Source organism: Nicotiana tabacum, unplaced genomic scaffold (genome assembly GCF_000715075.1).
Source record: "Nicotiana tabacum cultivar K326 unplaced genomic scaffold, ASM71507v2 Un00001, whole genome shotgun sequence".
Lineage (NCBI taxonomy): Eukaryota > Viridiplantae > Streptophyta > Magnoliopsida > Solanales > Solanaceae > Nicotiana > Nicotiana tabacum.
Genome location: NW_027438239.1, coordinates 3,030,089 through 3,102,177, shown reverse-complemented (window position 1 = coordinate 3,102,177; position 72,089 = coordinate 3,030,089). Strand labels below are relative to the sequence as shown.

General features: G+C 38.5%; 2 protein-coding genes across 4 annotated transcripts; one reads left to right on the top strand and one right to left on the bottom strand.

Annotated features, from left to right (window-relative positions):
* Positions 1-16,844: 16,844 nt before the first annotated feature.
* On the top strand, positions 16,845-27,864 carry LOC107811019 (fatty acid amide hydrolase-like). 3 transcript variants are annotated; one of them, XM_016635858.2, is made up of 21 exons: positions 16,845-16,984; positions 17,078-17,157; positions 17,454-17,563; positions 17,676-17,736; positions 18,149-18,339; positions 18,414-18,543; positions 18,637-18,714; positions 18,787-18,934; positions 19,263-19,375; positions 19,467-19,542; positions 20,991-21,062; positions 21,854-21,905; positions 22,541-22,621; positions 22,703-22,786; positions 22,977-23,080; positions 23,235-23,327; positions 23,992-24,060; positions 24,559-24,623; positions 25,079-25,140; positions 27,257-27,352; positions 27,484-27,864. In XM_016635858.2, exons 2-21 carry the CDS (start codon positions 17,079-17,081, stop codon positions 27,550-27,552), a joined length of 1,833 nt encoding a protein of 610 aa, XP_016491344.2. In that variant the 5' UTR covers positions 16,845-16,984; position 17,078; the 3' UTR covers positions 27,553-27,864. The 3 variants fall into 3 exon arrangements, with proteins under 3 accessions (XP_016491344.2, XP_075104682.1, XP_075104683.1); XM_075248581.1 differs by having other exon boundaries at positions 22,682-22,786; positions 27,484-27,719; XM_075248582.1 differs by lacking the exon at positions 22,703-22,786 and having other exon boundaries at positions 27,484-27,719.
* Positions 27,865-66,466: 38,602 nt separating this feature from the next.
* LOC142178834 (pentatricopeptide repeat-containing protein At5g27110-like) lies at positions 66,467-70,176 on the bottom strand. The gene has a single exon (XM_075248586.1). The coding sequence runs from the start codon at positions 69,997-69,999 to the stop codon at positions 67,924-67,926; it is 2,076 nt and encodes a 691-aa protein (XP_075104687.1). The 5' UTR covers positions 70,000-70,176; the 3' UTR covers positions 66,467-67,923.
* Positions 70,177-72,089: the final 1,913 nt, after the last annotated feature.

Here is a 72,089-nt window from a genome sequence, read left to right as displayed (position 1 = left end):
CAACTGAGTATACTTCTTCGAGTCTGGTCCTTTCAGCACCGGTGGTGCGCCCGAGATTTGGTCTATGCGGGCATTCATTTTCCTCATAAAACGTAAAAGTTCATTCTTGAAGGGATTGTTTTCGTTAATAGGGCCGAATTCGCTCCCCCCCACCTCCATCGGAGCCAACCTTGTCCCTCATGGTGTTGTAGTCGGCCCTCTGAGTTGTTTGGTTTGCAGGAACACCGGGAGGAACTGGATCTCGTCTATTCGCATTATTGGAAGCCCTGATAATGCCTGCTTCAACTCCGTCATAACCTTATCCTGCCGTGTGAGATGGCCCAAAATAATTGCTTGTTGCTCTTGTAGGACCCTTACCGCATAAACAACATGTTCCTCTTAAGTATCATCGGGAGTTACGTCCCGAACATGTCGCGGGTATCACCTGTCGTAGACTGGCGTGGTATCGTTCCCCTCATTGTGGGTATCACTAATTGAATCTTTGAAATGAGGCTGGTCTCCTTGAACCTCAGGATTGTATGTGTTGTTAACACCGTTATCTGCCATTTCTTATGATTCTTTCTAAGACAAATAATCAAAATACATTAGTAAAAGAGGCAAGGATCAACTTAATTACATGGCTGTCTAGGCCCCATGATGGGCGCCAAACTGTTTACCTGTAAAATGGTACTGTTGAATTTTTACGTGATTTCTAGACAAATGAATTAATTCGATTCTGAAATAATAAAATAATTGAAGAAACATGTAATACTTAGCCTTGATGTGAAGATAAAATAGCAAAAATAGTGATTCCGGGCGCAACAATAATAAGAACAAAAAATAAGAAGACAAAGTTGTGTAGAGCTTAGTATAGATTATAGTATCAGATTTGCCAGAAAATTCACCTCCCTTACAATGATAACAGAGCTCACTATTTATAGCTACGTCTAGGGAACAAGGTCCTAGGATCGTGCCCTTATTTAATGTCTATTATGAGGGCCATTGATGGATATGTAACGGTGAGTATTGATAAGTAGGGATTTTAAACTATTATTTGCTCTCTTTTACTTGTGTTTTAGGCAAAAAATGCTTGAAGGTATTCCCGGAAACTAATGAAATATGCTTGCGTGCAGGAATTATTCAAAATGAGCCAAAAGAATCAAAATCAACTCACAAAGGAGTCAAAAGTTGAACAAAAACCAAGGATGGGGAAAGAGGTCTGAAGCGCGGACCGCACAAATATTGTGTGGCTGCGAAAGCTATGACGCGGCCGCGATAAAAATTATGCGGTCCGCAAGAGGGAGATATAGAGAGTGTGATTTTTGGCTAAGTGATGAGCGTGGACTGCACCAGAAATGTGCGGCCGCGAAAGTCCTTATGCGGCCGCAATTGAAATTACGCGGACCGCGATGATTGAGATTCAGAGAGTTGACAACTTGAGCAAAAGAGAGAAGTGCGGACCGCACCAGAATTGTGCGACCGCGGAAGTCCCTTGTGCCACCGCAATTGAAATTATGTGGTCCGCAAGATGAAGAATCTGAGAGTTGATTTAAAGCCAAACTCAAGAACACAGATCGCATCACTTTTACGTGGCCGCATAATCTGGAGCGCGACCGCTCTTAGAATTACGCGGTCCGCAAAAGTTTAGCTCAACCCAGATCCAAAAGAGAAGAACGTGACCCGCATCAGAATTATGCGGCCGCGAAAGCAAGAGTGCGGCCGCACTCAGAATTACATGGTCGCACAACCTCCGCAGGGGCATTTTTGTCAGATATTTTCAGCTTAGTATAAATAAAACTTTTTGTCATTTTTAGGGTGTGTTAGGTTATGTTCTGTTTTGTATGAGCACCTGTGACAGCTAGTTTTACTGTTTTCAAAAATTTTTGTACTAGATTTACTTCTTAACATTAGATTTTCATTTCATAAATTAATATTATGGATTTTATCTTCATTTTATCTTTAATTTCTGTTATTTTCATGAGTAGCTAAACCTATAGCTAGGGTTGTAACCCAACCCTAGTGTGGATATTTAATGGGTATTTGATTTTAGGGCTTGAATGTGAATGAATTAGTGATATTTAGCCTAGTTCTTGCTAGAACTCATGAATTAATGGTTGTAAACATTGATTCATGCCTTTATGACTTAGTCTCTACTTGAGAAAGAGATACTAAGTCTAGGAAAACTAGGCTTAACAAGGAATTATGGTGAACTCAAGAAATTGATAGCCCCAATTAAAGGTTTAAGCCTAGAGATAGTAATACCCAACTTGAGCTAATATCACTTGATTTGCATGAATACCATTTGGACTTGAAAAAGCCAAATTGGGAAAAATCACTCAAACTACCGAGAGGTATAGAGTGAGTACCCGGAAGTGATAGCTATATTATAATCCCAACTAATCAAGCTTTCCCTAGATTTTGCTACCCGTTAGATATCCACCTAGGTAGAAGTCACTACCCTAGTCTCTTTAAACATTTGAAAAACAACAACAAAAATATTGTCCTCAGTTTCAATTATTACAATCTTTAGAGTAAAGTTAGAAGTAGAAAAACCAATCAAGTTTGTGGAAGTGCAATTAAAGCCAAAACTTGCTATTAACTTAGATATACACCTAATCACATATTCTAACTCCCTGTGGATTCGATCATGACCTTTGTTGGGTTTATTATTGCATCGACCGCCTCGCAACTCAATTGTGGTGTGGTTTTGGCACAGATCAATTTTTGGCGCCATTGCCGGGGAGCTAAACGGATATAGAAATATATCTAGGTATTTGTATGTTTTGTCTTTCTTTCCTTCCGAGTCACTAATGTTGTTGTGAATTGCTTTAGGTACAAAATGGCCCTTAACAATGAGCCCCTCGGAAATTTACCATTGGCGGAGGAGGTAGATGACGATCAAGTGGATGAGGTTCATCCCGAGCCTCAAGTAAATAGGCGAGGCCGACCGCCTCCATAAAGAGCAGCGCACCAGGTGTTGCCAAATGAGGGCTATGCAAGTGCAATAGTCCCGCCCCGGATTGGGGCGGGCAACTTCCAAATTACCAGCGTGATGCTTACACTGCTTGAGCAGCGGGGTTTCTTCACCGGAGCTCCACACCATAATACTTACAAGCACCTCAAAGGGTTCGTTGATACTTGTTGGGGGAGCAAGCAAACAAATGTCACCGAGGATGCACTGCGTTTAAGGCTATTTCCCTTTTCTCTACTGGAAAAGGCTTTGGAATGGTTAGAGAGATTGCTCAATCATTCCATCCACACTTGGGATGAGTTGGACGAAAAGTTCATTGCCAAATTCTTCTCTCCGGGGCACATGGCTACACTAACGGATGAAATTTTAGCTTTCAAACAAGAGCCCAATGAGCCATTGTACGAGATTTGGGAAAGATATCACACCATGGTCAAAGAATGCCCGAACAATGATATGATCGAGGCCATGATCCAACAGACCTTCTACAGGGGATCAACACAACAAATCGGTGTGTGGTAAATCAACTTGCTGGGGGTAACTTCATGAACACGCCTTATTCTGAAGCTTGTGAAATCTTGGATGAGATGGCGGACACTTTTTCGGCATGGCAAAGTAGAGCCAATGTTCCTCAGGGCGACCCAAATGTAATTCACCTACACAAGGAGCTACATGATCATGGGCAAGCTATTGCGGAGTTGACAACCACCATGAACCAATTGGCCAAGGCTCAGCTTCAACAAGTTCAAGGGTCAAAACAAGTGAATGCCATGGAAGGGGTAAACATGATGGTAAACAAGAGACGACAACGAGGTCAACAAGTACAAAACCATCCAGAACAATTTGAGCAAAGTAATAGTGGGTATAATCAAGATGATTCATATGATGAGCAAGATGAAGAGGTTTAATATGTCAACAATTATCAAGGTCAAAGAAGCAATGCTCTAAATCAACAACAATGGATATCACAAGAAACCAGGGAAACTGGAACAACCAAGGCTAACAAGGAAATTGGAGTGGTGGCAACAACAATAATCAAAACAATTGGGGTAATCAAGGTAATTGGGGAGGAAATAATCAAGGTAATTGGGGTGGCAACAATCAAAGCAATTGGGGGAACAACAATAATCAAGGAGGTTGGAACAATAGCAATCAAGGAAATTGGGGGTCGGGCTTTCAGAGGCCCCCGATGTATCAACAACCAAACAACCCTCCTCCATATCCGTCGCAAGGTCCTAGTTCTTCCAATAGTGAAATGGGACGGATTTAAAACATGTTTAAACAAATGATGGAGAAAAACATAGACTCTGATGCCCAATTAAACTCCCACAATACTTCTATCCACAACTTGGAGGTTCAACTTGGCCAAATTTCTCAAGCTTTAAATACTCGCCCAAAGGGGGCACTACCTAGTGATACGGTGGTGAGCCCAAAAGGTGGGAATACAGGGCATGCAATGGCCGTGACAACAAGAAGTGGGAGAGGTGGAGTTGCTACTACCTCAAACCAAAGAAGACATGTGGATAATGATGTGTTGGTTTAAGATGATGATGAGCCAATCAATGATGTTCAAGCTAATGAAGAAGCGAGGATTGATATTGATGAAAATTTGGAGGAGACGCAAGAAGAAGTGAACCCGTCTAGGGAGCTCGTGACTGACATACCAGAACCGGCAGTGCCAAAGGCTAAGGTACCAATGCCAAGGCCCCCTCCTCCATACCCTCAGAGACTTGCAAAGCAAAACAATGATAATCAATTCAAGAAATTCATTGATATGATGAAAAGTTTGTCCATAAATGTACCATTAGTTGAAGCCTTAGAACAAATGTCGGGATATGCCAAGTTCATGAAGGATTTGGTAACAAAGAAGAGATCAATGAATTATGAAATGATCAAAATGACACATCAAGTGAGTTCTATGGTTCACTCCATGGCTCCAAAATTGGAAGACCCCGGTGCTTTCACAATCCTGTGCACTATTGGGAGTGCCGATTTCGCCAAAGCTTTATGTGATTTGGGGGCAAGCATTAACTTGATGCCCTATTCTGTGTTCAAAACGTTAGGGATTGGGCAACCAAGACCCACATCCATGAGGTTGAAAATGGTGGATTGGACAATGAGAAGGCCATTGGGGATAATTGATAATTGTGTTAGTTAGGGTCGACAAGTTCATCCTTCCCGCAGATTTTGTGATACTTGACTGTGAGGTTGACTACGAGGTGCCAATCATTATGGGGAGACCTTTTCTTGCTACAGAGAAGGCCTTAGTTGATGTGGAAGCTGGAGAGATCACCTTCTGGGTGGGTGATAAAAAGGTGGTGTTCCATGTTTGCAAATCAATGAGGCATCCAAATAGCAACGAAGTGTGTTCGTTCATGGATCTTGTGACCGGAATAATTGTTGATGACACAAGTGTTGTGATAAATCTGGAAGACACCTTGGAAATTGTATTGTTGAATCATGATGAGGATGAGAAAGAAGACTTTGTAGAATGTGTCAATGCTTTGCAAGGAATGGGATCATATACTTATAAGCCCCGGAAACTTTCCTTGGATCTCGAAAATCGGAAGACTCCACCAACAAAGCCCTCAATCGAGGAGCCTCCCACCTTGGATTTAAAGCATTTGCCTTCACACCTCAGGTATGAGTTTCTAGGCCCTTGTTCCACTTTACCTGTTATTCTTTCCTCGTGCTTAACTAATGTGCAGGTAGATGCCACCCTTGCGGTGCTTCAAAGGAGGAAGAAAGCAATAGGTTGGACATTGGCGGATATTCGGCGTATAAGCCCCGCCTTTTGCATGCACAAAATCATTTTGGAGGAGGATTCCAAACCCTATGTGGAACATCAAAGACGATTGAATGAGGCCATGCAAGAGGTAGTAAAGAAAGAGATCATCAAGTGGTTGGATGCCGGTGTGGTTTACCCCATTTTCGATAGTTCGTGGACCTCTTCAGTGCAATGTGTCCCAAAGAAAGGAGGCATGACTGTGATCACAAATAACAAGAACGAATTGATCCCCACAAGACTGTCACCGGGTGGAGTGTGCATGGATTATAGAAAGCTCAACAAAGCTACACGGAAAGACCATTTTCCGCTTCCATTTCTTGATCAAATGTTGGATAGGTTAACCGGACGTGCTTATTATTGCTTCTTGGATGGATATTTCGGATATAACCAGATTCTTATTGCACCTGAAGACCAAGAGAAGACCACTTCACTTGTTCGTATGGCACTTTCGCATTCTCGCGAATGTCATTTGGGTTGTGCAATGCACCAACAACTTTTTAGCGGTGTATGATGTCCATATTCACCGATATGGTGGAGGACTTTCTAGAGATTTTCATGGATGATTTCTCTGTCGCGGGGGATTCTTTTGAAGAGTGCTTAGATAACTTGGATAAGGTATTGTCACGCTGTGAAGAAACTAACTTAGTGTTGAATTGGGAGAAATGTCACTTTATGGTCAACGAGGGCATTGTCCTCGGTCACATGATTTCCAAGAATGGTATTGATGTTGATAAAGCAAAAATTGAAGTGATATCCACACTCCCTCCCACTACTTCCGTAAAGGGAGTGAGAAGCTTTCTAGGTCATGCGGGGTTTTACCGCCGATTCATCAAGGACTTTTCTAAGGTGGTAAACCCCTTGTGAAAACTCTTGGAGAAAGATGCCAAGTTCCTTTTCAATGAAGATTGTTTGAAGGCATTTGAACTACTCAAGTATAAGTTGACTACCACTCCTATTATCACCGCGCCAAATTGAAGCTTACCATTTGAGCTCATGTGTGATGCAAGCGATGTGGCGGTTGGTGTGGTATTGGGGCAACGAATTAATAAGATCTTTCATCCGGTCTACTATGCTAGCAAGACCGTGAACGAGGCCCAAGTTAACTATACGGTGACCGATAAAGAACTCCTAGCCATTGTCTATGCTATGGAGAAGTTCTGCCCGTACCTAATAGGTACAAAGGTGATTGTTCACACAGACCATGCGACACTTTGTTATTTGACGAGCAAGAAAGACTCTAAGGCAAGGTTGATGCGGTGTGTGCTTCTATTGCAAGAGTTTGATCTAGAGATTTAAGACCGAAAAGGTAGGGAGAATCAAGTAGCGGACCACTTGTCCCGATTGGAGGAGGAAGGGAGGCCACATGATAGCCTTAAGATCAATGATTCATTTTCTGACAAACAACTCCTTTCCATTTCTATGATTGGGATGCCATGGTTTGCCGATGTGGCCAACTATCTTGTGAGTGGCATTGTTCCGAATGAGTTCACCTCAAACCAAAGGAAGAAGCTCAAATAGGGCTGCCTGGACTACTATTGGGATGAGCCATATCTCTTCAAAATTTGCACTAATGGTGTTATCCGGAGATGTGTTCCAGAAGAAGAGCAATTGGGTATTCTTGAAGCTTGCCATTCTTCGCCCTATAGTGGTCACCATGGTGGGTCGAGAACTGCTACAAAGGTCCTAAGATATGGATTATATTGGCCTACCTTGTACAAAGATGCTAGCTATCTCGTTAAGCGTTGCGATGAATGCCAAAGGGCCGGTGGGATCTCCAAGAAAAATGAGATGCCTCTCATCACCATCCTCGAGATTGATATTTTCGATGTGTGGGGCATCGACTTTATGGGTCCATTTGTGAGCTCGTGTGGGAACACCTATATTCTTGTTGCTGTGGATTACGTTTCCAAATGGGTTGAAGCTGTGGCTTTGCCCAACAATGAAGCACGGAGTGTGGTGGCTTTCTTGAAGAAAAACATATTCATAAGGTTCGGCACCCCAAGGGCTATCATTAGTGATGGGGGTTCACATTTTTGCAATAAAGCCTTTGACACTTTACTCTCCAAGTATTGTGTCACTCACAATGTGTCAACCCCCTATCACCCCCAGGCAAGTGGACAGGTTGAAGTCTCCAACAGGGAGATCAAGAGTATTTTATCCAAGACTGTCAATGCACATCGGACTGATTGGTCAAGGAAACTTGACGATGCTCTTTGGGCCTATAACACAGCTTACAAGACTCCAATTAGTATGTCTCTGTATCGGTTGGTGTTTGGGAAAGCATGTTACCTTCCAGTAGAATTAGAGCATAAGGCCATGTGGGCGTTGAAGAAATTGAACCTTGAGTGGGATGTAGCTGCCAATCTTTGGGTGGAGCAATTGAATGAACTTGATGAGTTCCGGTTCCATGCTTACTCCAGTTTGTCCTTGTATAAGGACAAGATGAAGTACCTACATGATAAGTATATCCGGAATAAAGAATTCAAAGAAAGTGACCTTGTTCTTTTATTCAACTCTCGGTTACGGATGTTTCCGGGAAAGCTTAAATCAAAGTGGAGTGGTCCTTTTGAAGTGGTACATGTGACTTCTTTTGGTTCTCTTGATTTGAAAAATAAGAATGGTGAGATCTTTAGAGTCAATGGACACCGGGTGAAGCACTACCTTGGTAAGGTCGATGATGGCCACATTGTGGCATTTCTCCTTTTCAAATGAATGAGGGTAACATACATCGTGCCGCGACGTTAAATCAAGCGCTTCTTGGGAGGCAACCCATGTGTTTTTCTTTCTTTTGATTTTCTTGTTAGATTAGGCATTGTTTTGGACTAACTGGTTGTGAAGTGTATGCAGGAATTGGGTATGCAGTGCAGAAAATTGACAAGACAAAAATTGGCCAAGTGGTGAAATTGTGCGGACTGCGCCAAATTATGCGGCCGTACAAGCCCTTCACGGCCGCACAATTCTGTGTGCGGTCGCACAACTGAAAGATGGAAAATGCCAACTCTCTGAAGTTTGTCCTGACAAAACTCCTTAAGGATTCGCGATCGCGATCAAAATTTCGCGGACCACACAGATTGTGCGGCCGCAGCCATTTTTATGCGGACCGCATCACTGAATTAGCTATTTAGTTAGAAAAGTTAAAGAGTGCGGACCGCGCCAAAATTGTGCGGCTGCACTCAGGTAAGTCGGTGGGCCAAAGTATAAATAGGACTTTTTGAGACTATTCACACTTTACACAATCTGACCTCTCAAGCACAATGCACTCTTTCTTGTTTTCAATCTCATCCCATATTCATCAATTGTTGATTTGCTACTACATTTCATTACTGGTATGTTAATTTCAATGAATTAATTTCATCTTTTTCTTTTCTTTTCTCTTTGTCGTAGTTTTCTTTTTATCTAGGGTTAAATTCATGCCAAAAATGTCAAATTGATGCTAAATTCTTGTTTAGAAGCATGTGGGTAGTGTTTGAATACATAATGGGGTTTGGGGTTAGTAGCATTTATTGTTCAATTACCACAAATCATGCCTAATTAGTGACAACCCTAGTATTAATCGTACTTCAGTGCCGCTCTGATTTGAATTTCGCGGCCACACATATTTTTGTGCGGTCCGCGCTAGGGTATGCGTCCGCATACAAAATTGTGCGGTCCGCGATACCCTAGGTTGAAGGCACTTGTCATTGCTAAGTTTATGCGACCGCACTCAATTTTGTGCGGTCCACGGTTGGTTTTCGCGGTCGTACTCAATTTTGTGCGATCCGCACAATTAAACTTCAAAGACCCAACAAATCGATTATGCAGCCGCACTCAATTTTGTGCGATCCGCGATGGGTTTTCGTGACCGCACTCAAAAGTATGAGGTCCGCGCTGAGGTAACTTTAGAGAACCAGTAGTCTGAACGTGGGATTTTCGCGGCCACACTCATTTTTTTGCGGTCCGCGATGGGCAGTCTGTGACCGCACTCAATTTTGTGCGGTCCGCGCTGCCCTGTTCTGAGAAGCAGTGTCTTTCTTTACAACTATATTTCAATAACACATGTTGAACCCCAATTCTAACTGACTTTCACTACTTGTTGGTTGCAGACAATGGTGCGTTCATGTGGTCGAGGTGATACTTCCAAAGGGAGGGCAGAATCCTCCAGAGGCTGGGGTAAAGGAAAACCTAACATGCCACTATCAGTCCAGAAAGTCTTGGGTAAAAAGACTACTCTCAGTAGACCACCTCCGGAATCCTCAGAAACCAGTGAATACCTCCCATCCCGGGAAACGTCTGAGGAGGATTCTGTACAACCACAATCTGGGGCACAATCACAATAATTCCTCGATAGATCCGTTTAGTCGATGAACCTACCTCCTCCTCTAGTTCTTTTGATGGCTCAGAGGGAGGTAGTCAGGCATCTGAACCATCTTCCCCACCTGCTACAACACCTGCCACGATAGCTACCCCAATCATTTTAGATGATGATGATGAGGTCCCGGATGTCGGGAGAAGGGGTGACACAATTGTGGGAGGCCTGGATAGATCAAAGAAGCCCGAGGTGTGGGCTGATAGATTTGTAAGTGGTGGCCCCAAAGGTCGCTCACTTTTGAGCGACAATTCATAACCAAAGACCTAAGCCAGCACAATCCGAATGTCCTAAAGCAATTTACGGAGAGAAAAGGATGGAAATGGTTCACCTGCCAGATGCATGATGAAAATGAATACCTTGTCAAGGAATTTTATGCCAATGTTGCCCACATCAAAAAAGGTACAAAGATGACGAAGGTCCGGAACTTTAAAATCCGGTTTGATGGCCACGCACTGAACACATATGTAGGGTTTAAGGATGTCGAGGCAGTGCAATACCTGGAGAAGCTAGCCTTGGGTGATGCAGTTCGCCCATGGCTAGCTGAGATACTTGCTATTCTGGGGACAACACCTACATGGCTCACAACAGGAGTTCAAATTGTCAGAGCCACCCTTCACTTTGAAGCAAAAGGGTGGGCAACATTCGTGTGCAACCGTCTTGACCCGTGCCAGTATGAGAATGTCCTTCCACTCCCCCGGGCAGTATTGGTAGCTTCCATCATGGCAGGCTATCCTATTAATGTAGGAAACTTGATGTCCTACAACATCTCTAATGCAGTCCAGAAAGAAGAAAGATCGTATCCCTACCCCAACTTCCTCACAGAGTATTTCCAAGACCAAGGGGTAGAGCCGAGACATTTTGATGTGGAGGTGAAGGCTAAAAAGCTTTTCTCATGGTACCACCTCCAGGGAGCGGACAACCCTAAATTCAAGGGTAAAGCCACTACCTCCACTGGCCAGTCTAAAGAGCCAGGGGTAGTAGCCACCGGGTCAGTTGCCGAGCCGTCTACAGCAGCCGGTACTTCTGCCGGAGCAGTTGCCATGCCTCCTCTTTCCTCCGGACCTTCCCTCTCAGTGCAACTGTCAGTTCCCATATCTTCTACCTACCCTCAGACTGCACTACGGGTTTCACAGACACTATCCAGTCTTAACAACTGGATGCAGGCAGCTACCACAAAGCTGACTGCAATATCCAGTGCAGTGGCTGCACAGTCTTCAGCCCCATCAGAGCTTCAGGTACCTCCATCAATGGAGGACTCTTTGAAGAAGATTTGGGACAATCAGAAGAAGATTTTGGATGACCAGAAGAAGATTCGGGAGACTCTTGATACACATGGGAGGATTATCAAGGATTTGGGGAAGCAGGTGAAGAAGATGCGTAAGACTCACGCATCTAAGGATTCGATGGAGAAGTTGAGCAAAGAGGTTAAGAAGATTGCTTCTGCTGGTGATATTCCACTAGACCTACTCATGGAGGAGGCAGTCCCAGCAGCACATGCAGCAGTGCCCGAGGCATAAGATGTAGTAGCCGGCTAGTCTGAGGAGCCGGCTACCACTACACACACTACTGCAGAGCTGATTCAGATGCTCAGCAACACCGTAGTTCCCCAGTCAGAGGATGTGGAGATCCAGTTAGAGGATACAAAGGGTGCTGAGGACCCGATGCAGACAGAGACCACATAGGGAGTTTTTTCTACTCTCTACCCCTTTTTCCTATTCTTATTTGTTATGAGCATTGAGGACAATGCTATTTTTCATTTGAGGGGTGGTCCATTTTGATTTGATGACATTTGGTATGTAATAACCATTATACTATTTTTCTTTATCTTTATTTTTATCATTATTGATCTTTATTTTCACTTTTGGTATGTATATATTCTTACCATTCAACGTATATATTCATTCCCTTTATGTATATATTCGCTTTACGTCATTTTGTACATATTCAGTTTACTTTCCGTAGTTTACTTCATAACTACTTTCGTTGTTTTTCCTTAGTAGCATAGCTTATTATTTACTTTAGTGGATTCTTTTTAAGTTGTTAGCTTCTTTTTACGTTTTGTGTGAACAATAAGCCTTTGGTTTTCTTAATGTCATGGTTCTTTCCAAAGGTGGATGTTGTGTGAACCAGGTGGCTCTTCCCAACGATGGATGGCGTGACAACCTTCTTAAGGGATTGAGTCTGTTTTCTTTATGTTTTTGTATATATAGTAGTAATGAATAAAAGTGTCTCAAGCAGACTTCACTTGGTACTAACACATTTACCTTCGACCTTATGGTTAGAAACAAGTTGATTGGTAAAGAATAGCTCTAGATGTGACCTTTAGACTCTTATGTTGACTAAAACAATCATTGAGTGATTTCTTTGAGCCATTTGTGATTTTCAATCTTAGCTAGGGTTGTTGTGGGCCCTCGACTCTGTTCTCTTTAACAATCCAGTAGCTTGAGAGATGAGGTATTGAATTGCAAGTCCAAGTTCCGTGCCAATAAGTCTAGAACTTGCCTTGAATGTTTGTCTAGGCGAAATTCCAAGTGTAGCTCGACTTGAGAAATGATTGCAGGCTCTCCTTGATCCAATTTAAAACTTGAAAGCTTCCGTAGCCTACCAATGTGATATCTCTAGTCAACCCCTTTGAGCCAAAGCCATTTTTCATTCAATAGCCATGTTACAAGCCTTTATCCGTTTTATAATGACCCTCTTTTGGCACCCGATCTTTCCTTAGCATTATTGATACAATTGGCAAAAGCATAAGTTTAGGGGAGAGATGAGGAATGTGAAAGTGATAAAAGGTACAAAGAACAAAAAAGAGTGACATGGAAAAGGAAGAAAAGCCAAAAAGAAATATGCCAAAAAGAAAGTGAATAAAGTAGAAAGTTGAAGGGATTCAAAGAAAGCAAGGATGAAAAGCATGGAGTGATTAGAAAAGGAGAAAACTGATTGTCATGAGCAAGAAAGAATGACATTACGTCTCTCTAGTTTCCCTAAGGAAGAAGAAAATGATTCAAAGAGTCAAGAAAGTATGAGCCAAAAAGAGGAAATGAAGTGCTTAAGGAAAGACAAAACCATCATATGCCGATAAGTCCTACCTTGATCCAAAAGCCTTCATTACGTTCCCGCAAAAGCCCTATTTGATTTCAAGTTGAGTGAGCTTACATTAGTGGTGATTTACATAAGGGTCAAGCTTATGGTACTTAGAGCAGGACTTGTGGCATGCTTTTGAGATAGATGAGCGCACTTCTTCACAATCCTTGTTTTGAGTGTTATATTCTAAAGTGAGATTTGCTCATGAGAGTAGAGGATGAGGAGTTTGGATTCTATAATGACCTACGTGATAGAGCGAGCTTCCTTGGTGAATTAAGTCAACTATTGATACTCTAGTGTCACATTAGAACTATGGTACTCAAAAGGTCAAAACATGGTGTTGTTGATAATTCATTTGTGTTGAGGGTAATTGTTAGTCCCAATTGATGCATGATTGATTCACCTTAGGCCAGCTGAAATACCCTTTTTTCTAGTGGAGGTGGGAATTACCTTATTTGCTTGAGGACAAGCAAAAGCTTAAGTTTGGGGTAGTTGATAAGTAGGGATTATAACCTATTATTTGCTTTCTTTTACTTGTGTTTTAGGCAAACAATGCTTGAAGGTATTCCCGAAAACTAATGAAATATACTTTCTTGCATGAATTGTTCAAAATGAGCCAAAGGAATCAAAATCAACTCATAAAGGAGTCAAAAGTTAAACAAAAACCAAGGCTGGGCAAAGAGGTGTGAAGCGCGGACCGCACAAATAGCGATCAAAATTATGCAGTCTGCAAGAGGGAGATCCAGATGGTGTGATTTTGGGCTAAGTGATGAGTGCGGACTGCACCAGAAATGTGCGGCCGCGAAAGTCACTGTGCGGCCGCAATTGAAATTACGCGAACCGCGATGACTGAGATTCAGAGAGCTGACAACTTGAGCAAAGAGAGAAGTGCGGACCGCACCAGAATTGTGCGGCCGCAGAAGTCCCTTGTGCGGCCGCGATCGAAATTATGCGGTCCGCAAGATGAAGAATCAGAGAGTTGATTTCAAGCCAAACTCAAGAACACAGACCGTATCACTTTTATGCGGCCACATAATCTGGAGCGTGGCCGCTCTTAGAATTACGCAGTCCGCGAAAGTTAAGCTCAACCCAGATCCAAAAGAGAAGAACGCGGCCCGCATCAGAATTATGTGGCCGCGAAAGCAAGAGTGCGGCCGCACTCAGAATTACGCGGCCGCACAACCTCCGCAAGGGCATTTTTGTCAGATATTTTCAGCTTAGTATAAATAGAACTTTTTATCATTTTTAGGGTGTGTCAGGTTATATTATGTTTTGTATGAGCACCTATGACGACTGGTTTTACTGTTTTCAAAACATTCTGTACTAGATTCACTTCTTAACATTAGATTTTCATTCCATAAATTAATATTATGGATTTTATCTTCATTTCATCTTTAATTTCTGTTATTTTCATGAGTAGCACAACCCATAGCTAGGGTTGTGACCCAACTGTAGTGTGGGTATTTAATGGGTATTTGATTTTAGGGATTGAATGTGAATGAGTTAGTGATATTTAGCCTAGTTCTTGCTAGAACTCAAGAATTAATGGTTGCAAACATTGATTCATGCCTTTATAACTTAGTCTCTACTTGAGAAAGAGAGACTAAGTCTAGGAAAACTAGGCTTAACAAGGAATTAGGGTGAACTCAAGAAATTGATAGCCCCAATTAAAGGGTTAAACCTAGAGATAGTAATACCCAACTTGAGCTAATATCACTTGATTTGCATGAATACCCATTTGGACTTGAAAAAGTCAAATTGTGTAAAATCACCCAAACTACCGAGAGGTATAGAGTGAGTACCCTGGTGTGATAGCTATATTACAATTCAAACTAATCAAGCTTGCCCTAGATTTTGCTACCCGTTAGATATCCACCTAGGTAGAAGTCACTACCCTAGTCTCTTTAAATATTTGAAAAACAACAACAAAAATATTGTCCTTAGTTTCAATTATTGCAATCTTTAGAGTAAAGTCAGAAGTAGAAAAACCAATCAAGTTTGTGGAGGTGCAATTAAAGCCAAAACTTGCTATTAACTTAGATATACACCTAATTCTATATTCTAACTCCCTGTGGATTCGATCTCGACCTTTGTTGGATTTATTATTGCATCGACCGCCTCGCTACTCAATTGTAGTGTGGGTTTGGCACAGATCAAGTATAAATGAGAAATTCTTTGTAACGGACAGTGCACTCAATGCTGTGGAATATTCTTCATTAATGACATCGAGCGAAGATATTTATTGCCTCTTTATGAGTGTCATTCCTTCCGGTGCCAAACAGGGTAATTGTCTTCGGTTCCGCGTGTCATTCTTTTAAGCAGCTACTTGTCATAGCATATTTTACCCTATACAATAAATTCGAAGAATACTTTATTAAAATAACACAAAAATATTATGTCAATCGGATAGACTTTGATGAACAACTTAACAAATCGGTAAAGTAAATATAACATAAACTCTATAAACCAGTAGAAAAATTCGTGAAGAGCAAAACCATGTCAACCTGGTAGACTTTGATGAGCAACTTAATAAATAATTAGATAGTTAGAGCAAATATAATATAAATTCTACCATCGATAATGATGAAGAGCAATAATTGTATGCAAGTCAGAGGCCATTTTTTAAATATCGTTAATTGTAGGGACATTAGGCTAAGACCAACCCTTACGAGACCATTCTTGTTAATCGCCCAACCCTACCGGTGATAGTTCACATAATATTAAGGTTAGAATCAGAAAGGTAACACAATATAAAATAAAAGAAGATAGCTTTGTCCACGTTGAGCTCGGGCAAAGCCCGAGCTCCCCCTCCATTAGTATACATACAAATGCAAACCATCTTCGGTTGGGCTTCTTTGAGTTGGGCAGGCCCAATTTCACAGTCTCATTTGAGACAAAATGGTAGTCGGCCCAGCCCAACCCCAATGTCATATCGACTGAAATTCAAAAATAGTCAAATTTAAAATTGGTAATTAAAAAATAGCCACAGTTTCAAAAGTAATCGAAATTTAGCCATTTTTCATGTATATATAAAATTTGAACAAAAACACTATTAAAAATCCGAAAATATTCCAGCATAATATGCTGGAGTTCGAATTTCCAACATAATATGCTCAAGTTGCATCATAATATACCGAAAGTTTATATGTAGAAACTTCATAGTCCCACATATTATGCTCGAACTTTCCGTATTTGGAAATTACAACCTAATATACTATAAGTTTATACGCAAGAACTCCATAATCCAGCATATTATGCTGTAATTTTTCGTATTTTAACAAAATAATAACTATTTTTTAATAACTTCATAAATAAAATTTATTTTTCGTTTATCAATCCGAAAAGTCACCGGCCCAGCCCAACCCCAATGTCATATAAGCCACGTGCTCCATTAAAAGATCGTTCCCCCTTGCTTACCAACTGCCGCATGGAATCGAGCGGTAGACTGGATTCTTTAACGGGGAAAAGACAGTGCAATACGCAGGAACATGACGCAATTAGTTATCGCCGACGTCATGATTACATACTATCCTACGCCAGGGGTGCGCCATGTTTACACGAACTCGAGAACGAATTCAATTCCCACGCGTCCACAACGCCACTTTCCCCAACAAACCAGCTTCAGAAAAGAAAAAAAAAAAGAAGCTTAGTTTAATTGTCATTGCTGCCGCATGATAGCCTTCAACCGCTGTATAAAAGGCCTTTCAAATAAATTGCTTATTCAATGTTAGTCTGTTAAAGCTTCACCGCTTCGCGAAAATCTTCATTTTCCGCTAAGTTAATTTTTGAGTTGCATAGCAGAATTTTGAAAGATTCTTAGGTTGCGTATTCGTTCAATTTATGCAATCTAAAAGTTTAAATTAAGTGATTGTTTAGTGATTTTAATAGTTTTGAATAAATTGCCTTTTGTTAGAATGGGGAAGAAGAGAGTGTTGTTGCCGGCGAGTGAAGTTGATATGACGGCTGTCAAGTATACGCCTCAAAGAATTCAAGGTTCTCCTTCCGTAAATCCTACTTGATTAATTTACTTTTTTAAACAAAAAATCAAAAGTTAGATATTCCGAAATACACAAAAAAAAAAAAAAAAAAAAAAAAATTCATAAGTTGAAATTTTATGAATTTTCCTCATCAAATGGCGGAAGAATAAATTTTAATTTGTTTATTAAGTTCATTCTGGGACAGAGGGGACGGAGTACTTGTTATCACAAATCTCTGTATTGTTATTGCAAGTTATTCACTTACTGGTGATGAAAAAACATCCTGTGAATTTGCACGCTATGGACTTGCAGGTCCACATCTGACTGGATGTTGGTTGAAGCTATTTGTAATGTTGGCTGAAGCACCGATTATCGGTTCAATGATCATGATTCTCTTGAAGAACAAGAACCGATCATCCGAGGTATGGTTCTTAATGTTTCCAGTTTTATTTTCATTTTTCTGTTGTGAAAATTCATGTCTAAGTGATGTCATATTTTAGATAGCTAAAAAGGTCAAGTTTTCATGATTGACAGATGTTGAAGAATACTGTCATACCAGAGGATCCCATGTTTAAACCTGAATTTCCTCCTCAAGGTTAGTCCCTTTATCATTCTTTCTTCAGTAATTTTGAAACTTTTTCTCTCTACATTGTCTACACTCCTGTTCATCTTCTCAAAAGTGTGAATTTTTGCACCCTTATCTATCCTTGGCTTACGAGTAGACCATCATAATGATCTGCTTGACTTGGTCAACATGCTTGTTTAAATAGGCTTATCTTTTGTTCTGGGACCTTTTGTTTTTCCTTCCTTGTAAGAGACAGTCTATTTGGAAGAGGGGTGGAAGAGAGGCGGGTTGATAATATGTGGTGGTAGGCGTTTCACTCTGGAGTAACGAAGAAGATAACAGGACAAAAGCATATAATAGGGTCCTAAATTAGAAATTTTGTTTTTGATAAAACCAATGCCATTTGGAGTCACTAATCCATTTTGTATGGCTTGTGAATTAGAGTCAGAACCTGCTGTTGTTTGCTTGGAAGAAGATGGAAAACCTGAAGAACGCGTTGAGTTAGCCTTGCAGTGTCTTCCAGATTACAATCCAGGCTGTATTCAGATTGCTGATTCAAGCGCACCATTCCGCTATTGGAAGATTCGTGATTATGCATATGCTTACAGGTCGAAGCTTACAACTCCATCTCAGGTAAGTCACTGTTTTCCCTGTTTTCAGTATAGATGTATTATTAGGATAAGATTATATTTACATTTGTGTCATAGGTAGCAGAGAACTTCATCTCAGCTATAGAAGAGTTTAACAATAAGAATCCACTGGCACCGTTACTGATTTCTTATGATCCTGGTGAAGTCAGAAGCCAAGCTGCTGCTTCCACACAAAGATTTAAAGAAGGTATTCGTGTCATTGTATTTCAAAAACATGTCATGCCAGCTATCTACATTTGACTTTATTCAGCTCCGTTTCTTAGCTGTTGTGTTTGTGCAGGAAGTGAATTATCAATCCTGGATGGTATCTTTATGGCTGTTAAGGATGACATTGATTGCTGTCCCCATCCATCAAAAGGTATGTACTCTAGCTCTAGTCACCAAAGCATAGTTCTTTGCCAGATCTAGTTGCATACTTAATGACAAACAGGTGGAACAACTTGGTTTCACGAGGTTCATGAAGTGAAGAAGGATGCTGTCTGCGTCTCAAGATTACGAAGTTGTGGTGCAGTTTTGGTTGGGAAGACAAATATGCATGAATTGGGCCTTGGAACAACTGGAAATAATGCGAACTTTGGGTGAGTTTAACTTACAAGCCGTAAACAATAGACAAGAAATGCTCACAGTTCATACCAAGTAACCCGTGATACTAAAGCTCGCTAAAAATTTAATTAACTTAAGTCACACATTTGTCAATATTAAATTAAGTAGCAAATCTGCGGAAAATTTGCCATGAAGAGCAACCCTAAAGATTCCATAGAACTGTTTCCTTTTGAATTGTGTTGACTTAATTATTGTTATGCAGGTGAACTCTGACAATATTACGCTATTTACTATCCACTCTGTTTAGGAATGTTTTCTTTTGTTATAAACAACAGTATGGGTGAGTGGATTTTTTTATGACAGGACAACAAGAAATCCGCATGCTCCAGATAGGTACACGGGCGGGTCTTCCTCAGGTTCTGCAGCTATTGTAGCTTCTGGATTGTGTTCTGCTGCACTGGGAACAGATGGAGGAGGTTGTCTATGATACCATGTAGCTCAGGAATCATCTTATGAAATCTTTGTATGTTATGTTAGCTAAAGTTCATTTTTCATGTAAAAGGACAGGTTCAATTCGGATTCCTTCTTCCCTTTGTGGTGTGGTGGGATTGAAGACAACATATGGAAGGACTGACATGAAAGGGTGAGCTCCTATTATGTCGGAGTTCTAAATTTATACAGCTGCATTCTGACTATTAGCAGGTCATCCCCTGAAGATCATCTTACAGTGAAGCCATGAAAGGGGGGTGGGGTGGGGGGGCTATTAATTTCCTTTCTATCTTATCTTCCCTGTTTTTATGCTCGTACTATTGTGCACATCCAATCTAAGAATCATACTGTAACACCATGAAGTGAACCCTGAAATATACCTTCCATCATCTAACATCTTCGTGTACTTTTATGCTTATGCACGTTTCTTCTTTCAGTTTCTTGGTTCATAGATGAACACACAAGTAACTATGTATTTCTAGGTCGAGGTTCATCGCTCTGTGTGACAAAGGACAGAGTTTGAATTGTTAGTGTTGGTCTCCCCTTTTGGGTTTCTGCAAGTTGTGCATTTCAGTCTAAGCTGTTCTGAGTCACCATAAGTAGAACCAATGCTTACCAAGGTATATAGTAAAAAAAAAAAAGTGCTTTCATGGATAAGCTTCTGTTCCAACCTATAAAACCGGAATGAGTATATTTAGAAATAGTATACTTTGTTAACGGACATAAACCAAAATTGCAGAGAATGGATAAGAGGAAGTCATTATCAATTTTCTTTTTTACTAGTAAGCTGTTGAGGTCTATTTAAACATGGTGCTTGACATGTTCTCTTGATTGAAAAAATTGAATTCGGGGTTATAATAGAAGTTAGGTGACTAGAGGTTCGTATTTGTATTAGTTGAAGCTCAGAACAGGTCATACTACAGAGTTGGTGAATAAAATGTTCATGCCATTATAAATTTTCATGGTAAAATGCTCGTCAGATCCACATAGATTAAGAGATGTTTTCCCTATATAGGAAAATACTTCTCTTCTCTGGAACATAGGGAATTGTGAAAGCTTGTGGACTGAGATTATTTATGAAACATAGGTGGTGAGGGGGTACATATATCTTTTTGTTATTTTTGAAAAATTTACTAAGCTGTCCTGTATCTTTTGAGTATAAGTTTTGTTTAAGTCCCGCACCCAAGGGTTATGGACTAGGGCTCAATGAAATGGGATGAAAACCATGTGAGACTAGGGTTCAAATTCCAGCAAAGGTATAAAAAGCTAGGTGATTTCTTTTCATATGTCTAAGTCTTGATGAACAGAATTATCCGTATGAGGTGGGAGGTAGCAGGTACCCGGTGGAGTAGTTGAGGTGCGTGCAAGCTGGCCCCAACACCATCATTATAAATTTTTTTTTTTTTTTTTTTTTGCTGAAATTCCTTTTATGGAAAGATGAATATTATAGTGTTTTGCCCAATTGTAGTGACCATATGTGCTAATTTATTGTTTTTTGTCACCTTAATTGTAAATCTGCTATGTGCAGAATTGTTATTTTCTCATTACTTTGTAAGTCCTAAATAGGTCACTTCTTAATCTCATCTTTTTTTTTTTTGCCAGATTGCTATATCGTGGTGGAACAGTGGCAATTGTTGGTTCTATCACAGCATCTGTTGAGGATGCCATACTGGTGTAAGTAATTCACAGGTTTGAATGTCCTAGAGTGCATTTAATTCTTCTAAGTGCAGTCCTAGTAGTTCTATAAATGGATGCAATAATGCAAGACAGCCTGGACCATCACTACTGAGGAAGAATGTGCAATCACATAGCTTGTGAAAATGACTCGTCAAAGTACTTGAGTTCATATTATATGCCCGTAAATTGCTATTATCAGCAGAAGTTTTAATCGTCTTTCTCTCTCTATTTCTCCGTATATCAGCTTTATTTTGCTTAAACTACTCTTTTCAAAAATATTAGAGGGTTCTTTTTACTTTATCTTGGGGATGGGGGAGAGTGCGTTGCCTGCGCTATTTACACTTTGAGAGATGAAAGTAGTAAATGTACAAGAGTCTTAATCCTGCTTCCAATTATGTGAGTTCATTAATAAATCAATCAATCAACAACCCCTTAATCCCAAACTAATTGGGAGTTATGTGTGTTCATAAAGAATAGTGCGAGTTAATATAAATGGAACTGTAAAACAAAGCTTTACAAAGCATTACTGATAAGTGATAATGACTAATAAAAATAAACGTTGAACTGTTTTGAGATTCCTCATATTTTGTCCCCTAGTGCTTGTGCATGATGCGGCCAAACTGATAATACTAAACTCAAATCCTTGAGCGCTAGCTGCACGAAAAACTTACCCTTGATGAAATTAGTTTTATTGCTTATGACTTACTAGATATGTTGCTCTACTTTTTGCCTTCAATGAGCTTAAGATCAACACTTCCAGAAATCTAAGTTGTGTATCTTACTACCAGGTATGCGGCAATTTTAGGATCCTCTCCTGCTGAGAGAGTTTCTTTGAAACCGGTAATTACCCAAGAATATTGCATATGCTCGTCATCATAATCTAGATTTAGTATGATACATCTTTGTTTCATTTATTCCTCTATTTACTAGAAATGTTACAGAACACAAAGTGATTTTATAGAGTTTTCTAAGCATGTTCCTCCAAAGGCATTTGATTGACCATCCGCTTTTGTTTCTCCATTATCTTAAAAACCTACAAGAAATCTCACGAGAAGAGTTGATATACCACTTCTTAGTGTTGGGAACCCTGGTAGTATGTAAACCTTAAGAGAAAGGCTTCTTGAGTGATATTGGATCGGTCTTTTCTGGCCTCTGGATGAATTCTGCAGATAGAAATCCTGAAGTTGTGCAACTCCTGTAATAGACTGGTCTACATGGACCACAATATTGAAGAAAGAAACTTCTAGCTGATGTAGTAGGACCTAAACATCAGCTTTCAAAAGTACAACGAAATAGGATGATTTGTAACACTTTCTTTCTTGTTTAGATCATCTAGGGAGCATTGCACTTCTTATGGACTATTCTGGAGCCATGTTTCATTTTGACAAAGTAATTTTCACCTTATGAGTTTCAGAGCTGAGTTGTACATGTGCCTATTCCATTAATATTACAGTCCTTTCTTTACTATGTTTCAGGATCTCCCTTGCTTACCAAATTTAACTTCATGTGAGAGCTGGTACGCTGTAGGATCACTGCGCCTGGGGAAGTATACTGAGGTAATTGCTATTCTGGTTGAGAAGCGTCTGAAATGTAACTTTCTTGTAACAGTTCAATAGTTTCTTGACTTCCTCCTGCAGTGGTTCAATGATGTTTTCTCAACTGAAATATCTGATAAGTGTGAGGATATTCTTAATCAGCTATCGGAAAAACATGGGTGCGAAGTAAGTGTATTGCCCATGTCCAGTTCTTTGGTTCTGTCAAGGGATTGTGATTATTCATCTGCCATCTTGCTTGCTTAGAGTTAGGGGTCTTATGAGCATCAATTTTGTGACTAACTATTTTCTTTCTTTCTATCTTTTTACCATTTCTATTTTTATTAAATTATTTTGCCTTTCTTCCCTTAATTTGAAGACGATAGAGGTTGTAATACCAGAGTTGCCTGAGATGCGCACTGCACATATTGTTTCTGTTGGCTCTGAAGCACTATCTGAGCTGAATCCGGACTTTGAGGATGGGTATGTCTCATTACCTTATTGAGCAGGTCTTCCATGTGCTTGAGCTGGCTTGTGTGGGCCAGTACATGACATGATAACATTATTCATATTCTTCTTGATGAACACCTAGCAGCTTTGCATTTGTAAAATGATCTGTTTTCGACCTGATTTCCAGGAAATCAACAAGATTAACATATGATACTCGGATAAATCTGGCACTTTTTCGAACATTTACAGCGTCGGATTATGTTGCTGCTCAGTGTCTTAGGTGAGGCATAATTTGCCAAATTCTGAATTTGATCTGCTTTGCAAATATAGTGGCATCTAAAAGGATATCTGAACTAAGATGTGCGTAGTTTGATCATTTGTTACTTGTTTTGGAAGTCTAAGACAATGGTATTCTGTACTAAGCGGTTGTATAAATAAAGAGAAAAGTCTTGTCAATGACACAAGATCATCCTCAACACCTTTGCCTGCTTGTATCTGGTGAGAATGAAATTAAATCTTTTGGGTGTACCTTTTTTCGATCCATAGTTTGGTTGCTCCTCATAAATTTGCTCAAGAAATATTGAAATCTCTTTTATGTAAGAAAGTGACAATTAGGCTTCTTCTTTTTTTCCACTCAGTCTGGGTTTAATACTACGTGCTAAATCATCTAAATAGGTTTTATTTCTTTTCAAAAGAACATAGGTAGAATAAGAATAAGAAAAAGAAAAGCCTTAAAAGTCTATGCGCTACAATTTTTGGTTGCTAGTGCTCTCTGATCTTGTTTATCCTCTTGTTTCTTATGCTAATGAAAGTATGCAGTCCTATAATTCTGGTATTTTATTCAACTAGCAATTAGGGTAGAAGTGCATTCGCTTCTGATATAGGCAATATGAAAAGTTTTTAAGTACTATAAGTTATTGGATATAATCTCGCTAATTATTCAGGCGAAGGTTAATGTATTACCACATGGAAATTTTCAAGAAGGTGGATATCATTGTGACACCTACTACTGGGTATGTATTCACATTCCTGTCTTTGGGCGATAGTGCATAAGTTTTTTTATCACTTTCTTGGTTAAAGCACTGCTATTATTCATGTCATCTGTAAAAATATTACACATCTCTCTTTATGTGCATGCACCTAATTTGCAAGTGCTTCTTTTAGTTTCCCCGATGTTTTTCTTTTCCCGTTATCTGGAGGAAGGATATACACTTGTGATAGCGCCATCCCTCACCATTCCAATTAAAATATTGAATTTGGTCAGTGATGAAGCATGAATAAGATTTTGTTTTCACTGGAACAGCAAGAAGGTGATAGTTGGAGATTGATTACTTTGTTGATGTCAAATCTAGATCAAACCTCTAAAATGTTTTGTATCCGCATAAAAGTTAATGTCTTTGAACAATATACATATATGTGAAATCAGCAGGTCTGTTAATTATTTGCTGCTGCTGGAATATGAATATGCATGAAACCGTCTTTAACTAACAATTGTTTTCCCGGTTCTTCAGCATGACAGCACCCATAATATCACCAATTGCTCTTAAAGTTGGAGAGACCAATTTTCACGTTTCAGGTATATATTTCGTTATGATGCACTGGTTCATGCTAACTGAGACTGAATAGATTGATCTATTAGAGCTATAGAGTGGTGACACGCACTATTTTTTTCTCTTCTGATGTAAACTCCAGACCCCCAAACCTCCCCTCCCTCCCCCGGACAACAGTGGTTTATCCTACTTTTCCCTTGGTGGTTCGAACTCTAAACCTTTTGATTGGAAGTGAAGTAATCTTACAACTGGAATAACTTCTCGTGTCGTTGCATGTATTGATATAAGAAGGATGATCCTCTTTTTAAGATATTCTTAACTGTGGTATCTGTGTGAATTTTGTAAAGTATAGTTAGTTGCTAATTTCTTTTGCATTATCCTCCTCCTCCTCCTCCTTTTGTTTAATAAAAAGTTTATTCCTGTATATAGGTGTACTACTTTACAATCTTATGTTGGTTCTTGCTCTCACACTCTCTTCCAGGAAATCTTATGCGGTTCGTATTAGCAGGAAATCTTCTGGGCTTTCCTGCAATTTCTGTGCCTGTAAGCATAGCATCTTTCTCCTTTGTACTTGAAAATTTAGACTAACTAAAGATTCCGAAAAATTAACTCGATGGGATAGAAAGCACATTGTCTGAGGCATACTAAATTTCGTACCCAGTCTGGATACCCTTTACATTTAAAAATTGCAGTATTATCTGCCCTTAGTTTACTTGGTTTAATGGGTACCACAAATGAAAAAGTGTGTGAACCCATATATCAAAATCAATTAAAAAGGTAGAGACATATCCCCAAAGATTGTTAACGTCATAAAGATGAATTAGCAATTAAATTATTTTCTGCATAGTGCAGTTCTAATGTGGCGTAGTGCAGTTCTACATGGCTAATCTTGGTAAGTGAAATCCTGCCAAGAAAACCTTTCTGATGTTGGACAAGTTAGGAGTTACTAGCCTACACCTAGTCAATGGATGAAGAGCAAAACTATGCAGAATTTGAATTTGTTTTATGTCCTGGAAGAATGCTAATTTTAAACTGGAAATAAAAATTGCATTCGAAGAGCTCCTTCATTTAACATTTCCAAAACTCAAACCGTAAACACAACAACAACAACAACAAACCCAGTGTAATTTACGCAGATCTTACCCCTATCTGAAGAAAGTAGAGAGACTGTTTTCGGAAGACCCTCGACTCGGAAAAGATAGAGAGGAAGGAGTAACAGCAAGTAACAACACCAGCAAACCAAACAGAAAACCGAAGCGAAAGAAACAATAAGCAATAACAAAAAACCGATAATAAGAAAATACAAGCCTCACACTGAGGAATGCATTAAAACTACCAGAACGAGCAAGGACAATGCTCGGCTACCTAGTCTGCTACCTTAATTATCGACCTCTACACCTTCCTATCCAGGGTCATGTCCTCTGTAAGTTGGAGAATTGCCATGTCTTGCCTAGTCACCTCTTCCCAATACCTCTTCGACGGCCTACCTCTATCTCTCCTTAGGCCCTCCAAGACCAACCACTCACACCTCCTTACTGGGGCATCTGTGCCTCTCCTTTTCACATGTCCGAATCATCTAAGTCTCGCTTCCAACTTCTTGTCTTTCACAGCGCGCACCTTGTCCCGAATAACTTCATTTCTAATTCTATCTAACCTGGTATGCCCGCACATCCATCTCAATATCCTCATTTTTGTTACCTTCATCTTCTGGACATAGGAATTCTTGACTGGCTAACACTTAGTCACATACAATATAGTAGGTCTGACTACCGCTCTATAGAACTTACCTTTAAGTTTTAGTGGCACATTCTTATCACACAAAACACCAGAAGCGAGCCTCTATTTCATCCACCCCGCCCCAATACGATGTGTGACATCCTCGTAAATCTCCCTATTTCCTTGTAAAATTGGCCCGAGGTACTTGAAACTATCCCTCCTAGGGATGACTTGTGAATCAACCCTCACGTCTTCGTCCACTTCCTGAGTCGCTCTACTAAACTTGCATTCCAGGTATTCTGTCTTGATCCTGCTCAACTTGAAAACTTTAGACTGTAGGATTTGCCTCCAAACCTCTAACCTCGCGTCTCATCTATTAGTACAATGTCATCTACAAATAACATGCACCACAACACCTCTCCTTGAATGTGGCACGTCAGTGTGTCGATCACCGAGGCAAATAAAAATGGGTTGAGGGTTGACCCCTGATGCAGCCCCATCACAACTGGGAAGTCTTCCGAGTCTCCTCCTACTGTCTTCACCCGAGTCTTAGCACCGTCATGCATGTTTTTAATAGCCCTAATGTATGCTGCCAGAACACCTCTAGCCTCCAAACATCTCCACAGAACCTCTGTCGGAACTTTATAATAAGCCTTCTCTAAGTCGATGAACACCATATTCAAATCTCGCTTCCTCTTCCTATACTGCTCCATCAATCTCCTAACAAGATGAATAGCTTCCGTAGTCGAATGTCCCGGCATTCAAACTGTAAACACAATTGTTTAAATTGTTCTGACGTTTTATGTTGAACCCATGGACTTGGTAATACCTGAGGAGATTGATTTATATTAAATCATTCACCTTGTGGAAACTACTACAGATGGTGGTGTCAATAATATCTCCGACTTTTTTTCATATTTTTTTGGGTATCTTGTATGCTCAGGTTGGCTATGACAAGCAAGGACTTCCTATAGGCATGCAGCTCATTGGGCGACCATGGTGCGAAGCATCCATTTTGCGCTTAGCGGCTGCCATAGAGGTATGGGTCCCCTTCCAACAAAACGAGTCACGGACCATTTTCCTGAAACAGATGACACCATATAGACCTCAATGCCACTTGGTACGTAGATCTATGTTTGGCACTGTAATAGTCGATATGTTACTTTTCAGGAAAATTGTGCTGGGCCAAAGAAGAAGCCGGTGCAGTTTTATGATATTTTGAAAGGGAACCAGTTGTGAAGTTTAGGTTCTCAATTTACATACTGATGATGGCTCTCATGCATTGGTGATTTCAGTACTCACGAAACTGTTGAAGTGGTTCATTTGCTGTAATTGTATTGATCCTACAATATAACTTTTCTTGCCAAAAAGTCTTGCTCATATGCTAAAGTAGGGGTATTCTGTCATGAGGTTCCTAGTTACATCTCCTAGTGACTGCAGAAAAGTATCCTTCCTCTAATGTGGAAATGAGATTTCCAATTGACCTTAGTTTCACAGGAGAGCTGTAAAAGTTTATACTCCTAGTCAAGCTATATCAGACTACTTTGGACATTGGAGGAAAGATTAAAAAAGAAGCAAAATTTCGCTTGACCTAAAGGCTTACAATCTCAAACGAAAATGCATAGCAAGTTCTTTACCCGCTTTGTCGGCCTAAAGTCCTTTAAAAGTGTGCCTATTGCCGATCTAATAACAAGTATTTCTTCTCTCCCAGCTCTACTAACAGACCCTTTCTTTTGCATTAATTATTCAAAAAAAGTGTCATTGTCCAGTTACTATTGCATTGTTCTCTTGTATATGTTCACTTCTATTGGAGTTGAAGTATGAATGCCAATGCATCTAATTTAATATTTTATAAAATAAAGTTGTCAATATATTGAAAAACTATATAGTATAAGATACTATAAATCACTATCATCTTTTTGTAGTTTTCATCATCTGATTACTCAAATTATATTACTATAATGCATCTGACTATATACTATTAATTATATTGTATAATGTATGAATGCACCTCACTATATTCTAAAACAAACATCATCTGCTAGGATTGCTTATTGGGCATATTGGGCGGATATTTATGCTTAATGGTTTGACTTATCGGTTATCAGCTTGTAAATATACTAATGCACCAGCTAGGGGTGTACAAATGAAACCGACAAACCGCACCAATCCGATAATTCGAGTCAAACCGAGAAAAAAAAACACGACTATGGTTTGGTTTGATTTGGTTTGGTGTTGGAAAACAAATGCGACCATATTTGGTTTGGTTTGGTTTTAACCAAAAAAAAGTCAAACCGAATCAAACCAATCTGACATTATATGTATAGAAATTTTAAATATATTTAATACATAAAAATAATTATTGTAGTGTAGTTTATAAATATTTCTTAAGCTTTTTCATAATTTTACCTTTTAATGTATTATTTCAAGCTTGGACTTATAATTTTTGGATGTTCCAATAAGTTTTATAGTCCATAAATATTAGGAACTCAAATAAATCCTAAACCAAAATCAAATCAATACTAATGCTAATAAAAGACATTCAATTCAATTGTGCTATGAATGAAAATAGTGTTGGATATCTATTTTTTAGTTTTTTCATGGTTTAGATAAAATGCATAACTTAATTTTTCTTTTAGTGTTTAATCGTGTAAATAATAGTACTTATTAGTCGTACTTATTTTAACAACTTATTACTAATTTTAAATTATGTTTGTTTTCATTATGGCTTATTAATAAAAAAAAATTATGCGATTTTATTATCTTTATTGTTGGATATTTTAGTACAATGTCACGACTCATCTCATATTTATGTTATTTTATTAAAAAAATACCATACATAGTTTTATCTTACTAGGATTAAAGAAATATTTTGGAGCACGAATTCTATGTTTTGTGCTATGAAGACTTTATGAAGAAAAAAAATCGAAAAATCCGAGATTAAAAAATTGAACTTTTATTGGTTTGGTTTGGTCTTTAAATTTAATAGCCCGATACAATTGGTTTGGTTTGGTAATAAAAAAATCTGAACCAACCCGACCTATGTACACCTCTAGCAATATTTAGTTTGGCGAACAAATCATGGGTTCATAAATAAGTAACACACAATTTATTCTTGAAATACTTTTCCCCAAAAGGGCAACGTGTAGTTTCGGAGTTAGGTTATTACAACCTACCCTTCCTTGGTGACTATCGATACTCCCAAAAATATTATTGATTTGCTTACAAAGAAAACAACAATACAAATGCATTTACCTCATAACCTTTCATACCGTATATAGTTTCATTGGCACTTTCAACAACTTTTAACATCATTATTTCATTGGATCTCTTGGCCATACATATGATTCTTCATCCATGTCACATGGCCATATTTCATATTCCACACTTTCATATATTCCCTTTCATGGATCATCATTATAAATATCAACAAATAGAATATTCAGGAAATCACAACTTTAGGTACACATATGAGCAATTAAGAGTCTTAAGCATATTGAGATTTTCTCACACAATTTGGCATCATAACCTTCTGTCACGACCCCAAATTTCCTCCGTAGGATGTCGTGATGACACCTAGTCTCTAAGACTAGGTAAGCCTATCAATGCGGAAATAACGATAGAAATCTAAAATAAATGAATTGCAATTCAAATAATTACAACTCCCAAGACCCGGTAGAAATAAGTCACAAGTTTCTAAGAATTTATTCTCAACGTATCTATATATCGGGGTCTAAAGAAAAATAAGGAAGCAACATAATAATGATAGAAGGGGACTCCGGAGTCTGCGGACGCTGGCAGGTATACCTCGAAATCTCTGTACACAGGTAGCTCACTGATGTCTGGACTGGTAGGATGTACCTGGATCTACACAAAAAGATGTATAGAAGTGTAGTATGAGTACACCACATCGGTACCCAGTAAGTGCCAAGCCTAACCTCGGTAGAGTAGTGACGAGGTCAGGTCAGGCCCTACTGGAATAATAAAAGACAAGGTAAAATGTTTAACAATATAATAAAAATGAAATGACAATGGAAATGAATCAAGTAAGTAGTATGTCACCAATTGACTACGCAAAATAATAGCAAATAATACCTCATGGAAACAAAATAGAATTCTTTTCAACTTTAAGAAAATCACAACAATAATCAAAGGCAACTGCGGCCATAAATCAATATCAACAAGGGCACACCGGGTGGTACCGCCTCGTAGTCCCAAATCATAAATAAATTCACAATATCTCATTTTCTTATATCACCGCGGGAACCTTCACATTTAATTTTAAAGAAAATAGTTTTCCCGAAATAGCATCCCGCGTTTTAGCCACCCTTATCACACCGCATGACTTTTAGTAGTTCCCCTACTAGCCACGCGTATCAAGCCACCCTTATCTCACCGCATGCGCTTCAACACCCAGACCTTATACCACCGCATGCGTATCAATATCACAATTTGCACCTCAAGTGCCCAAATAATTTAACTTGCCAAAATAAATCAACAATAATATTTTTCCACAATAAAGAGCTCACGGCTCCATCATAATGAGTACGAAAATCTCACAAAATATTCAGCAAAAATAATATTTGACAAATTTAACACCTTGTCTAAATATCAAATTTTTAAATGTAAAATACTTCATTTTTTTAATAATATTTAAATTAAAAAAATTCCACCTTCAAATAATGCACAGAATAAAAGAAACCAAGTTTCAGCTAAACAGGTAAAAATAATTAGTAGAAAAAATGTCAGACAAATTTAGGAATATAAAATAGAACAATGATGATGAATATAATCGGATAAAATAACTTAATTAATGTGTGACAGAGATATACACAATTTCAAAACCAGAGTTTTTCACATTTAACCCGTGTACACACTCGTCACCTCGTGTACACGACTTTCAATAAATTACAATTATCACATCAATACCAATCCTAGTGGGAATTTCCTCCACACAAAGTTAGACAAGTCACATACATCGACTTGCTCCAATTTAATCAAGTAGTATGCCTTTTTCTCGATTTTCCGACTCTGATCGACTCGAATCTAGTCATAATTAATTCGATACAATCAACAAAAATTATAGAATCAATTCCATAAGAAAATACTATATTTTTTAATAAAAATTCAAAATTAACTCAAAAATTGCTCGTGGGGCCCACGTCTCGGAATCCGGCGAAAGTTACGAAATATGAACGCACATTCAACCACGAGTCTAACCATACCAAAATGACAAAAATCTGACCTCAACTCGACCTCAAAATCTTCAAATCTTATTTTCAAATCCCTAAGTTCAAATCCTCGATTTACACCTCAAAAATATGTAATCTAGAAGAATTATTCGATGATAATTTAATATTATGGAATAGAAATGATCACAAGGGACTTACCTCAAGTTTCCCCATGAATTCTCTCTGAAAAATCGCCCAAAACCGTGTTGAAAATGTCCAAAATAACAAAAATGCCGGAACCCCTCTGTTTTGTAATCTGGTCAGTGCTTTCGCACCTGCGATGCACGTGACTGCATCTGCACTTTCGCAGATGCGAAGACCTCCCTCGTTTCTGCGGCTAGATTCGCTTCTGCGATCCCATGTCCGCATTTGCGGTCCCGCAGATGCGGTATTTTCCTCGCACCTGCAGCCACTGCTCCACTCTTCCTTTTCCGCTTCTGCGCTCCCACGCTCGCTTCTGCGAGCCAAATTCCGCAGGTGCGATTGCATCAGTAGGCAGCAACAAGTTTCAATTGTTTCAAGTCCAAATTTGATCCGTTAACCATCCGAAACTCAACCGAGGCCCTCGGTACCCTTACCAAATACACCAACAAGTCCTAAAACATCATACAGACTTAGTCGAAGCCTCAAATCACATCAAATAATGCTAAAATAACAATCACACCCCAATTCAAGCTTAATGAAACTTAAGAATTTCCAACTTCTACGTTCGATGCTGAAACCTATCAAATCAAGTCCGATTGACCTCAAATTTTGCACACAAATCCCAAATGACATAACAGAGCTATAAAAATTTTCGGAACTGGATTCCGACCCCGATATCAAAAAGTCAACTCCCTGATCAAACTTTCAAACTTAAATTCCTATTTTAGTCATTTCAAGCTTAATTTAACTACGGACTTCCGAATAAAATTTCAAACACGTTCCTAAGTCCAAAATCACCATACGAAGCTGTTGGAATCATCAAAATTCTATTCCGGGGTCGTTTGCATATAGGTCGACATCCAGCCAACCTTTTCAACTTAAGTTTTAAACTTTGGAACTAAGTGTTTCAATTCATTCTAAAATCTCTCCAGACACGAACCGACTAACCCGACAAGTTACATAATAGTTATAAAGTACATAATGAGTAGTAAATAGGGAAATGGGACTACAACTTTTTAAAATGACTGGTCGGGTCATTACACCTTCATTTGAAACACGACTCGAAGACATAGCATTTTAATATACATATCATTCTTGAACACATTCCCAAAGGATAGATAGAAACATTCGGAACGCGTTTTGAATACATAATTCTCGACACTTTGCTTATTCGGGACAATAGAATTTATTGGGAACAACTCAGAATATAGAATAAGGAACATGAGACAACCATACTTGAAATTTACGGGAACACCATGGAATTCAATTCTAAGAGAGTAGTTTAGCCAACATACCTTTCTTGAGCTTTCCTTACATTATTACAATATTCCGAAAATCCTAGCAACTTCAATCTATTTTGAGACATAACAAAATTGAACAAAAATTAGGAAGATATTCATGGTTTCAGCTCATTTGAGTATTTTATCAAACACTAGGTGTGCAAATTTGGCTACAAGATTTCTTTCATTTCACAACCCAATCTTTACTTATTTGAGCTCAACAATATTCCCACAAGCCTTATTGATACATGCATGGCAAATCACTAAGTAGGTTTCAATGGTACATAGACCCAATTTCTCTTCTTAAGGTTCATCATCATTTAGCATGGGACGTCTCTTTTCCACCTCATTATATACCTCTTTGTCATCTTAAGGTCACTAGCTAAGTTCATGATTCTCGTTTTGGCAAACGGCCACAGTTCATGTTCATACTATCGCTTACTTGTGCTAGCCATGGGTGATCATAGGATATTAATGACATTATTATGTAAAGGAGTTAAAACTCATCTCATAATGTTCACACATTCTTTCATTTCATAGATTGTTGATTATGGTTTCCATGGATTTCCCTTTCTTACATCGGTATTCTATTTTGAAAGAGGACAATTAGCTTTACATACTAATACTATTCCATATGTACTAACGTCCATTTTGCCGGGAGCGCTGCATCTTCAATGGATGCAGGTGGTTCGTCAGCAGGCAGCTTTGGTCCTCGTTAGCAGTCACTCTCTATTCATCGGATTTTGGTGAGCCCTACTCTATTCTGGGCCTGATGTCATTTGAGTTGTACATCGTGCTGTAAGGTATAGTTGGGGCCTTGTTGACGAGACTTCCATACTACTCTTCTGTTGGACTTAGAGGCTCCGTAGACAAGTTGTGGGTGGTGTTTGAAGTAGGGAGTTGAATTAAAAATGTTGGTATTTGGTAAATATGTTTTTCATTATATCTATAAACTTGTAATATTTTAGAATTTTTGAATGAAGCTTCTAATGAAAATGAAATGGGAGTTGTTAATAAAATCTATTTAGTGTTTGATTAATGGAGTGCATCTCCTCTTTATTCATGGATGAGTTGGGTAGAAGGAAATTTAACAGGCTTGCTCAGCCGGGTTCACTCGGTTGAGTGCTAGTCACGCTTCCCGAGTTCGGGGCATGACAAACTTGGTCTTGAATTCCACTGGTTTGTAAAGAAACTAAAAGAAAGAATTATAAATGCTAAAACTGAAACTAAGCTGATAACTGAGAATTGATAATTGATAACCGAAATGATAACTATTGAAACTGAAACTGGAATGATAACTGATAACTGATAGCTGAAATGATAACTGATAACTGATAACTGAAATGATAATTGATAACTAAAATGATAACTCATAACTGAACAGAACAAATGAAGTAAGGATATGAATACTCACTCTTCTGAATGATGAACAACCTGCTTATTTGAATAAACTACGACCTCGGGCCCAATATATGTGCACAAGCTACTGCCTCAGCCCAAGTATACGTATACATAACTATGGCCTCAGGCCCAAATATGCATAAAGCATATAAACTACGGCCTCAGGCCCAATACAGGTGTTCAACATTCAGGGATTTAAAACAGGAACTGAGAATTGTACTGTAATATATGATGCTGAAATACTGAACCATATTGAGTTACATAATACTTGAATGTTGAATAGAACTGAACTGAGACATGTATTCATGAACTGATTATGAGAACTTATGCTTCAACTATTTATGACATGCTGGTAATCTAGACTAAGACTCATGGGAATTAAACACAAGTCTATACTGATTACGCACTGAGCTCACAATGTTCAGAATGAAAGTGATGAACGAATTATGAAGCTAGAGAATAGAAGTTCTGCAACTATTCAGGGAACTAGGCTTAACTATATTTCTGAGGCAATCAGTAACGTCGTAAAAGAAACATAGTGTAGGGAGAATCATTAACATTCCCAAACATGGAGAGTTAGCCTCACATACCTTAACTTCGTGCTCTTGAGCATAATACAACATTCGCCAACCCTTTCAACTTTAATTTATATCAATACAAGTCAAAGGGATTCCAAATTAGCAACCATACTTATATTTTGATCACTTAGGTATTTTATCAAACACTTGGTGGGTATAAAGTTTTATAGCCCTCATTAATGGTGTTTCTACACCCAACAACCCATTCTCTTGCTCATAGATAAATTTTAAAATCTCAATTTGCTATATTCAATACCATTATTCATCACCCATAAGATAAACAACACTCTTAATAATTAATCAACAATCAACAACCCAAACCTATAATCGTTCATGCTTTCTATCAAACCCATAAACTCATATCTCATGAACATAGAGTCTATAATCATTAATCCAATACTATAATCAAGTAGAGGTGGGAGATATTACCTTTCGAAGTTCGATCCTCTTGAATTCGAGTTCTAAGGTTTCTTTTCTCAACCATGATGTCCCAATCGAATATCTAATGATTTGGAGGGTTTACCCATGTTAATAAGGTATTGGAGAATCGGAATTAACTTAGAATTGCCATTAGAACTTATCTTGGATGGTGGAGGGACCTTTGAGGAGTTAGGTTATTGAGAGCGTCTCTTTCTAGAGCAAGTTTTTGTGTTTTGGGTTGTGGGGGACGAAGTAAGGCTTTAAAAATGATCCCCCGGGTGAGCCCCCACATACCTGAAGGCCTGACCGTGCACCTGAATGCAAAATATGGCAGTAGCATTGCCACAAGTACGCGGCCGCGCATGTGACTATGTGGGCGGGCACCTGGGCGTGCATATTGTGTACTGCTCTGTAAAACGCACATAACATTTTTTACAAAGATCCGTTCTAGGTCCACAATATATCGTTGGAAAGCTATTTCAAAGGGATACAACTTTCATGTTTTACAGTTTCCCAAATTCCCAACAGATAATTACGGAATCCTTCTAGAAGATAGACTTGCCATAAAATTAGTCGATTTTTACAAATCTTATACACCTCACTCTCCGTCTTGATTCTAAAACAACTCTTTTCACCCATACTTATCCCGATAGGGATTTATATGTCCAAGATGCCATCTTAATACTCATTTAACATGTCTACACCTAGTCATAATTTACAGAGTGTTACATTATCTCCCCCTTGGGATCATTCGTCCTCGAATGATTGTCCTGACTGTAACTTCGGCTAACTCTGGACCTTAAACGGGTCTGGTGGAAACATGAAATTTCATGAACACTTGCATACCAAAACTGAATGAATACATGATTACTGAACTGGTGAGATACTAAACTGAATGACTACTACATTGGCTGAATATTGAGCTGACTGAATACTGAAGGACGCGGAGATTATAATATAAGGTCTGAACGAAAAGGTTAGTTACCTTCAACGTTTCTCCAAAACACCCGCCAGCTATCATAGAATAACACAAGCTTCATAGGGCATCATAGCATAACATGAAACATATATGTGAATGATGATCTGTCATGGATACATGATGTAAAGCCCCGTAAAATTTTACCTAGAACACAAGGTTTGTGGTGCCGTGATAGGCTAATGTGTAAGGCCCCGTGAATTTCTAATTCTAATTCGAGTAATTTCGAGCTTAGGAATACAATTTAATTTAGACCCGAAACATATGAGAATTACTGGAGTGAATAAAGTTATTTGGATACTTGGGGATAATAATTTTATCAATCTTTGAGTGTTGTAATAATGGGTAACCTTTGGATGTTAGTTTCAAAGCAATAAGACTAAAGAAAATACAGTGAGCTATCTCCTCATAGCGCAACTATAGTACAGGAGGAAAGTAGAAGATTTAAGCAAACCAGTGAGCTAAAGCCTTATAGCACAGGGATAGCACCAGTGGAAAATACTGTACCTGATTTTAGCAAACCAATGAGCTAAAGTCTTATAGCACAGGGATAGCACCAGTGGAAAAATACTGTACCTCGGCCTATTAATACCTGAGCGGGAAGAGAGAAAAATAAATGGATTTCAAGACTAGGGCTTTTCTCTCCAACACCCATTCGGCCAAGTCTTCCAATACACACTTAAGGTGAGTTTCTAAGTGTGTTTTTATGATGATTCCACTTCTCAATCACTAGTTACAACAAGGTTTTGTATTGGATTCCATAGGATTTTTTCAAAATCTCAAGAACACTCCAAAAGTTGACTTTCAAGATTTGGTCTACAAGAGATAATCTTTCACCCTTAAACCTACATGCATAGATTGTTAGTGAATATATGATCGAGGAATAAGTACTAGCACTTATGAGATGGTTATTGGAAGCCATAAATACTTAAACTAGATTATTAGGTGTTGTAGAGATTTTGTAATGAGTTAATTAGTAAAATTTGGTGGATGCGAGTTCATTGATGATTATAATGATACTAAGAAAGTAGTTAGTGGATAAAGGATGTTGTAGTATCTCTTTTTGGTGGTAAGGAATGATTGTTGGATAAAGAAACACCATTACTAGAGGTAGTTAAATACTATGCACTCTAGATGTTTGATAAAATGCAAAACGACCAAAAACCTGGAAATCTTTACTAATATTGGTCCAATTGAATTATGTTGATGTAGATTGAAGTTGTAAGAGTAGTGGGTGCTTTTAGTAGCACTAAAGAGCTCCATCAAGGTATGTAGGCTAAACTACTCTCTTAGAATTGGATTCCATGATGTTCCCGTAAGTTTCAAGTATGGTTGTCTCAAGTTCCTAATTCCTATGTTCCGAGTTATTTCTTATAAACTTGACTATTTCGAATGAGCCTTATGTCAAAATATTTATGTTCAAAGTATGGGTTATGTATTAAAATGTTATGGCTTTGAGTCGTGTTCCAAATGAAAGCTAGTATGACAAATTATGCGAGAAAAATTGATATGCTTAAGACTCTTAATTGCTCATGTGTGTAACTAAAGTTTTGATTGGAAATACCTTATTGTTGATAATCTATAAAGATGCTCCAAATTGAAAGAAGTGAGTTAAAGATATAAGTGTGGCCATCATGCCAAGAATGAAAGTTATACTTATGGCTAGTGGTGCCAATGAAATGAGATGATGTGAGAAATATTATGAAATGGGCCTTGATTCAACTGTTCTAAAATTACTTCAAAAGTAGATTTGCCTAAAAGCTTGTGTCCTCACGTCATGCCCATATGTGGCTGTTTTAACTAATGTTATGCTTTGTAAGTATTTTCAATGTGTTCTACGTTCTTATATATCCGTGAGTGGAAATTGTGTATTGCCCTTTTTGGGGAAAAGTATTTCAAGAATAAATGGTGTGCCACTTGTTTATGATTTTGACTTGCGCTTCGATTGTCAATCATTTTACTCCATTTCTTGGAAAGAAATCTATTGTATTTAAAGACTTCATTTCTAACGAACTTAAAGTTGCGATTTCCAGAATATTATATATGTTGATATTTATGATGATGATCCATTAAAGGAAAAAAATGAAAGTGTGGAATATGCAATACGGTCATTGTGCCATGAATGAAGAATCATATGCATGGATAGCCAAGAGAGCCAATGAAATAATGATGTTGTAAGTAGCTGAAAGTACCAATGAAGCTATATACGGTATGAAAGGTTATGAGATAAAATGCAATTTGTACTTCTGTTTCCTTTGTATGCAAATCAAAATATTTTTGGGATATCGATAGTCACCGAGGAAAGGTAGGTTGAAATAACCTAACCCTGAAACTACACGTGCCGGTGTAGGAGTGGATTGTGATCATTCCCCTTGTTTGGGATGAGATTGATGCAAAAAAATTATTTTCCCTTATTTGGGATGAGATTGATGTGATAAAATTATTCCCCTTAATTGGGATGAGATTATTGATATAAAGGGATGATGTCTCAAATGAGACGGCCTAGCCGTTCGGCTCATGATCGGATGGCATGCCGCACATATGGCGGTGATTGTGCTGGAAATTATAACTGAAATTGTAGTTGATGTCTCTAATGAGATGTCCTAGCCGATCGGGTCATGATGACTTCGTGCTAAAAGTACGGTGGTATTGGTATTGAGAGTGAATGTGGTTGATGTCACTAATGAGATGGCCTAGCCGATCGGGTCGTGATCGACCCGGCCGGTCGTTACAAGGGTTATAGCCCTATTTTCCCCATTTTTTTCTTCTTTTTGGGCTTTTCAGCTATATTATAATATATCGGGTTAGTTGGTTCGGGTCCGGAGTGGTTTCGGAGTGAATTGAGACACTTAGTCTTTAAAGTAGAAGCTTAAGTTAGAAAAGTCAACCGGACGTTGACTTATGTGTAAACGACCTCAAATTTGAATTTTGATGGATCTGTTAGCTCCATTAGGTGATTTTGGACTTGGGAACGCGTTCAGAATGAGATTTGGAGGCCCGTGGTAGAATTAGGCTTGAATTGGCGAAAGTTAGAATTTTGGCGATTTTGGTCGGTAGTGAAAATTTTGATATCAGGGTCGGAATGGAATTCCGAAAGTTTGAATAGGTTCGTGGTATTATTTTTAACTTGTGTGTAAAATTTGAGGTCATTCAGACGTGGTTTAGCGGGTTTCAGCATCGTTGGTGGTATTCGGAAGTTTAGAAGTCCTTAGGCTTGAATCCGAGTGTAATTTGGTATTTTGTTATTGTTTTGAGTAATTTGATGATTTGTCTAAGCTCGTATGATGTTGTGGGATATGTCGGTATGTTTGGTTGAGGTCCCGAGGGCCTCGGGGTGATTCTGGGTGATTAACGGAACAAGTTTGGAAATTGGAGAAATTGCTGAAGTTGAACTCAGCTGTCATAATCGCACATGAGGATGTCTCATCGCAGGTACGAGCCCGAAGAAGCGAGCGGGAGATTGCAGATGCAAGATTGGAGGAGCTGGGTAGAAGGCGCAGGTGCAATGAAGTTCCCGCACCTGCGATGGTCACAAAAGCGGAGGGAGATACGCAGGTGCGCTTTCGCAGGTGCGAGATTTGGCCGCAGATGCGGAACCTGGGATCTTAAGTGAGTTCCGCACCTGCGATGGAAATTTCGCAGGTGTGGCATCGCAGAAGCGAAAAAGGGGCCGTAGGTGCGGTTTCACTGGGCATAATGTATAAATTGAGGACTTCGTGATTTTTGCTCATTTCCACCATTTTTAACTCGAACTTTGGAGCTTTTGGGGTTATTTTTGAAGGGGATTCAAAGGTTTTAATAGAGGTAAGTTTCTTGAGCTCTTATACTCCTAGGTATGGTACTTTTCCGTTGATTTCTCATCTAATTAATAGGGTTTTCAAGTGAAAATTGGGGGTTAGGGCTTGGGATTTTGGAGAGTGTAATTTGACGATTTGAGGGACCAAATGATGTCGGATTTTGATGAATTTTGTATGGTTAGACTCGTGAGTGAATGGGATTTTGGGTTTTATGACTTTTGTCGGATTTTGAGACGTGGGCCCGAGGGTCGGAATTGAGTCGATTTCGGGTTTTGAGTCTAATTTAGTAGTCTTTTTGTGGAATTGATTCATTTAGCATGTATTAATGGTATTGTACTGTTTGTAGCTAGATTCGGGACGCTCGGAGGCCGATTCGAGAGGCAAGGGCATTGCGGAGTAGAGATTTGCTCGGATTGAGGTAAGTAATGGTTGTAAATCTAGTCCTAAGGGTATGAAACCCCGAATTTTTGTGTCATGTGACTATTTGGAGGTTACGCACATGGTAGGTAACGGGCGTGTGGGCGTGCACCATTGGGGATTTGTGACTTGGTCCGTCCCGTAGCAACTGTAAAGTTTAACAACTTGTTGTAGCTATATGCTCTTTATGTGCTTTAGAAAGATTTACTGTAAATCATGCTAGATACTATGTCTAGGCCTTATGCCAGTATTATTTGGACCCTTAGAGGTCATTTCTTGCTCTCCTCTCACTGCTTTAGTTGATATCCCGTACTCAGTCATGTTCATGCATTCTTACATCATAGCTCAATATGTGTTATTCTATTTGTTGTATCATGTTAATGTTGTTTGGGCTGATTTCTTTGATTTTTGAGAGCCCGAGAGACTGGAGAGGTTTATGACTGAGTGAGGCCGAGGGCCTGTTTGTGAGGTATTGTACCTTAGCACGTGAGTTGTCCATGCAGCACGTGAGTTGTAGCACGTGATTTGTCCGTGTAGATTATAGCGCTTGGGCTGTAGGATCCCCTTCGGAGTCTGAACACCCCCAGTGAGCACAGGTACCTACTGAGTGTGAGTACCGAGTGCTGAGCGATTGTGAGGCATGAGTGATGGTGAGGCATGAGTGATTGTGAGGTTGGAGTAATTGGGAGGACTGAGTGATGTTAGCGAGGGGCGGTATATGATTTCATCATCCATGCTCATAGTTGCTTTGAGTCCTTGTTTGAGAACTGTTGAAAGATATTTCTAATTGATTTACTTGAACTTGATTTAAACAAGCTGATTTGACTTAAACTCTGGTTACAAAGCATGCCGCACTTTACTAATTATTTGTGATATGAACGTACATTTAGATCGTCACTATTTCTCAGCCTTTATTTATTTCTATTACTTACTGAATTGGTGTACTCACGTTAATCCATGCACCTTGTATGCAGATACAGGCATTTTTGGTCATGGTAGCGGCTGCTGATATTCCTTTAGCTAATCATTGGAGTTAGCAAGGTAGCTGCCTGGCGATCGCAGCCCTATTTTCTCCTTCTTTATCTCCCCCTTAATTGTATTTTGGATTTTTCCCAAACTATGTTAGTCTTATTGTTGTCGGACCAGTTTTTGGAAGTTGCTCATGACTCAGTGACACCCCGATGTTTGGTGCTTTTCATTCCGCATTTCTATTTTTGAGTTCAACCCTTGTTTCTTTTATGAAATTCTGCTATACAAGACGCCTTTTGGCATATCTTTGAATGAGTTTTTGTAGTATTGTGAGAGTCGGCTGGCCTAGTACCATCAATAGGCGCCATCACAACAGGTTTAAGTCTAGGGTCATGACAAGTTGGTATCAGAGCCTAGATTACATAGTTCTCACGAGTCATGAGCGGGTTTAGTAGAGTCTTGCAGATCGGTACGGAGATGTCTGTACTTATATTCGAGAGGCTGCAGAACCTTTAGAAAAAATTCCACATTCTTGAATTCTTGTCATGTGAATCTGTTGATTCTGGTAACTAAACATCTGTTGTTTCATTCTCTCATAGATGGTGAGGACTCGTACTACTGGATAGGATGGATAGCCACCAGTACCACCAGCCAGGGCCACGAGAGGCCGAGGTTGCGGTAGAGGCCGCGGCAGGGGAAGAGGTGCAGCCCACACAGCAGCTGGGGCAGTACCTGCAGACCCACCAGTTGCCCCAGATCAGGATCAGATCCCAGTTGTTGATGTACCAGATCAGGCACCACCTATGCCTATTGTGATTCTAGGCCTTTAGGAGGCCCTAGCTCAGATTCTGAAAGCGTGTACCGGCTTTACTCAGGCGGTCTCTATCTCGACGGCCGCATCCACTTCTCAGGCCAGAGGAGGCACTCAGACTCCCGCCGCTCGCACACCCGAGCAGGTTGTTCAAGGACTCCAGACACCAGGGGCACCACTAGCCCAGCCGGTTGCAGTTGCTCAGGACTATGTGGTTCCTGCTATGCTTGAGAATGATTAGCATAGGTTGGAGAGGTTTGGGAGACTCCAGCCTCCACCTTTCAGTGGCACAGAGAGAGAGGATGCTCAGGACTTCTTGGACAGGTGTCAGAGGATACTCTATACAGTTGGTATTCTGGAGACTTGTGGGGTCTCATTCACTACTTTTCAGTTTTCTGGGGCTGCACTCAGATGGTGGGAGACTTAATAGAGGTGTAGGCCTGTTGGCGTAGCACCCCTTACTTGGCAATAGTTCTTCGTGGTCATTTTGGAGAAGTTTGTGCCTAAGTCCCTCATAGAGAAGCTGCGCAGACAGTTTGAGCAGCTTCGCAAGGGTGATATGTCTGTGATGCAGTATGAGATGCGATTCTTGGAGTTGGCCCGTCATGCTATCTGGTTGGTTCCCACAGACATGGAGAGGATCATGAGGTTTATAGATGGTCTTACTTTTCAGTTACGATTGCTTATGACCAGAGAGAGGGTGTCTGGTGCTACCTTTGATGAGGTTGTCGACATTGCTCAGCATATTTAGATGGTTCGCGGTCAGGAGAGGATTGAGAGGGAGGCCAAGAGGCCTCGAGGACAAGGAGGATTTAGTGGTGCTCCTTATGGGGGTCTGTTCCAGCACGACAGAGGTCGTCCATTCAAGCATGCTCAGCCAGCCCGCCCAGTTCACCGTGGTGCATCATCTGGCCATGGTTCTCACAGTTCTCATCAGGGCCACTCATCACTCAGTGCCCTTCTAGCCTAGAGTTCATCCTGTGCTCCATCAGTTCAGGGCTCCTCTATGCCAGGTTGTTCTACCAGTTATCCCGGTGCTCGGGGCTCCCTTCAGTCCCCGCCACCAGCACCAAGGAGTTGTTTTAAGTGTAGGGAGTTTGGGCATATGTGGAGGCAGTGTCCTCATCATCATAGAGGTCTATCTCAGCAGAGGAGTCAGCCTTTGACCTCGGCACCAGTTACTTCACCACCCGCCCAGTCAGCTCGGGGTGGAGGTCAGTCAGCTAGGGGGAGGCAGATCAGGGGTGGCCAGGCTTCTTTCTATGCCCTCCCTGCCAGACCAGATGTTATTGCTTCAGATGCTATGATTATAGGTATTGTCTCAATTTGTCAGAGAGATTCCTATGTATTATTTGACCCTGGTTCCACTTATTTATATTTTTTCTCGTATTTTGCTCATTTTTTAGATATGCCCCGTGAGTCTCTAGTCTCTACTGTTCATGTATCTACTCCGGTAGGCGATACTATTATTGTGGACCGCGTGTATCGGTCATGTGTGGTGTCTATTGGGGGTTTGGAGACCCGAGTGGACCTTTTGCTGCTCAGTATGGTTGACTTTGATGTGATATTGGGTATGGATTGGTTATCTCCATGTCATGCTGTTCTAGATTGTCACGCAAAGAACGTGACGTTGGCGATGCCGGGATTTTCGAGGGTTGTGTGGAGTGGTTCTATAGATTATGTACCTAGTAGGGTGATTTCATATTTGAAAGCTCAACGTATGGTTGATAAGGGTTGCCTATCTTATTTGGAGTTTGTGAGGGATGTTAGTGCAGAGACTCCTACCATTGATTCTGTTCCGGTGGTATGTGATTTTTCGGATGTGTTTCCTGCAGACCTGCCAGGCATACCGCCTGACAGGGATATTGACTTCGGTATTGATTTGGTGTCGGGCACTCAGCCCATTTCTATTTCACCGTATGGTATGGCACCGGCGGAGTTGAATGAGTTGAAGGAATAGCTTCAGGAACTCTTTGATAAGGGGCTTATTCGGCCTAGTGTGTCACTTTGGGGTGCACCGATTCTATTTATAAAGAAAAAGGATGGTTCCATGAGGATGTGCATTGATTACAGGCAGTTGAACAAGGTCACAGTCAAGAACAAGTATCCTTTGCCTCGTATTGATGATTTATTTGACCAGTTTCAGGGAGCGAGGGTGTTCTCCAAAATTGATTTGAGGTCCGGGTATCACCAGCTCTAGATTCGGGATTCAGATATTTGTAAGACAGCTTTCAGGACCCTATATAGCCATTATGAGGTCTTAGTGATGTCTTTTGGGCTGACCAATGCCCCAGCATCATTCATGCATTTGATGAACAGTGTATTCCATCCCTATTTGGACTCATTCATTATTGTATTCATTGATGACATCCTCATTCATTATTGTATTCATTGATGACATCCTGGTGTACTCTCGTAGACAGGAGGAGCATGCTCATCATTTGAGGATTGTATTATAGAGATTGAGGGAGGAGAAACTTTATGCAAAGTTCTCCAAGTGTGAGTTTTGGCTCGGTTCAGTAGCATTCTTGGGGCACGTGGTGTCCAATGAGGGTATTCAGGTGGATCCGATGAAGATAGAAGCGATGCAGGGTTGGCCTAGACCGTCCTCTACCACGGAGATTAGGAGCTTCCTTGGTTTGACGGGCTATTACCGTCGCTTTGTGGAGGGATTTTCATATATTGCATCGCCCTTGACCAAATTGACCCAAAAGGGTGCTCTATTCAGGTGGTATGATGAGTGTGAGGAGAGCTTTCAGAAGCTCAAGACTGCTTTGACCTCAGCTCCAGTGTTAGTTCTTCCATCTGCTTCAGGTTCTTAAACCATGTATTGTGATGCCTCGAGGGTATGTATTGGATGTGTTCTGATGCAGGAGGGTAGGGTTATTGCCTATGCCTCGCGCCAGTTGAAGACTCATAAGAAGAACTATCCTGTCCACGATATTGAGTTAGCAGCCATTGTTCACGCCTTGAAGATTTGGCGTCATTATTTGTATGGGGTTCGTCGTGAGATCTATACAGATCACCAGAGTTTGAAGCATCTGTTTAAGCAGAGGGATCTTAATTTCCATCAGCAGAGATGGTTAGAGCTTCTCAAGGACTATGATATGACTATTTTGTACCATCCGGGGAAGGCCAATGTGGTGGTCGATGCCTTGAGTCGCAGGGCGGAGCGTTTGGGGAGTTTAGCGTATCTCCCAGTAGCAGAGAGACCCTTGGCATTGGATGTTCAATCCCTAGCGGGCCAGCTTTCCAGATTGGATATTTCGGATCCGAGTCGGGTATTGGCTTGTATGGTCTCCGGATCTTCTCTTTATGACCGTGTCAGGGAGCGTCAATATGATGACCCACACCTGCTCGTTCTTCAGGGCAGGGTTCAGCGAGGTGATGCCATAGATATGACTATTGGTGATGATGGCGTGTTGAGGATGCAGGGCCGGATATGTATGCCCAACGTGGATGGTCTTCGGGAGTTGATTCTTGAGGAGGCCCACAGCTCGCGGTACTCCATCCATCCGGGTGTCGTGAAGATGTACCAGGATTTGAGACAGCACTATTGGTGGAGGTGGATGAAGAAGGATATAGTGGGGTTTGTGGCTCAGTGTCTCAACTGTCAGCAGGTTAAGTATGAACATCAGAGACAGGGTGGCTTGCTTCACAGGTTAGAGATCCCACAGTGGAAGTGGGAGCGAATCACCATGGACTTTGTAGTTGGGCTCCCACGGACTTCGAGGAAGTTCGATGATATTTGGGTGATTGTAGATCGACTGACCAAGTCCGCGCACTTCATTCCAGTTGGCACTACATACTCTTCAGAGCGGTTGGCTGAGATTTACATCCGAGAGATTGTTCGCCTGTATGGTATCCTAGTTTCCATCATTTCAGATAGGGGCACTCAGTTTACATCGCAGTTTTGGAGGGCCGTACAGCGAGAGTTGGGTACTCAGGTTGAGTTGAGCACAGCTTTTAACCCTCAGATAGACGGGCAGTCCGACAGAACTATTTAGATATTTGAGGACATGTTGTGTGCTTGTGTCATTGATTTTGGGGGTTCATGGGATCAGTTTCTGCCGCTCGCGGAGTTTGCATATAACAACAGTTATCAGTCGAGCATTCAGATGGCTCCGTACGAGGCTTTATATGGGAGGAGGTGTAGATATCCAGTAGGATGGTTTGACCCGGGTGAGGCTAGGCTCTTGGGTACAGACTTGGTCCAGGATGCATTAGATAAAGTGAAATTGATTCAGGAGCGGCTTCGCACAACGCAGTCTAGGCAGAAGAGCTACGCGGACAGGAAGGTCTGTGATGTGTCTTTTATGGTTGAGGAGAAGGTTTTACTGAAGGTATCACCCATGAAGGGTGTTATGAGATTTGGGAAGAGGGGCAAGTTGAGCCCCCGGTTTATTGGGACTTTTGAAGTGCTTCAGAGGATAGGGGAGGTGGCTTATAAGCTTGCCTTGCCACCCAGTTTGTCGAGTGTGCATCCAGTGTTTTATGTTTCCATGCTCAGGAAGTATGTTGGCTATCCGTCCCATGTTTGGACTTCAGCACAGTTCAATTGGAGGGTGATAACACTTATGATGTGGAGCCGGTGTCCATTTTGGATCGACAAATTTGGAGGTTGAGGTCAAAGGATATAGCTTCAGTGAAAGTGCAGTGGAGAGGTCAGCCTGTAGAGGAGGCCACCCGGGAGACCGAGCGGAAGATGCGGAGCAGATATCCACACCTATTTGAGACTCTAGCTATGTTTCTAGACCCGTTCGAGGACGAACGGTTGTTTAAGAGGGGGATGATGTAACGACCCGGCCGGTCGTTTCGAGAGTTATAGCCCCATTTTCCCCATTTTTGCTTCTTTTTGTGCTTTTCAGCTATATTATGATATATCGGGTTAGTTGGTTCGAGTCCGAAGTGGTTTCGAAGTGAATTGAGACACTTAGTCTCTAAAGTAGAAGCTTAAGTTGGAAAAGTCAACCGGATATTGACTTATGTATAAACGACCTCGGATTTGAATTTTGATGGTTCCGTTAGGTGATTTTGGACTTGGGAGCGCGTTCGGAATGAGATTTGGAGGCCCGTGGTAGAATTAGGCTTGAATTGGCGAAAGTTAGAATTTTGGCGATTTTGGTCGGTAGTGGAAATTTTGATATCAGGGTCGGAATAGAATTCCAAAAGTTGGAATAGGTTCGTGGTATTATTTTTAAATTGTGTGTAAAATTTGAGGTTATTCGGACGTGGTTTAGCAGGTTTCGGCATCGTTGGTGGAATTCGGAAGTTTAGAAGTTCTTAGGCTTGAATCCGAGTGTAATTTGGTATTTTGTTGTTGTTTTGAGTGATTTGATGATTTTTCTAAGTTCGTATGATGTTGTGGGATATGTTGGTATGTTTGGTCGAGGTCCCGAGGGCCTCGGGGTAATTCCGGGTGATTAACGGAACAAGTTTGGAAATTGGAAAAATTGCTCAAGTTGAACTCAGCTGTCATAATCGCACATGCGGATGTCTCATCGCAGGTACGAGCACGAAGAAGCGAACGGGAGATCGAAGATGCGAGATTGGAGGAGCTGGGCAGAAGGCACAGGTGCGATGAAGTTCCCGCACCTGCGATGGTCGCAAAAGCGGAGGGAGATGCGCAGGTGCGCTTTCGTAGGTGCGAGATTTGGCCGTAGATGCGGAACCTGGGTTCTTAAGTGAGTTCCACACCTGCGATGGAAATTTCACAGGTGCAGCGTCGCAGAAGCGGAAAGAGGGGCTGCAGGTGCGGTTTCACTCGGCAGAATGTATAAATTGAGGACTTTGTGATTTTTGCTCATTTCCACCATTTTTAACTCGAACTTTGGAGCTTTTGGGGTTATTTTTGAAGGGGATTCAAGGGTTTTAACAGAGGTAAGTTTCTTGAGCTCTTATACTCCTAGCTATGGTACTTTCCCATTGATTTCTCATCTAATTAGTAGGGTTTTGAAGTGAAAATTGGGGGTTAGGGCTTGGGATTTTGGAAAGTGTAATTTGAGGATTTGAGGGACCAAATGATGTCGGATTTTGATAAATTTTGTATGGTTAGACTAGTGAGTGAATGGGATTTCGGATTTTATGACTTTTGTCGGATTTCGAGATGTGGGCCCGGGTGTCGGAATTAAGTCGATTTCGGGTTTTGAGTCTAATTTGGTAGTTTTCTTGTGGAATTGATTCCTTTAGCATGTATTAATGGTATTGTACGGTTTGTAGCTAGATTCGGGATGCTCGGAGGCCGATTTGAGAGGCAAGGGCATTGCGGAGTAGAGATTTGCTCGGATTGAGGTAAGTAACAGTTGTAAATCTAGTCCTGAGGGTATGAAACCCCGAATTTTTGTGTCATGTGACTATTTGGAGGTGACGCACATGGTAGGTAACGGGCGTGTGGGCGTGAACCATTGGGGATTTGTGACTTGGTCCGTCCCGTAGCAACTGTAAAGTTTAACAACTTGTTGTAGCTATATGCTCTTTATGTGCTTTAGAAAGAATTACTGTAAATCATGCTAGATACCATGTCTAGGCCTTATGCCAATATTATTTGGACCCTTAGAGGTCGTTTCTTGCTGTCCTCTCACTGCTTTAGTTGATATCCCATACTCAGTCATGTTCATGCATTCTTACATCATAGCTCAGTATCTATTATTCTATTTGTTGTATCATGTTAATGTTGTTTGGGCTGACTTCTTTGATTTCTGAGAGCCCGGGAGACTGGAGAGGTTTATGACTGCGTGAGGCCGAGGGCCTGTTTGTGAGGTATTGTACCTTAGCACGTGAGTTGTCCGTACGGATTCTAATATGATATTATAGCACGTGAGTTGTCCGTGCAGATTATAGCGCTTGGGCTGTAGGATCCCCTCCGGAGTCTGAACACCCCCAGTGAGTGCAGGTACCTACTGAATGTGAGTGCCGAGTGTTGAGCGATTGTGAGGCATGAGTGATGGTGAGGCATGAGTGATTGTGAGGTTGGAGTGATTGGGAGAACTGAGTGATGTTAGCGAGGGGCAGTATATGATTTCATCATCTATGCTCATAGTTGCTTTGAGTCCTTATTTGAGAACTGTTGAAAGATATTTCTAATTGATTTACTTGAACTTGATTTAAACAAGTTGATTTGACTTAAACTTTGGTTACAAAGCATGACGCACTTTACTAAATTTTGTGATATGAACGGTACTTGCATTTAGATCGTCACTACTTCTCAGTCTTTATTTATTTCTATTACTTACTGAGTTGATGTACTCACGTTACTCTCTTCACCTTGTTTGCAGATCTAGGCATTTTTGGTCATGCTAGCGGCTGCTGATATTCCTGTAGCTGATCATTGGAGTTAGCAAGGTAGTTGCCTGGCGATCCCAGCCCTATTTTCTCCTTCTTTATCTCCCCCTTAATTGTATTTTGGATTTTTCCCAGACTATGTTAGTCTTATTATTGTCGGACCAGTTTTTGGTAGTTGCTCATGACTCAGTGACACCCTAATGGTTGGGGCTTTTCATTATGCATTTCTATTTTTGAGTTCAACCCTTGTTTCTTTTATGAAATTCTGCTATACAAGACGCCTTTTTTGGCATATCTTTGAATGAATTATTGTACTATTGTGGGAGTCGGTTGGCCTAGTATCATCGATAGGCGCTATCATGACAGGTTTGAGTCTAGGGTCATGACAGGTCGTGATCGGACTCCATGCTAAAAGTACAGTAGTATTAGTATTGTGAATATTGGTACTGTGAACGGTGATATATTGGTATTAATGATCTCCCAACCAAAAATATATATTATTTTTGTATTTTAAAAATTGTTATATTTTAACTGGGCATTTGGATATTGTTGATTGTGACTTACTGCTTCTATGGTTTTCCCTTTCTCATATTGGCATTCTATTTTAAAAGAGGACAGTTAGCTTTACATACTAGTACTATTCCATATGTACTAATGTCCCTTTTATCGGGGGCGCTGCATCTTCAATGGATGTAGGTGGTTCATCAGCAGGCAACTTTGGTCCTCGTTAGCAGTTACTCCCTATTCAGCAGGTTTTGGTGAGCCCTACTCTATTTCGGGCATGATGTCATTTGGTGTTGCACTTTGTATTTTTAGGTATAGCCGGGGCCTTATTGCTGGCATTTCTATATTACTCTTCTGTTGTACTTAGAGGCTCCGTAGACAGGTTGTGGGTGGTGTTTGACGTGGGGAATTGAATTAGAAATGTTGGTATTTGGCAAACATGTTTTTCATTATATCTATAAACTTGTAATAGTTTGGAAATTATGAATGAAGCTGCTAATAAAAATAAAACGGGAGTTGTTAATGAAATCTTTTCAGTGTTTGATTAATGGAGTGCATCTCCTATTTATTCATGGATGAGTTTAGGTTAAAGAAAATCTAAACATGCTTTCTCGGCCGGGTTCACTCGGTTGAGCGTTGGTCGCGCTCCCCGAGTTCGGGGCGTGACACGTGAATACTGAACTAACATGGATATATGAATATTGAAACTAGCACGAATATTTGAGTACTGAACTGACATCAATATTTGAGTACTAAGCTGACATGAATATATGAGTACTGAACTGACATGAGTATTTGAGTACTGGAAACTTGAATGTTATAACATGATACGTGAAATACTGGGTGTACAACCTCTAATTCTGGTGGAAAATTCAACTCATAAGCTATTTGTCCGATCTTTTGTAGGATCCTATACGACCCAATGTATCTGAGACTAAGCTTTCCTTTCTTCCAAAATCTTATAACACCTTTCATAGGCCAAACTTTCAGAAACACCCAATCATCAACTTAAAGCTTTAGGTCTCTATACAACACGCATGAATAGGACTTTTGGTGGCTTTGAGCCGTCTGCAAATGATCTTGAATCAACTTGACTTTCTCCATAGCTGATAGACTAAATTTGGTCCCAACAGCTTTGCTTCGCCAACTTCGAACCAACCAATTAGCGATCTATACCTTCGCCCATACAGAGTCTCGCACAGTGCCATCTTGGTACTAGAGTGTTAGTTTTTATTATAAGCAAACTTAATGAGTGGTCTGTGATCATCCCAATTGGATCATGCTTTCAAAATAAGTGAGATAATCATGTTATAAAGTCTATATTTACCATCTCTACTCATGAATATATGTAAACTATGGTAAAACACTGGGCTTTCTGTTGCTCGACTTTCATTTGCTGATTCTCCGGACACTTGGCTACAAAGTTTGTGACGTTCTCTTTTTTTTTTGTCATTCCACCAATAAATCTCCTTGAGATCATGATACATCTTTGGGGGACCTAGGTGGATAGAATACCTGGAATTATGGGCTTCTAACATGATCCTCCTCTCTAAGTCCATCTATGTCATAGTTCGTCTTAGTACCTCAAAGTACCATCATCTCCCCCTTATTCAAAAGTCATCGTCTTATACTTGTGAATCTCCTCTTTCAACTGCAACGAGTAGGGATCATCAAATTGTTTCTCCTTCTCTTCGGCTACTAAGGGGGAATAAGTCATGTTCTAGACAACAACTCTGTCATCTTCGGAGTCCGAAGTCGAACTCCTATCTTGGCTAAGTGGTGAACTTCTTTCACCATAGTCCTCTTGTCTGTCTCAATGATGAGCTATACTTCCCATACTTGATTATCTTTTTAAGGCACTTCCTGAAAACACTTATAGCATTGTTGTGAGCTAAGTCTTTGACTATTACTCCAAAATTAGAGTCTCGTGCAATGGCACTACCCTCGTGATACATAACTGGGCATGATTTTATGGTTTTTATATCCCATGCTAACTATGTGGATTTCAAATCTCCAACTGGACTTACTGACGATTTTCACATCTCTCCCTTAGAATAAAGGTTAAGGTCTTGTACTTGTGGATCCTTCTCTTTTGTTGGGATCCGAACAACTTTTCTTATCTTCTGCAATTCTTTGCACTTTATGTCAATGACGACTCATCTTTCAACTTACTTCTGAGCTTTCTTACTAGGAAAAACTAAATTACTTATATAAATGGAAGGCCAATGTATTCACAACTATCAAACACAATCTTAATGATTTAACTCTGCTCACTCTGTCAATCTTGGGGAAATCTCTTTTTGATAACTCTTAAAGGCTATTCTTCTGTAGTTTGCACTCTTACAACTAGCTAATTTTCCTTTCTTCCACTGTCACTGTACTTCGGGTTTAACTTAAACTCTTTGGGTTCTAACACGTGTTCGGTATTTCAAACTGTCATCCACTCACTATAGTTAACCTGGCTAAGTGAATCAAATTGTACCTCTACTAGCTCTGCTGAAATTGTTAATTCACTGTATCAACTCAAAACTTACTATTCTTTTACTAACCACCTGCTAGAATTATGTTTTCTTGTTCTACTTTGGATAACTGAAGTGAAGCATAAGGTAATTTCTAACTTCCATCACCGTCAGACCATATTCTATGGTCGCATACTATCTTTTTTTTGAACTAGTCATATGGATCACACATAGGGAAATTTCATCTGTCTTAAATGAAATTGGAATATCAAAGCCCAAACTTTCTATACACTTCAAAATCATATCAAACTATAAACATTTGCGGTAAACACTTAGTCAAATAACCTAAGGGAGAACTGTCATATCTTTCATCTTACAATAATAGCCATTTCTTATAGTAATTTACTAACGTGGTACTTTCTAGTTCTGATTTGTATGAATCTGGAAAACTTAAAACCATTCCCTGAAATTCAATATAGGCTTCTCTTGGTTCTCATTTCGTACATCATATCTTCTTAGTCATATGCATGAGTCGTACAAAACAAAACACATACCACTACCAACACAAACTTATCCTTTAGAATATACCATCATCTGATAAATCACTTACTGCACCATCCGGCGAGTCTTGGGTCTTAATTAGCACCTAAAATATGAGAAGATTTTGCTATAACCACTATTATTTACATTTTCTTTTAGCGCCCATATGCATTACTATATACTCACAAGTCACCGGAATTTGGATACATTGAAAATTAGAGATCTAGTAACTGAATAGCTAAATACTGGCATACTGAATAACCATACACCTGCTAACTGAAAAACTGTATAACTGTATAACTGGTAACTGTGATAAACCGATAACCATAGAACATGATAACTGATTTTGTACTTTCTGATAAGGTTATGCTCTAATCTGTACTACTATCCATTACATCCCACTTTTAACATGCTCACAAGTCTCATTTATTATAAACTTGTACTCCATAATTATACCCCAATGGGGAATCATCCTCTCTAGAACCTTGGTTTTTTCCTGCATGTCGCTTGGGCATTCGATACGTCTGGAATTCGATAGGAAGAGAAGGTTACCTATTGCGCTAAGCTTCATGGCATGATCTAAAGTAGAAAGAAATGAGACAATCCTGAATGTCTTGGTAGTTATCCATTTATATGAGCGGCTGGCACACACAGATAAAGGAAATTCCACTGGACACGGTTGCATAGACTCCCCAAGACTCTTGAACCTAGTGCTCTGATACCAAGCTTTGTTACGCCCCGAACCTGGGCCTGGACGTAACACAGCACCCGGTGCCTGATTACATGTGACCGAGTGAACCAACCGGTTGGCTGAATCAATATGTGATATCATAACATACTAAATGCGGAAGATAAACTAATACATACTAATATACTGAAAGTTTGAATGATATAAATCAAGTGCGGAAATACTAACATAAGTCTGAAACATGTTTGTAGCCAACATTGCTTAACATGAAAAGCATGTGACTCTATCTAACTGTTACTCTAGTCTATGAGTCCTCTAATGAAGTACTTAAAATACTGACTATCTATAAATACTGAAAGACTACAAAGTGATAAAAATGCCCTGAAAGAACTGGGGCTCACCAAATAGCTGGTACGAGAATCCTAGCGCTCTGAATCTTCAACCTGTAAATCATTGCCTTCATCGTGAGATGTAGGCCCTTGGCAAAAGGGACGTTAGTACATTTGAATTGCACTGGTATATAAAGCAACTGAAAGAAAGAATTACAAATGTTGAAACTGAAACTAAGCTGATAACTGAGAATTGATAATTGATAACTGAAATGATAACTTTTGAAATTTAAACTGGAATGATAACTGATAGCTGAAATGATACTGATAACTAAATTGATAGCTGATAACTGATAACTGATAACTGATAACTGAAATGATAATTAATAACTGAAATGATAATGGATAATTGAACTGAACAAATGAGGTAAGGATATGAATACTCCCTCTTCTGAATGATAAACAACCTGCTTATCTGAATAAACTACGTCCTTGGGCCCAATATATATGCACAAGATACGGCCTCATGCCCAAGTATACGTATACATAACTATGGCCTCAGGCCCAAAAATGCATAAAGCATCAACTACGGCCTCAGACCGAAATATGAATAAAGCATATAAACTACGGCCTCAGGCCCAATACAGCTGTTCAACATTTAGGAATTTAAAAACAGGAACTGAGAATTGTACTGTAATACATGATGCCGAAATACTAAACCATATTGAGTTACACGATACTTGAATGTTGAATAGAACTGAACTGAGACATGTATTCATGAACTGATTATGAGAACTTATGCTATAACTATTTATGACATGCTGGTAATCTAGACTGAGACTCATGGGAATTAAACACAAGCCTATACTGATTACGCACTGAGCTCACAATGTTCAGAATGAAAGTCATGAACGAATTATGAAGCTAGAGAATAGAAGTTCTGCAACTATTCAGGAAACTAGACTTAACTATATTTCTGAGGCAATTAGTAAAGTCGTAAATGAAACGTAATATAGGGAGAATCATTAACATTCCCAAACATGGAGAGTTAGCCTCACATACCTTAACTTCCTGCTCTTGAGCATAATACAACATTCGCCAACCCTTTCAACTTTAATATATATCAATACAAGTCAAATGGATTCCAAATTAGAAACAATACTCATGTTTTGGTCACTTAGACATTTTATCAATCACTTGGTGGGTATAAAGCTTCATAGCCCTCATTAATGGTGTTTCTACACCCAACAACCCATTCTCTTGCTCATAGATAAATTCTAAAATCTCAATTTGCTATAATCAATACCATTCTTCATCACCCATAAAATAAACAACATTCTTAATAATTAATCAACAACCCAAACCTATAATTGTTCATGCTTTCTATCAAACCCGTAAACTCATATCTCATGAACATAGAGTCTATAGTCATTAATCCAATACTATAATCAAGTAGAGGTGGAAGATATTACCTTTTGAAGTTCGTTCCTCTTGAATTCGAGTTCTAGGCTTTCTTTTCTCAACCATGATGTCCCATTTGAATATCTAATGATTTGGAGGGTTTACCCATGTTAATAAAGTATTGGAGAATTGGAATTAACTTAGAATCTCCATTAGAACTTACCTTGGATGGTGGAGGGATCTTTGAGGAGCTGGGTTCTTGAGAGCTTCCCTTTCTAGAGCAAGTTTTTGTGTTTAGGGTTGTGGGGGACGAAGTAGGGCTTTAAAAATGACCCCTCCCCCTCCCCTCCCCGACCTGCCAAGTGCGCCCCCGTGCACCTGAAGGCCTGACCACGCACCTGAATGCACAAAATGGCAGTAGCACTGCCACAAGTACACGGCCGCGCACGTGACCATGTGGGCGCGCACCTGGGCGTGCATATTGCGCATTGCTCTGTAAAACGCACATAACGTTTTGCAAAGGGATCCGTTCTGGCTCCACAATATATTGTTGGAAAGCTATTTCAAAGGGATACAACTTTCATGTTTTACGTTTTCCCAAATTTCCAACAGATAATTACGGAATCCTTCTAGAAAACAGACATTCTATAAAATTAATCGATTTTCTCAAATCTTATACACCTCACTCTCCGTCTTGATTCCAAAATAACTCTTTTCACCCATACTCATTCCGATAGGGATTTATATGTCCAAGATGTCATCTTAATACTCATTTAACATGTCTACACCTAGTCCGAATTTACGGAGTGTTACAAAATAGCAGTTGTTACATTCGCAAAGAAAGCTCACTTATAGTTTAATCCCAGATGCAAAATTGATTGTATGGGATGAATTATCTATGGCTAAAAAAAGAATGTTAGAAGGTTTTGATCTACTGTTAAAAGATCTGATGAATACAAATACATTGTTTGGCGGAAAAGTTGTAGTTTTAGGAGGTGATTTCATACAAACTCTTCCAGTTGTGCGGTACGGAAAAAAGGAAGATTTCATTGGTGAAAGTTTGTTATATTCTAGCATTTGGAATGAACTTGAAAAATTAAAGTTATCTGAGAATATGAGAGCCAAAACGGATCCTGCATTTTGTGATTATTTGCTAAGAATTGAAAATGGACAAGAACGAGTCAATTCGGCAGACAAGATTGAAATTCCAAATTCTTTGATTATTCCTTATACAACCGAAAGAGAATCTCTTGATAAGTTATTAAGAACGACATATTCAAATTTGAATTCATTATACTCTAATTCATCCTATACAGATTCGCGTGTGATCTTGACAATAAAAAATGATTTCGTTGATGAAATTAATGACATGCTTATTGATCGATTCACAGGAAAATCAAAAATATTTATTGGCACCGATGAGGCTATTGAATTTAACAACCAAACACAACTAGAAGATCTACTACACACTTTAAATCCTCCTAGTTTGCCCCCTTACAAATTATGTTTGAAAGAGAATTGTCCAATTATATTATTACAAAATCTAAATCCATGTGAAAGTTTATGTAATGGCACTCGATTGACCTGTTGTGATTTTAAAAGTTATGTTATTAGTGCTAAGATCACAGTAGGTGATTTCAAGAATATGTATGTGTTTATCCCAAGAATATCATTATTATCATCACAGGATGAAAAAATACATGTTCAGTTCAAAAGAACACAATTTCCTGTTAGATTGTGCTTCGCTATGACTATAAATAAAGCACAAGGTCAAACTTTAGATTTTGTTGGAATTTATTTGGTCAGTTTTACGTTGCCTTATCAAGAGCAAAGAGTTCAAATTGTGTGAAATTATTGATCCGATCGACCATCTACACCAACTAGACATGATGATCATTCTACATCTAATATTGTTTATGATGAAATCATTAAGAAAGCAGCTGCTTGATGTTTTCGACATAGGCTTCTTCCACAGTTCCTTTGCTGTTTCCCTCTCTTACTATCCTATTTACACAGTTTTCTGACTTTTTTACGTTCTTAGTTTTGTGTCTTCAATATTTTCATGCTTTAGTCCTAATTTTCATTTATTTCAACTCTCTCACATACTTCAATTTCAGACAGGAGGGGATTGGAGATGATATCTTATGGACAATAAGATAAAAGATTTTTCGAATTTTATTACACAGACATTACATTATACAATCATGTTTCCTACTTAAGGTTAGTTGTTTCATGAAAACAGAGCAATCATGTTGTCGTATTAAAACTGTTGTTCAAGACCCAGCTAAAACACTCCCAGTTTGAGCATCAGCTTCGTCCTGGAGTTGAAATACAAAGCCATCTTCGCCATCCAAATACTCTTGAGGCTTTATGGTTACCTTTATGATCGGGTAAATTGTGGTTCTTTCTGTAGCCTCTTCTGCATTGCTTGTTTTCAGTTTTGGGTCTTAAGAAGAACTTTCAGGAGACTAATGATCGTACTTGCTAATGCAGAAACGTGTGTATTTAATCCTAAAATATACTACCAAGAGTGAACTCCACAAAGAACTACAGAAATGCAAATATTTTACTGAACGACGTATCGCAACTGTTACTTCTTGTTGAAGTACAAAATTGCTTTTACATTTGTTATTAAACTGTAGAATTTCCTTCTTCAAAATCTTTACTTAGAGAATAATGACATTTTGTAGATGAGCAGATGGGGAGTTTTTTTCTTTTAATCTTCGGTTTTGGTCCCCATTCTAGATAGTCTTGAGTGTCAGCAGATTTATATATCTCCAACATTTAACTATATTCATGCCTTTCAGCATCCTAACTACTTTTGAACTGACCAACTGACCATAAATTTTCTTATTTTTTTCTTTATCTTGTGTCTTGGAACAGTATATTGTATCGTTAGCCCGAGCCTTCACATATTGTCATGAGAAACACGTAATACACAGAGATACCAAACCGGAGAATCTTTTGGTTGGTAAACTGCAGCGGCGGAGGCAGGATATTTGCGAAGGAGGTTCAAAAATTTTAAAAATCAAATATACAATGAAAGTCTACAGATTCATAAGTTTATTTTCATAAGTCTACCGTCTACAGTCTACAGTCTACGGATTCATAAGTCTACAATCTAAAAAAATCAGCAATTATTTTCCATAAGTTTATCAAAGCAAATGCAATAGAAAACTCAATAATTTACATTATTAAAGCCTACAGATTCAAGAATCAAAAAATAACAAACAAGAGTCATTAACCTAAATTAAGAATAACCAATAAAATACTAATAAAATTCTGAAAAAGTTAGAAAGAACAAGGAATTTACCTGGGATGCAAGAATAGTAAGCAGCAGCATCAAAGTAGAGAGATTGAAGAGAGAGAGGGAGTGGAGTGAGCCAGCGAGGCAACGAAGAGAGATAGATTTGGTGATTTTAACCCAAAGTCAGTCACGTTTTTGGGGAAAAAGCATATTAAAAGAGACGAGACGAAACAACGTCGTTTCGTTTCGATTAAAATTAAAAAAAAACGTCTGAGGTAAAAAGAATTAGATTGTAGCTAACAGGAATTGAACCTGCAACCTTCTACAAAATCTAAACAACCTTGACCACTAAGCCAAGTTTTTAGCTTGTGTCAAGGGGGTTCAACATATTATATTTATACGTAAATAAATAAATTACCCTTATATGAACAGTGTAATTTTCCGACAAAGGGTGTTCGGATGAACACCTTTCCGCCACCTAAATCCGCCCCCAGGTGTACAGGTATATATTTAGCATTTGTAAACATTTTATAATATGCATTGCAACTTAAATGATGGAGCTCGAATTAAATATTTATAATATTTCTGCTTTTAGGGTTAACTCAAAATTGCATACTTTGGGTGGTCAGTGCATATCTTTAACCGGAAGCGGACTATGTGTGGCACTGAGATATACATTGTGTTAGTCGAAAACAGACTAGCTTCATGTTGTACGAGATACGTTAGAAGTTTAATACAGAAGTTCTATAGTAGCATGGCTTCATGTGGTATCCTTTTTCTTGTTCTTTTTAAACAAAAATCTTTTATTTTCACATGGTATGTATGAAAATTTAGCTTAGCAAATCTTTAACTGCTTTTACATGTTTTGGTGTTAATCCAAATTTTTACTGAAAAATACTGCTAATTGTGTGTGGTTCCTAAGAGATAATAATGGACTTAAATGTAAAATTTCATTGTTCCTCAAATTCCTCCTCCTCTGGTGGTGTACAAATTGACACATTCCAACACTGCGTCTATTATTTTATAACTCGACACACCATATCACTCGCGAAGCGCCAAGTCTCTGTGCCATAAGTGATGGAAGGAGCTCTCAAATCTGAATAACTATCTTCATGTTCCTTTTTTTTAATGGACTTTTTTTTAAATTTTTCTTTTATTGTTGTCCAGTTTCTTGTTTCTTTTTTTTAATGGACATTTTTCTATTGTTGGCATAACAAGAATGTGAAATATTCTTTCCACGAAGGATTATGTGATAAGATATTAGATTGAAGGTTAACAGTTCCACACTTCTAATTTTAAATATCAATTTCATGAGAAGTTTATCAATTACGTACTTGTTATTTGTGGTATTGGATCTGTTTATCAATTACTCTCAAATCCACCGCCACGTAAGTAAATTCATTTGTTAAAATCGAGCCCTATAAAATCTCTAGCTTGTATATATTGTGTTTACTATACACCTATATATATATATATATATATATATATATATATATAATGCCATTTCACTTGCCATTGTTTTAACTTTAAAAATTACCTCTCGATTTCTTTTCCTGATTTTTCTGAAAGGATAACATTATTTCTTCATGCTTTTAGATTTTGATGGCTACTGTTGCCACCACCATTGTCAAAATAGCTTTTGTGTGCACTGGGGATCGGTAAATGTCATCAAATAACTTATCAAGTAAATTAGATTCTTAGTAGCCTGCACTCATCCTGAACTTTCTTAGCCAGGCCTTAGGTGGCTGTAGTTGTATAGTATATGTTTTTGACTATTATGTTTCATCAGATTCTTAATTTTCTATTTTTCTTTTTCAAATTCAGATATGTTAACTTTAATTTATAGTTTCATATTTAAACTGAAGTGGTTTTATAAAGACCCGTCAAATAAATTTGTATAGTATGTTAGAAGAAGAATCATGAATATACTTCTATTTTTCAACCAATATTGGGACTAAAATCTATGTGGACAATTTTAATATTTGATATTTTTAAAAAGGAAATTGAATAGCTTTTACGTCTATGTATATGTCCAATTGAAAGCACCGTAAGTAGTTATTAAATTAAGGTTTTGAGAATGACATTAGGAACTAATCAATGGTACTAAGTGCTTGACCAAAAAATTGTTAAAAGAGAACATGATGGCACTAGCATTCCATGTGCTAAGTAATGAGGTATTTCATTTACTTTTGATCCTAAGTATATTTCCGTCAAATTACACAATAATAAAAGTGGTAGCATGTTGCTAGCATTGCTCTAAACACAAGAAAACAGAAAATATCTAATTGAAGCATAGCTCTAGAATTGGTTGCAAATAAGTGTCCAGCATACATACTTGCAAAGTAAAAATCACTCATGTACTAAATTAATAAATGATATACCTTATTACTTACCATATGATCCACCAAATAACAGAACAGGATATGTCTGTACTGATAAATTACTTTTGTCGATCTCACTATCTCTGTTTCTGACTCGTTCCCCTATCATTCCTTTCCACTGATTTGTACGACAAATTAAGTTATGTAGTTTTACTATGTTTAACAGAATGGAGTTTATGCTGGAATTCTAAACATTGTTTCTAATTTAAGTGGTTCAAATGAGGCAAGTCGTTCAATACTTATGGATGACATCACGGTAAGAAAACTTTGTCTAACTCTTATAAAAGTAAATTCCTTGGTTGATATTGTCCAATGTCATGTTTGCATTATAGTTTTCAGTTGCAATTTATTTAGTTCTCTTGTCATCTGAGTTCAAAAAGAGAAGTTGCTTGATCTTGGGCCTTTAAAAGATTGTAGACTAAAGTCATATACAGAGAGTGTCTTATACTTTGGAGAGAAAAAATTAGAAGAAAATAAAGAATGCGATATAATGTGATTTTGTGGTGCTATGCAAAATCACCAAATTGAGATATTATGGTCATAACATGCTATGCTTTATGTGCTTGTTTATGTGAGATGCGCAACCGTGGATACTAAAATTTCACAAGTTAAATAGAAATACATCAACAGAGTATAACTATATTATTTTGTAAACAGTCCCCCAACCTTTACAAATTACAATTGTGCATTTTAGCAGAAAGATCACTACAACAGCGAAAAAGTATAGTTTTGCTTAATAGTTTGATAAAGAAAAAATATTGGAGTGCCTTGAAAGCTACCTGGAATTGTTATTTGTCCTGGTCCTGGTACTGAAAAATTAATTAGTCAGACCCTAAAATTTGGGCCACTACAAGTCTAACAACCATGTATAGTACATGGTAGAATTTCTATAGTAGATAGTTAGCTCTTTTCTTTTATGTTACATGGTGTAGGTTCTTATTTGATGATTTCTTAGCTTTAGCTTGGCTATAAGAATCTTTTTATATCATTCATTGGTGTCCAAATTTTTCTTTTTTGATATGTGTGTATACTTTATAGTTTTCTTTTATAAAAATTATAATTATAATTATAATTTATTTATTTTTGTAGGATGAAGATGAGTAAACCAACATAGCTAACAATATGGTTTATCTAAAGGTCAAGCTACTTGAAGAAGATTTACTTTTTGGGTTGTTATTAGATTAGAAATTATGACCCTGTAGATGATGATCTTTTTTTTTAAAGTAAGAACATGTGTTTTAGTAGTATTTAGTTTTTGAAAGTATGTAAATACTTGGTGCATCAGTTGTATTGACCTTTGCAAATATATATCATATATATATATATATATATATATATATATAAAAGAAAAAATAAATATAGGGAAGGCAGATATTAAGAGATCGGGATTCTAATTCTCAAAACGACCGGTCGAGTCGTTACAATAATATTGTTGGCAAAAAGTGGTTTGTGCCCACAACAATACTTGTTGCTAAAAGCCTTTATAACAGATTATTAACTACCCTCTCCCCGATTTTTTGTCACACGTAATATTGTTGCGAAAATAATAATAATTTATTACAACAATAACTTTTGTTGCTAAATATTTTTATAAGCCACAAGTGTGTAACCAAAATATAATTTATGGCAACAATATTTCTTGTTGCGTTAAGTTAGCTTTTGGCAACGACATTTTTTGTTGTTGCAAAAACTTTTTCCATCCGCATTTATTGCAACGGCATGCAATAACTTTTCGATTTTTGCCAAAATACTTTTCGCAACCATATTCAATATATGGCAACGAAAAAAATTGTTGCAAATATCATACTTTCTTGTCAGTTTTCCCATTTAAATCTTGTACATAGCTTCTTAAACCTAAATGATGGAAAAACTATTCCATCCAAATTGTGTGGAGATTTACCTTACCATGTTTACAACTATGCTAAGATGACACTACAATATACCTCTGGTAAAACACTTGCAACTCCTTTGCATTTTCGTTCGTCATTCTACTTCTCCTTCTCTGCTTCTCTTTTAGAAATGCTTATTTACGTACGAATTGGATAAACTTTAAGTTCTTAGCTCCAATACACTGATTAATGTACATGTACATTTACAATCACAAAGCCAGATAAGTTTTGCTGACTGCTTAGCTCTTCAGTACCTTTCTCTTTGATGTTTTGTTTGCATGAGTCTGGAAATTATTGGTGATGCACATGTAAAATATTCCAGTTGATAAATTTTGAGTGTATGAATTTTAATCTTTTTTCCATACTTAGTGGTATTTGCGGAAACATCTTGGATCGAACTGAATGACATAGTTTCTCCAAAGAATAGAGCATAAGAGCAGAACGGTTTGTTTATCTTCGTGGATCTTGGTGATATTATTTGCTGCTCCAGATTTTTCTGTTTCAAGGTAAGCGCATTGTTGAAAAAAAAATAATTTACCAATCTGTCGTGTTGGATTGTTACTACAATTATGTTTGCAAGTCACTTACTAGAGATCTTATATTTGCTGTAGTGCACCTACTATATCTTGATTGCTTTATGATTCTTTCGTTATATTTTGTTCGTTCTGTTGATGCAACAGTATAATGACACATTATTAATTAGTTATCTCGCCATGTTCACCAAATGCTCTACGTATAATTTTTTAGGCTTCCACACTAAGTTCTTTTATGATTGCTACAAGTAGCTCAACTAGTTCTCATATTAACTTTTTCATCCCTCTTTTCTCCTTTCTCATTTTGATTCTTGAAATATTTTCCACTGTAGAGTAAGTCTCCCACTCCTAATCAAGAGACGTATTTGTAAGTTAAACCTATTAATTATCAATATATTTCACTTATATTTCGGATAATCGTAATAATAATCTGAAATAAAGCAAGGTGACAAATGATATAATGAGTATATTTTAGAAATCAAATAAAGTAAAATAAGAACAAGTTATACAAAATGGAGTATCAGATAGGTTTAGTTTAGAAACCAATAAAATAAGTAAAAATATCGTGTTTAAACAATGTAAAACACTCGTTAAATTAAGGAAAACTTACACAAATGTCTCAAATAAGTCTCAACTTACCAACCTCTAGCCATTAGTTATAGACCTACCAAAACTAGTCAATCACATATAAAAATTGAAAAACCAAATAAATAAGGTTCTTTCTCTCAAAGAATCACATGCAAAAATCTCCTTTCATATTTTTAAGTGTGATTAGCAACATTAGATGCAAGACAGAAAGGAAATTGCATGGATGAGGTAGTAAATAAGGTGATGAAATACAAAAAAATATATATAATATTCCAAAAATCTAAGCAAAAAAGAAACTTTTTCAATGGGTATAGTTGAAATTCATTGAAAACATATAGATAAATCAATATATAAAATTTGAGGAAGATTGGAGATGATTTGGACTGATTTTGTATCAAAATTCGTAATTAAATCGAGTTCAAAAAATTCTTCTGCAACACATGTATCAAACATGTATCACGCATGTATCTCACACACAGGTATACATGGATATATATGTGATACACAATTGATACAAATATGATACTTATGTGACACAAATGATACACATATCATTTTTCATGTTCTGTTTTTATTTTGAATTTTCAATTCAAACCACCTTAAAAATTCACCAAATCATCCCAAAACTGAGATTCAAACTCCTTAAGATATACCCAATTTATTCTAATAACACCCACTCAAAAGAAAGCAAAAAATTGATTTTTTTTTATTACAAATAACTAATTGGCTAATATTAATAATATTTGGCTAATATTAGTAATATTTTATGAATTGACCAATTTTTGTAATAAGCTACTTATAAATGGATATAGCTGGTAGTTTTCCTTAAATTAATGAGTTACATATATAATTTATTAAAAGTAAAACGTGATGACAATTATCAAGTAAGGAAAACATCAAATAAGGAGATAAATATAATTTGAAAACCCAGTTAAAGTAAAAATAAGATAACCATTTAAAATAGTAAAGCACGAAGTGAGATAACGAGTTTTATTTTTGAAAGTCACATAAGTAAAAACATCTTAAGAATTCTTTTATTTAGAACAACTAAGTTACTAACAACTCAACCGAATATGAGATAATAACCCCATGCACATAAATTCACCTTGACAATCAATTTACCGAGAAATAACGGAGACACAAATTAGCATGTTAAAGCAACACAACAAATCACGTAGAATGCATGACTCACTCAAGAAATCAATATTGTTTCATTACTAGAATACCGACAGTCAACCAAATACGATCAAAATACAAGTGAATCGATTTAAGAAACAACAATAACCATTCATCCGATAAACCTTTCCAACATAAAATGTACCATGAGAATCAACCGAGAATCACTTTACTATCATAAACAATTACAACATCAATCTGTTGTGGCGTGCAACGATCCCACCTATATCATATCATCCGTTCTTATCGCTTCATATCATATCTTTCTATATCATTTCAATACTGTTGTGGTGTGCAACCCGATCCGCAAACAATATGAATTAAGCAAACAAATATCAACCAACTACGACATATCACAAAATTAAATGAAGTAAAAAAACTAAACAAAGAAGGTCATAAGCGGATAATATAGTTACATGATGACTCACAAAGTCAAATAGCAAGTAATGGCAGTTCATAAATAAAGGCACAAACAATTAAGGCACGTAACAGATAAGACATGAATTCAACAAGTAATTGCAATTAACAATTAAAGCAGGTAGGGAGTAAACTTGACAACAAAGGATAAAACATGTATTAACCACTTCAATTAAATGCAAGAAAGAAGTCCAAGAATCTAAACCGGTCAAATGCCACATATAAGCTCATGTACAAGTCTTCCACATAATCTAAATAGTACAATCAACCCAAATCCTAAGGGGTAGTTTCCCCCACACAAAGTTAGGCAAGATATACCTCAATTAGGTCAAATCAATACTCAAAATAGCTTATCCCTTTAAAATTCACCTCCGCTCTGCTCAAATCTAGCCAAAAACAACTTACCAATATCAAACAATGCAAGAGAAACTAATTCCTACTAAAGCTATGATCTTTATACAATTCCCCAAAAGTCAACAAAAGCCAACCTCGGGCCCACCCGGTCATAACCCTAGTCGAAGAGTAGGTTTCGACTACCCATAGTCACACGAGTTCATATATGTGTTTGGTTTTCAAATCCGAATCCAGTTCGACTCTCAAATCTCAAATTTTCATTTTTCAAAACATAGACAAAAATCCCCAAAATTTCTCGTAGATTCTCATGAATTTGAAGTTAAATCTTGTATATAATCATGAAATATAATTGAAAATTAATTAAAATCACTTACCCAAAAGTTTGGTATGAAAATCTCTCCACAAAATCACCTCCTACCGAGTCTAGGGTTCAAAACATGGTAAAATGAAGCTAAGTCCCGAAACACTCAACTATAAACAAGCTGCAGATGTCGCATTTGCGACCTGGGGTTCGCAAATGCGAACCCCGCAATTGCGAAAACTTGATCGCAAAAGCGATCACTGACCAACTCTGTTGACGTCGCAAATGCGACATAAAAGCTCGCTAATGCGATGCTAGGCACCTCGCAAAAGCGACAAGAGGGTCGCAAATGCGGAAAAATACCATGCCCAAGTGTCATTGCAAATGCGATCAACTTCTTCGCAAATGCAAACTCAACAGTGCCACCCCAACCTCGCAAATGCGTAACCCTCCTCGCAAATGCGAACAAAATCTCGCATTTTGCGAGACCTGAAGTAGCAGACCAAAACAAGCAAAACTAAAACTCTTCCAAACACTCTGAAATGCGTCCGAAACCCATCCGAGTGCCCGAGGCTCCACACCAAACATCCACACAAGTGCATAAACATTATACGAACTCGCTCGTGCGATCAAAACACCAAAATAACAACTAGAACCACGAATCGGATACCAAAACACATGAAAATCACCATGAACTCCACGAATTGCTAGAAACACAACCACGCGTTCGAATACTATCAAACCAACTCGGAATTACACCAAATTTTGCAGACAAGTTTCAAATGGCAAAACGGACCTATGCCAAGTCTCGAAACCAAAATTTGAACCCGATAGCCATAAAGTCAAACCATGGTCAAACTTAGGAAAATTCTAAACCTTTAAATTGCCAATTTTCGCCAATTAGTGCCGAAACCTTCTATAAACATCTAAATGCAAATCCGGGCATACGCCCAAGTCCAAAATCACCATCCGGGCCTACCAGAACCATTAAAACTCCGATCCGAGGTCAAATACACAAAAGTCAAACGTTGTAAACTCTTTCAACTTCAAGCTTCTCAAGTAAGAGTCATCCTTCTAAATCAATTCCGAACCATTCGAAAATCGAAACCAACGATGCACGCAAGTCACAAGTCACAATACACCATGTGAAGCTATTCATGACCTCAAACCTCCGAATTGAATTCAAATACTCAAAACGACCGGTCGGGTCGTTACACCAAACAATGCAATTAAAGGATGGTAACAAAATCATTACTTAGTATTCTTATTCTTACGTATAAATAAAGCTGAAACATGTACAAATCTTACCTTGAATATTTCAAAACTATCAAGAAGAGACCAACCAATGTCCTTCTGATTAGTGTGTCGGTGAGAGACAGAATCATGATGGTCATTTGTTTGGAAAAACAAAATTATGTCTAATGAACAAGGTGATTGGCGTGGTCAAGTAGCTGGCTGTGAGTAGTATTCATCTCCCTTGCTATTATGACTAAAGCATTCATATATAGTTTTCCATGTCACTGTATATTAAGCATAGACATTGATAAACGTTGTCAACTAATGGGAATGATTTATCATCTGCCAAGAAAGTTTGAATCCTCTTGTCTACTTCAATCCAACTACATCCAGGTTTTTTCCTCAACTTTAGCTCCTTCATCTTCAGTCTCAACTTGCGTACCTCATTCCATTTGTTCTGCGAAGCATACATTTTTTCAAAAACAACATAAGTGGATGGATCATCGACGTCCTTTTGAGTAAGTACCTTTGCAACTTCTTCTCCAATCTCTCGTTCCGCATGCAAATGACATGCAGAAAATAATGTGCTTAACAACTCAACATCCTCCCTGATGTGTGGGTTGCTCTGTAGAATTGCATAGGCTTCACGCAATCTTCCAGCACGCCCAAGAAGGTCAATAAGACATGAGTACTCTTCAGCTGATGGTTGGATGCCACAAACAGTGACCATTAAATTAAAATAATGACAACCTTCATCCACTAATCCTGCATGATCACATGCAGAAATTACTGCAAGGAATGCAACTCTGTCGGGTTTTACATTAGAATGCAGCATTTCATTAAAGAGTTTTAAAGCTTCAAAAGCTTGGCCATGAGATCCATATGCCACAATCATTGTAGTCCATGATACCAGATCTCTCTCAGGCAACTCATCAAAGACTTGAAAAGCTTCACTTACGACACCACATTTAGCATACATATCAAGCAATGATCCCATAACAGTTTCATTGGATTCCAACCTATTGTCAATGATACACTTGTGGATCTCCTTGCCCTGTTCTAAGGCAGCCAACTGTGAACAAGATACCAAGGCACTCGTCAAAGTGATTGCATCAGGTTTTATCCCTGCCAACTTCATGTCATTATAGATGTCAAGAGCCTCCAAGTAGTATCCAGCTGACACATATCCGGAGATCATTACATTCCAAGCTTCCACACTCTTCTTTGTGATCTTACTAAAGACATTTTGGGCAGTCTCAACTCTGCCACATTTGAAATATAAGTCAACAAGTGAAGCATTAAGAAAGACATCAGATCTTATTTTATTTCGAATTATATATGCATGAAGAAACTTCCCGTGCTGCAATTGAGCGGATTTAGAGCATGCCATTAATAAGCTGCTTAAAGTCACAGAAGACGGTCTAGTGTTTTCTTTGCTCATCCTTGTTAAAAGCTCAATGCATGATCTGGTATCACCTCTCAAACTATACCCAGATATCATGGAATTCCAGGAAACCAAACTCTTGACAGGGATTTGCTCAAACATCTCTTTAGCCTTCTCTAAGCAGCCACATTTCCCATACATGTCTACAAGAGCAGCACTTACAAAACCATCCAATGAAAACTTATCATTCACTAATTGCTGATGAATTCTCTCCCCTGTTTCCATATCCAAAAGCCTCGCACATGACGAGATTGCAGCTGTGTAGGTAACCGAATTAGGCGTATATCCCAAACCCTTCATTTTCTCAAAGAACTCAAGCGCTTTGGCAAATAGCCCACTTTGATAGTAGCATGAAATCATAGTATTCCAACACGCAATGTCTCTTTCAGGCATTTCATCAAACAGAAGTATAGCTGAACCGAAAAAACCGCATTTCGCGTACATACCGATCAGTGAACTTGTCACAACAACATCTGATAAAAGCCCACATTTAATCAGATGAGCATGTACCATTTGACCACACTGGACTTTTTCTAAACCACCACAAGCCTTGAGAACACTAGGAAAGGTGTAACTATCAGCTTTGAGATATGGGAAGTACAACAGCTTCTCAAAGAGCTCAAGAGCTTCATTGAACAAATGGTTCTTGGTATAAGCAGACATTAGACCATTCCACAAGGTGATATCAAGAGGGTTTTCAAGAATTTGAAAAACTAGCTTGGCAGAATGGAAATCTTGGCAAGAGATGTATAGGTTAATTAGATTCTTGGAAAAAATAATGTTGCTTTGTAAGCCTAAAGTAACAATCTTTTGGTGCAAGAGTTTGCATTGCTTTAGTGATGTTGAACTATTAACGCCTGATTTCAAGAGAGAGAAAATTTTCATGGAAGCCATAGAAATTCATTCAAAAGAGCTAGTAAATTCGTCTCAAAAGATCTCTTTGGCCGCTTAAACTAATTTTATGTGGAGTATTAAATGGAGTATTCAAGAGACGGCCCACGAGCGACAAGTTTAATGTTACGATCCTAAATCTCTGTCATCAGCGCATACAAGATTTAGTTTAACTAGTTTTAGGGTGTACTCTATATTATGTTTAGCTAATAAAAAATAAAAGAAGAAACTTTGCTCATAAAAGTCCTCAATCAATATAGTCAACTTATAATTTAGTCCGAATTTTACAAGTTATCATGCAAGAATGTACAACTGATTAACATTGTGAAGATATTTAATTTGAAAGATTAAATACATCAATAATTTCTCTGAAAAATTTATATCAATTAACATTCAGATAAAGTCAATGACTATTTATTTAAGAAACAAACGTAGAAAGGTTAAGAAAAAAAAATGAAATACCGAATTAAATAATACAAGATTATTTCACCGTAGTAAGTATATTTATACATATACTATTCGAACATACAAATTCTCCCATGACATTAAGCTTGCCAACACTTAGATATATAAAATAGTTGACAATATAACGACTTTCAATTTGTATGATGTTTACTTTTTTGTTTGCCTTTATCATTTTTCTACTTGGAATCATCTTTTAGCTTGCTTTCATTTGAATTATGCTCCATGAAGTGTTATAGCTCTTTAAAAAAATATTTCTTATATATATCTATATATATATATAGAGAGAGAGAGAGTCAAAATCGAGCTCGCCTACAACTTGGTAGATTATGCTTGGAACGTAGCAACCAAGGACTGAAGACCTCGAGTCCCACCGAGCTAGAACCCGACGTTGGAACGCCTGCCTTCGAGGAGCAGTGAGTCCGGTGTTGACCTTAGCCTCGAACGAACTCGGAGAAATATTGTTGAGTTAACTAACAAAAGACAGAAATATTCGTGACCGGTCGAATATTGTGGCGAAAATTTCGGTACTTATCAGTAAGGAACCAGCAATTAGCACCGTAGTAATTATATTAATACATATACTATTCGAAGATACAAATTCTCCCATGACATTAAGCTTGCCAACACTTAGATATATAAAATAGTTGACAATATAACGACTTTCAATTTGTATGATGTTTACTTTTTTGTTTGCCTTTATCATTTTTCTACTTGGAATCATCTTTTAGCTTGCTTTCATTTGAATGAGATTATCAAGTTTTCTCAATTATGCTCCATGAAGTGTTATAGCTCTTTAAAAAAATATTTCTTATATATATCTATATATATATATAGAGAGAGAGAGAGTCAAAATCGAGCTCGCCTACAACTTGGTAGATTATGCTTGGAACGTAGCAACCAAGGACTGAAGACCTCGAGTCCCACCGAGCTAGAACCCGAGGTTGGAACGCCTGCCTTCGAGAAGCAGTGAGTCCGGTATTGACCTTAGTCTCGAACGAACTCGGAGAAACATTGTTAAGTTAACCAACAGAAGACCGAAATATCTGCGACCGGTCGGATATTGTGGCGAAAATTTCGGCATTTATCAGTAAGAAACCAGCAATCAGCGAATCATGAGATTTTTACCTTTTATGGAAATGTACCTAGAGTAGGACCCCTTTACTATAAAAAGGGGGTTTGATAATTCATTCAACGCATCATAACATGCATTCCAAAGCAATATATTATTATTCTCTTTAAGTTCTTATTATTCTCTTGTTGTTCTGTTCTCATATCAATAAAAGCACTTTTGGCTCGAGGGTGGCCAACCTTCCAGGGCTAAGATTGTTCAACTTGTGTGGTTAGCATTTACTTTTCCATTACTTATTCCAATTGCAATCTAATTTGTCGTTTTGTATCAAGTTAAATCACGTATCCTTAAAACCACTTACAAATTCAATTGTTATCTGATTTTGAGGGTAAACTGTTTGGCGCTCACCGTGGGGCTAAGTAATAGTGGCTATTTGATACAAATCTCCATAACACACACTACTTTACGCTTGTTCTTTGAAGTGTCTTTAATTTCAGGTTAAAATACAAAATGTCAAACTCTCAATCAGCAGCACCCCTACATGTGGACAACGAGTTCG

Bases quoted from the DNA above. Each gene is read 5' to 3' on its own strand.
- LOC107811019 (XM_075248581.1), top strand. From the start codon at position 17,079: ATGGGGAAGAAGAGAGTGTTGTTGCCGGCGAGTGAAGTTGATATGACG. The intron at 23,081-23,234 runs GTATGTCTCATT...CCTGATTTCCAG, and splicing joins AATCCGGACTTTGAGGATGG to GAAATCAACAAGATTAACAT. The intron at 23,328-23,991 runs GTGAGGCATAAT...CTAATTATTCAG, and splicing joins GTTGCTGCTCAGTGTCTTAG to GCGAAGGTTAATGTATTACC.
- LOC142178834 (XM_075248586.1), bottom strand. From the start codon at position 69,999: ATGGCTTCCATGAAAATTTTCTCTCTCTTGAAATCAGGCGTTAATAGT.